Source organism: Eurypyga helias, unplaced genomic scaffold, assembly GCF_000690775.1.
Source record: "Eurypyga helias isolate BGI_N326 unplaced genomic scaffold, ASM69077v1 scaffold899, whole genome shotgun sequence".
NCBI lineage: Eukaryota > Metazoa > Chordata > Aves > Eurypygiformes > Eurypygidae > Eurypyga > Eurypyga helias.
Window position 1 is genome coordinate 1 of NW_010273762.1, and position 62,523 is coordinate 62,523.

Genomic DNA, 62,523 nt, shown 5'->3' on the forward strand with positions numbered 1-62,523 from the left:
AACCAGAGTGAGTCAGGGAGGAAGAATAGTAATGGCGACTGGACCCCCTCCTCGTCTCTGCCCCGAGCATGACGTACTATGGATATGAAATACCTTTTTGGCCAGTTTTTGTCAGGTGTCTGAACTCTATGTCCCAGCACTCTCTGTAGCGAGACCGCGAGAGCTGGGAACGCAGCTGCAGTATCAGAAGCGGAGAAAAGACCTTGAAACTGGTACAGACATTCCTCAGTGCCAGCTAAGAACTTATCAGTGCTGCTCCCTGCATCCAGGAACACAGCTTTCTAGCAGCCACAGTAAAGAGATTTAACCCTTTTCCTGGTTGAACCCAGCACATGGCTCTTGCTTAGTGAATTATAAAGGAGTTGTGACCTGCTGCTGCTGTAAGGAGGCAAAAGCAGAGGTTCACCTTTGCCCAGCAGTAGTGAGGTGAGTGGCTTATGAAGATGTGGTGGTGAGGACCACTTACAGCTGAGCTGCACAACCCTGTGCTTGATGCTTTTCCTGTCCAGGGGACAGAGTAGCTGTCACTGTGGTAGGGAGGAGGACAAGCCTTTGGGGAACTAATAGTCTAGGAAGTCTATATTCAATTAAGTATGTTATCAAATGAAGCACAGACCAACTCTGCTCCAATATAAAGAATTAATTTGCAGAAATACATAGAAAACTAAAAAAACCTATTTGATTAAATTTGTTTTGAATTAATCTATTATTTTATTTTCTTTTCATTCTGACAACTTTTATTGGAAAAAATTATATATTTTTAAAATCTTAATGGCTCATGACAGACCTTTAATTATAACACTCCTAAGGCATATGTGGGAAGAAGCCAAGATATTTCAAGTAATAGCTGTGAGGCAGTACATTTCACTGTATTCATCAGTATACTATACCTGTGATGGCTGTAACTTTTACACTCTTACCTCCTGTCATTAGAAACAGTAGTGCTGTTTCTCTACTTTTAGAGTTGTGAAACAAAAGCACACTCTATTTTGGACCTTCTGTGTTCCTGGAGGTCTGAATGCTGGTTCTGCTCCATCCATTTTTTGAAATTTTTTGAAATTCAAGGGCCTATGAGTGACCGGTCCCTTTCATTATTTGCGTATACTTTTTCCAAAGCTAGTAGGTGTTAGCAAGCTGACCTGCAAGGCTCTGGCTACCTGGGCCCTGTCTGTTATATCTTCAAGCCTGTTGGAGGGGGGCAAGTTCCATTTCTCTTTCCTTGCCTGGGGATGTTTGTGCACTTTGACTCTACCAGCTCACTTTAAAGGACTCTTGAGATTTGTTTTTTCAGAGGTACCCAGTAAAGTACCATTATAGCTTGGCAGACATCAGGGGGAATGACTGTCAGTGGCAGGGAAGGATAGTTGTGTGTTCCCACTAAACTCTTCTGCGCCAGAGTGGGTTTATGATACTTTTATGTGGGACCTATTTAAATCTGTCTGATGTGTGAGGTGAGTTGGAGGGTGAAGTATTGGACTGAGATAAAGAAGAGACCAATCTCTTCTAGCTCTATAGTTGTTGCGATGGGGAGTGTTTGACAGGTCAGTTTGTTTCCGTGACCCAGCTTCCTTATCTGTGAAGTTGCTGCAGTACCCTTGGTGTATTTGTAAAACATTTTGAAGTGTCAGTGATGCGTGTTTAAGAAAACTAGATTTTATCATTATTGGTTGCTTCACATCAATTTCGACCTTAAATGTTTGCAAACTATCAGGAGCCCAATGGTTTTAGTTTAATCTGTTTTTAATACGCTGACAAATGTGTATGTGTAATACCATGGAAATCTATATGGATGTGTATGTGTAATACCATGGAAATCTATTCCCTGGGTTTTGTGTTGTGATAATGGAAAACTGTTATTAATCAGAAGCTGGATGGGAAATAGATTAACAAGAAATAAATTGGGAGTGATGGTTGAAACCCAGCTAAGCAACAGAGGTGTTTCCCCCCCATTAAAAACAGCCCCAACAAAAAACCCCAAACAAACAAAAAGGTGAGGAAGACTGTCATCTGCCAATTTACAAAGCCTTTAGTCATAGTACCTGTTGGTTTACCCCAGTCACCACCTAGTGTTCTGTCTGCTAACACTAAGCTCTCTTAATAATTTTTTTTCCCCCCTCTTCAGGGAAAAAGGAAAAAAATCTCCCTGCAACTTGTTACTTGTCCTCAAAGTCTGGGCAGAGCTACACTTCCTGACCCTGCTGTGAAGACCTGGGTAAGAATGGATGCCACATAAAGCCTGAAGCCTTAGTCACCAATCTGATGGACTTACTGTAAGTAGGAGTAAGACTCCTTCACCTGTCTGCCCCACAAATAAGAATTCAACAGTGCATTATTATGTACTTTTTTTGCTAGCACTAATAAGCAAATACCAGAATCAGCCTTCCTAAACTGTCACAAAGTATTGGCATGCATGTGGTGCCAAGCTGCCGTTGAAATCTGCTTCAAAGGCATCTGCAGTTTGTTTTTGGGGGAGATGACACCTTGGTACAGGTTCTAAAATGTAGTCTTACACTTAGGGCTGAATTATGCCGTGTCTTAATGCAACTGCTCTTTATAGTTATGGCTTTCAACGGGGATCATGACAGTGTGCCTATGTGCAGGGTACTACTCTGCAAGCTGAAGAAAGGCATTTCTCAGTGTGCGACTGAGGCACTCCCTGGGCATTTTTTCACGTAGAGTAACATTATGAGAGGACTCAATAGATTAAATTATTTATTGAAATGATTGCTTGTGGAGATGTATAACTGCCTATTTTAGAACTATGACAACAAACGTGTTTCTGGCATCTTTGCTAATCTGTAGTTTTACTTAATGTTAATGTTTAACTTTAAAATAAACTGCTATATGCTTGAAACATTGGATGTAGCTCCTATCTTTTACTTCATTTGAAAAACTTTAGTGTTGATATGGCATATTGTTTCCCTGCTGTGCTTCTTTCCTTGTTTTTGGTGCGGTGGCTAGAATGCACAACCAAGAAACCAACTGTTTGTGATGCGGAAGAGTGAAAAATACGTAGCTTGTGGGGCTGCTAGCGGTGGCGTTACCAAATGAGTTAGTTGAATTTCTATTTCCTGATGCTTTGTTCATGTTCTCGTTTCTGTGTCATAAACCTCAGAGCGATACATGAGTAAGTGTTGAGAGAAGCAGGAGGACCTGAACTTGGTACTGACACCATGTGGGTTGTTGCCAGGATATTCTTTAACTCTCATTCTGTCAGCGAGAGTGAGCACTAACTTAATCTTCTCGGTTTGTGTGGCGCTCGTGCTAATGAATAGTTGCCACTGTATAATCCTCAAGGTTGTATTGAGAGGCTATTGAGATCCGATTTCATGCTGCACCTTAATTTGTACCTTCTCTTGAAATACTTCCGTATTCCCCACCCCCCGCTCCAGATTTGGTGTTCTTCCAAAGGAAAAAATGACAAGAAATGTGAACAAAGTTTCTGGCTGTGATTGTTTTCTGTGTTGTTGGGTTTTTTTAATTTTTTGTTGTTTTTTTTAATTAAATATAGGTTCACACATTACTTCCAAACACTTGAATTGTTTCGGTACTGGTGACAAAGGAAAGATGACCTCTACTGTAGTAAGTAAACAAATATGAAAAATACTACTTTTTTTTAATGAGGTTTTATTTTTTTACAAGTAACAGCCTATTGAGTGATGTCCTGGTTAGCAAGTCTTTTAATGTAGAGTATTTGTTGTGTTTTCTTTTCAGCAAAAAGAAAGGGCTATACTGTGAGGCAGGTGTAAGAGGCTTGAATTAGCTAGCGTTTCAAGGGCTCGGATACTCCTGGGCGAGATTTGTGCTTTTGAAGCTTATTTTGGAGGGATAGATTGGAATGGTTTCTAACTAGTTCTTAAAGCTCTTCCAGGATAAATATTCCACAACCTGTTGTTGTAGGCCAGTGCGTTTCAGAAAGAGCTTAGGTATACCTGGTGTTGGCACAGGACAAAATGGGGCAGTAAACATTTATCCCAGACCTGGACAACTGCACACACAAAGGCTGTTACTTGTCAGCATTTCTTTCAGTGACTGTACTGGCTAAAACTGTCCTTGCTGCTTATTTCTACCCTGTCAGATGTTCCAGTGCAATGGTTTGTGTGGCCATCTGGAGGGCTGGGCTCAAGAATCTTTCTTAGGTTGAGTTACTTTGGATCAGGAAACTGATCTTGTCATACGCATTCCAGTCTCACTTTGTTCTTTTTATTATTCAAAGTGCAAGGTATTAGGCATGTACTGAAAACTTCTTGCTCTGTGTAAATTGGAGTTGTCTAGTATGTGTATGCATGCATGGTGTAGTTCTGCATTGGCATGTAAATAGCATCTGAAACTTATTTTGCTCTAATTTCAGTCTTGCCTCTTGCTTTTAATTTTCTCCTGTTTCCTTCCCCTCAACCTTATCATTTAGGGTCCACCGCCATACTATGAAAATCATGGCTTTCAGCCAGAAAACATCTATTCTGCCAGGCAGCCAGTAGGTGCTAACCCCTATCCACAGTACTACTCAACACATGTTCCGTCAGTGCCAAGCTATGTCCCAAGGGTTGCTACCCATCAGTCAACTAGGCCAGTAGCACGTTCATCTGGGAGAACATGTTCATCAAGTAAGTTTTTTGCTAGGTTTTCTTCCAATTTTAGACTTAAGGTCTTCCAAAGTAAGATAACAAAATGAAAGGGATCTTCCTTGCCTTTGAACTCCTGTATCGAAGGAGCCGCCTCCCAGTGGACGAAGAAGTAATAGCTGGCTGGGACGCTGGTGTAAGTGTACTGGAACCTGGGTGATTTGGGGGAAGGGTGGTGGAATGGAGAAAAGTTTGTCTGCCAAAAAATGTCTGGTTTTAATGTCAAGGAAATAGTTCAGGTGGCTGGAAATTGCCTTATTTGGGAACCTAATTTCTCTTTCTCTCCTTGCTTTCATTTCAGGTGTAAAGAAAACCATAGTCATTATATTATCCATTTTACTAGTCATTTGTTGTGCAATTGCTGCTTTCTTCATCTGGTATTTTGGTAAGAATTTTTTTTTTTTTTTGATCCTGAAAGAAAAAAATGTATTCAACTTTTCAAGTTAGAAATATACATTCTTATCTTCCATTTTGGGCTGAATTAAAGACAGGGAAGTCTTTGTTACCTATCTTCTGAGAGATGAAATAATATTACTTCCTAATAGCTCAGTTTTGATTGTATTTTCTTTTTTTTTACTTTCTTTGTAATGAACAGTGCTGCTGTCATTTTCCTCTACTTTCATCAAGTAAATATGTTTTTGATGTTAAGTGATGTCATCAGCTTTTTGATTCTTCTGGAGTGGTTTATTCAGGTGGCTTCTCTGGAAAGCTCCAGTCTATCTGTCAAAAGCTGGTGCAGTGTAACTGTACAGTGCTGTAGCTGTTAGTAAAGGGTAGTTTGACCTCTTGCAAGGGTTTTTGCACTGGCAGATAGCTGGACTTGACCGTGTGTGGCCAACACATTCTGTGGTGCATTTCATTAGGCAAGCCTCTGCTGTGCATCCTCTCTGAAATGGAAATCTGTTCCAGATTTCAACTTCACTCAATTTCAAGTGAAGGAAGGAGATTGAAGTAAACTTGTATACCTTAACTGCAAGAGTGTAAAGGGTCAAGATATGTTTCATTTTGGTAAAATGGGATCTGTCTTGGAGCAGAAGTAATTCATGCCCATTTATTTGTTTCTGCGAGGCTTCTGCTTTGAAAGTGAGTTAATGTATGAGCCCAGCCTGTCTCACCACTGTACACCGTACCACAGATGATGTATTTCCCTTGGAGGTTATCCCTGACTGAGGTGACAGAGCTCTGAAGCTGGTCTAGGGTAATTATGTTTCAGCTTAGGTGAAGTTTTGTTTTCTAATATCTTAATTTCCCTTTCAATGAAAGCCACTTTTCAAAGGGAACTTAAAAAACCCCAGTTTGCAATGTGTTTAGAAGACTCCTTTCTGTTCTGTACAGGAAAAGAAGGGAGAAGAGAATTGAGTTAATTTAAAATTGTTAGGATGACACTTTGTGTTCTTAGGGGTTGTTTTTTGCTCATTTTGATATATACAGGGTGAATGTAAACTTGTTTTAAATGGCAGTGAAAGCCAAAGGATGTAATTGGAGTAATTGCTTTCTTCCTCCTTTTCTGTTTATAAGTGTTATGCTTTGTCTGTGTAAAGCTGACTCCTTTTAGACAACTTAATGGTGCTTGCTTATTCAGGGGAGGCAGTGGACAAAATCCAATCAGTTGCATCAGTGACTTAATCTGACAAGCAATGTAAAATAGTGAGCAATACATCTGTTGTGTCAAACTAGGTCTCCTCCCATCTCTGAGTTTAAGAGCTCTTTCTGATGTTTTGCTCTATCAAAGTGGAATACTCCTTAAGATGAGAGTTGGCAGTAGTCGCCTGAGGCAAAGGTGATGTTCTAATAGCTATGTTGCTCTCTCCCTGCAGTAGAGAATCGTTGTCTCGGCTCCTTAATAGAGTGTGGATCCTCAGGAGTGTGCATGCCGCCCTCCCAGTGGTGCGATGGAGTGAGCCACTGCCCCAACGGCGAGGACGAAACCCGGTGTGGTGAGTGCCAGCAGTCAAGGCAGGGGGCCTTCAGCCAACTGTAAGAGTTTGTGAGCAACTTGCATTGCCCAAAGCTTGCCTAAGTTACAACAGGGACGTTTTAGCCCTGTTATATCTCTAAAATGATTTAGAATGTTTGAGTGCTTGGAAGCCTGTATCTAGATAGCTGGTTTCCGGTCTGATTGAAAAGCTGAAACAGATGACTGGCTCAGGTTTGAGCTGGCTTAACTTAAATCTTTTCTTTTAAATATTACCTTTTAATTTGAATGGGATTTGTGCAAAGCTGAATGTCATGTTGTCTCTGGAATGAACAGTCGTCATTGACTCCTTATTAGAACTTCAGGTGATAACATCAATCTGGTGGTCATCAGACAGGCTTGTCTTATTCCACATATTTTGCATTTGTCATTCTCCCAATAATGCTTCAACTACTTCATAACTCTCTTGCGTAAGAAAGCAAAAAGAATTAAGTCATTGCGATACTTTTGTCTACTTGATATTTAGTCAGAATTTGAGTAGAAGGCAGCATTAAATTAACACCGGTTCATACATACAAGCAAATATTATGGGTAACAATGTTTTTAAGTAGAGAAAGAGCAGTAATATTGAATCATAGAATGGTTGGGGTTGGGAGGGACCTTAAAGACCATCCAGTTCCAACCCCCCTGCCATGGGCAGGGACACCTTCCACTAGACCAGATTGTTCAAAGTCCCATCCAGCCTGGCCTTGAACACTGTAGCACATGGTGTTCTTAGTTTCTTTTTTTTTTTTTTCCTTCTTCCTTTTCTGGCAGTTAGACTTTTTGGACCAAACTTTATCCTGGAAGTTTATTCACCTGTCAGCAAATCCTGGTATCCTGTTTGTCAAGATGGCTGGAATGATGATTATGGGAGGACTGCATGCAAAGACCTGGGCTACAATGTGTAAGCTAACCTCTGTCACCCTTTGCACCTACGTAGAAAAATTAAAATTCACTCTTGCCATTTTTAAGAATGCGTGTCTGAAACAAAAAGCAGTTGGCAATCTGATTCTTGTGAACCCAAGTGGATCTGATTTTAACGATGGTAGCTGCTAAAGGTTCCAAATGAAATGTTGCTCCAGCAAGTAACGGGGTCTGGCACACATGTAGGAGTTGCTTAGTGGGGTCACTTGTATCCAATATGTTCACTTACAACCATCTTCCAGAGCTTGCTCCAGATTAATGTAAATGCTCTATAACGTCCCATCTGACAACCTGTCATCACCAGTGTTACACGGAAAGCCTTATTATTCTGAGGACACAAGTAACACCAGCTCATGTGGAAGATCCCATAAACAGTGGTGGCACTGAGTGCGGCCCATGTTCTCCCCACGTAACTCTGTAGCCTAAATTCTTCGGTGGTTGAAATACTTGATGTTGCCCCTCTTTGATATAGTTGGCAAATACTGTCTTCTGTTGTGTGTGGAGTAATGGAGTGAGCTTATTGCCCAGGCAGGCAGAACCTGTGTGTGCCCACACTGTGTCGTAGGGCTCTGAATTTAGGTCTCTGAACCAGCAGTGACCCCAGTACTTCCAGCTCCAGTAAGACAGCCCAGCAGCAACTACACAGAGCTGGTCCTCAGCTAGGAAGCCTGGCAGAACCTGCTACCTCTCTAGTGCCTCAGAAACATGGCTGTCACAGCCTGTTTGACTTGGACTGTGCTCTGCTGTATAAGTGTACTGGCAAAGGATTCTCTTCATCTTGCCAGGGCTTTCATGAGGCTGAAGACTCAGACCGTGCATGCATATTAGATAAAACAATATTATTTTAATCTAGTTACTGTTTGATGGGAAATGGAACTTGATAAATATTTAATGAGTCTGAGTCTCTGACACTGCACTACATCACTGTAGTACATGACATGTACACGACACTGTACTACATGGGCTTCTATGTTTAATTAAAAAGAAATATCACATTTTTAGGGTCATGTCAGAAGCTCAAGTTTATTGTTACTTGTTTGAAAACTGAAACTACTGGGTATCATAATGGACTTTCTGTTTTGCAGAGATACGTATTACTATAGCCGAGGGGTAGCACCTGAAGTCAGCTTTAAAAGCTACATGAAGCTGAACACAAGTGCTGGGAATACAGATTTGTACAAAAAGCTGTATAGCAGGTACATTTGTTTAATACAAACTCCTTTCCTTTTGTCAGGGGTCTTTTTAGTTGTTGTGAGAGGTGTATCTTCTGATTGTAGCGTAATGCAAGCACATCTTTCAGTGGGGATTGTTAGAGGGAAAAAGACTTTGATTTTAATGTTTGCAGCAACTGCTCTCCCTTCTTTTTAAAAACACAGATGCCGTTTTTCCATCCTTCTCCTCTGTTAAAAGAGAAGATGCCCCACCCTGTTCCTTCTCTGCTGTCTAGAAGGTTGCCATGTCAAAGATAGCTTTTGTCACCACGCAGAAACCCCTGTTGCTGGTTAAAGAGCCTCAGAAAACTATCAACTATAACGCATTCACAGCAGCAGGCACAGCATTTTTTTTCCAGACACATGAACACACAGCATGCAAAATCCATCTTTCATTGTGGAAAGTATCATTTTTATTCTCACTAGACAACTCCAAAGTGTCTAGTTTCTGAACCTGTAGACTGCAGTGCCTGCAGAGTTCCCATGGCTCCCTTGTTCAAGTTCTTCTACAACTACCTCATAAGTCGGCTCAACTTTTCCTCATGCTGTTCTTCATCTGGCCCCTCAGGAGGCTTACAGACCTTTTGTACTGGCGACTGCGGTCTTCCACATGACAGTTTTGGTGAAAGCAAGTAATAGTGGAGGCCAGGTTGCTGGTAGGGTAGCTGGAGAGAGTGAAGAAAGTACGCGATCCTGAGCGGGAAGAGGAGGGTGAAAGCAGAGCGTGTAGCTGGGAAGGGTAGGCAGCAGCCGGAAGGTAAACCTTTCCCACTATTTCTTTTGCTGTGTGCCTGAAGTCCTGTGTTGTTTTTTATTTTTCTTTTTAATTTCTACTGCAGTGATTCCTGTGCATCAGGAAGTGTGGTTTCTCTGCGCTGCATAGGTGAGTGACTGTTTCTCAAACTTCATGCTTTTGAAGTGCTCTGGCTGGGAAATCCTTTTGAATCTGCATAAATAATTGCCATCTTTTGATGGGCAGATGATGCAACTCTGGTTCCCAAGTCTTAAACAGTGCAGTTCAAGGAGCAGGGTGGGAGAGGAAACAAGGAGGATGTTGGATCCCTGGTTGCTTTTGTCGTTGCCACCACTGCTTCCTTTAAATGACATGCCTTCGGCGAAGCTCCATAGCCCTTGGCCGGCAGCCCTGGTGGGACGTCTGTGGTGCATCCGCTCTCCAACATGCAGCCATTGGGTGGGTAGTGCGTTCCTGGCCATGAAGGCTGCTGTGAGGTGGCTCCTGGATATTGTCTGTTGTGTTGCACAACACAGAGGTGTGTCTGCAGCACTCTCAGGAGATCCTTGAATACCACGCTCAAAGGTGTTTGTGGTGAACCGTGTGGCAGCAGCTACCAAATATTCACCTTGACATCTGCGATGTGAAGAGGGTCTAGGCTATGGGAGACTCGGGATCTCAGTGTCCAGGGCAGGGGCCTGAGCTGCCACATATCTACCAAAAGAAGGTAGACTTAGATTGGACATCAGGAAGAAATTCTTCACAGAGGGGGTGGTGAGGCACTGGAACAGGTTGCCCAGAGAAGCTGTGGATGCCCCATTCCTGGAAGTGTTCAAGGCCAGGCTGGATGAGGCTTTGAGCAACCTGGTCTAGTGGAAGGTCTCCCTGCCTATGGCAGGGGGGTTGGAACTAGATGATCTTTAAGGTCGCTTCCAACCCAAACCATTCTGGGATTCTATGAATGCCAGCAGTGCAGAGGTCAGACATGGCCTGTGCTCCCCTCTGCTAGTGAAGCCTGAGCTGCAGAAGCCATCCTTCAGACCAGCTTGCTCTTTGACTAACACCTCTGTGTGTGTAACTCACTCCTTAGAGTGCGGCCTGTCCACCAAAAGCGTGAACATCATGAACAGAATCGTGGGTGGCAGCGGGGCAGTGCTGGGGCAGTGGCCATGGCAGGTCAGCCTCCATGTGCAGGGCATCCATGTCTGCGGGGGCTCCATCATCACCCGCCAGTGGATTGTGACAGCGGCACACTGCGTGGAAGGGTGAGTATCGCTGGAGCGACCAGCTCGCTTGTTCCTCTCTCAGATGGTGAGTTTTCTTACTTCTGACTGAGGTGCACAAACTTACTTAATCTCCCAACTTTCTGCTTTAAAACTGACTTAAATACCGTTCTTCCCTCCTGCCTTGGTGCTAGGTACAGTATTTTGTCTATGTAGCAGTAGGTTTTGCAAGTATTAAGGGAAAATATGTTCTGGAGGAGGCTGGCTGCCGATCATCTGTCTGCTTTCTATAGAAAGAAAAGTCATAGTTTACTTGTTAAACGTGGAAGTTAAATTGGATGGTGGTATTGGGCATAGATACCCATCCAACTTAAGAGGTAAACCTAAGACACCAAACTTAATACCACAGTCTAGTGATTTCATGACGATGTTGAATTGCACTGTAAGGAAAAACAAAGAAAAGGGACAAAAAAAATCCCAAACCCTCAAATACCTCACAACTGTAGATACAATCAATTTAAAGATTCCTTTACTATTTATTTCCTTGTATATTCTTGCTACAGGGTAGTTAAGCCCAAGTCAGCATTAAATGTAGATTTATACCTATCCAAGGAGCACTTTACGTAGGTATCAACAGGAAAAATAGCTGGTGCTTTGTACATTTTTAACCTATAAAGGACAGTTGAGGGTGTTGTGGTACCTTGTGTACAGTGGCAGAATATGTTTAAACGGTGGCTGCTTCTGTAGGAGGGAAAAACCACTAAGCACAAACATTTTAACGGTTGGTTGGCTGGATCGCAGTTTGAGGCTAAGCCAAGGAAAATTAACTTTGTCCTTAACCTTGAGAAAGGAATGCAAATGTTTATTTTTATGTGATGATCTTTACCCCTCCTTTGTTTTCTGATTGAGCTCTGTAGTATGCAAAAACTTTAGGAACAGCAACCAAGCTGTAGCTGGCACAAAATTGGTTGTCGGTCTTGATGTTTTGATTTTTTGTTTGTTTGTTTGTTTTTGTTTAAATTGAGGGGTAATCGCTTGCAAGCAGTGCTGCCTTGGTGGTTGTCATGGAGGGAGCTTCAACACTTGTGGGAAGTCTTCTACTAAGCATTTGTAAACTGTGCTGGAGCACAAGAGACTACTTAAATTACATCTGGTGCACATGCTTAGCATTTAAAAGCAAACCACCAAAAGCAAGTAACGTTCACACCCCACCTACATTTTCAGGATAGTAAAATTCCTTCACTAACTCATGTTTTCACTAATTCTGGCTTCTGCGGCCCTTGTGTGCTCTGAATAGTACACACGAGTGATACTGCTGACATGTGAGACCTCAGAAACAACTGCCTGATCCCCCAGCCACAGAACTCAATGGACTTCAGTGTTCTAGTCTCAGACTATAATTTGCTGTGCTGAGTGACTAAGGGATAGACAGTGGTACTTAACACATTCCAATGATTATTTTTTAAAGGATATATGTATGAAAGTAGAGTCAAGCTTTCCTGAAGTTAGATGTCTTGCAATTTCTTTACCTTATTCATCAGAAAGGGTAGTCAAATGTGTGTGAATTCTTTGCCACACGTGCATCTGACTACTGTTTCTGAAGACAAGTCACAAATTGTGACCTTCAAAAAATTATCAGAGGCAGGCCTTCTGACCTTTCTTTTTTTCTGTAGAAGATTTTCTGACCCGTACAACTGGAGGGTTTATGCTGGGATTCTGAATCAGAATGAGATGCTCTTAAGAAATGGATACAGAGTGCAACAGATAATTTCCCATCCGGATTATGATACAGATTCTAAAGACAATGATGTTGCCCTTATGAAGTTAGAGACACCGCTGCGTTTTACTGGTATGTATTCTGTTCTTCTCCAGGCAAAAATCCAATGGCAGTGAGCACATCTTTTAAAACTACTCAAGTTCATCAAGAAATCCTTCTAGATACTTATGGGAAGAACACAAAATGTGGGTAGAGACACCTTAGAGACAGAGACAGGGTAGAGGCAGAGAGCACACCCTCTGATTTCCTAAGTAGGATTTATTTAAATCCAGTATATGGTAGGGGAGTTTGGGCTCATCTCAATAATGTACTTACACCCCAGAGTGCTGTACAGTGCTTAAACATTGCCACACCTATATGTGCGCTCAGGATGTAGCAGTGGAGCAACTGACTAACCCCTAAAACAAATTACATCAAATAAAAACTGGGGGGGAGCGGGAAAAACCAGCCCCAAAAACAAACGTACAAGTTCGTTTCTTAAAAGTAGATGTAGGTTGTTTGTAAGCAAGAGCAAAAAATAGAGTACAAACCATTATTTAATTTTGAGGTACTTTTTGTGTACAGGTACTTTTTATGTTTCAGTGCATCAGTTTAAAGCTCCTAGAAGTACTCTGGAGGGGCTTTTCTACTTTTCTGCTGCTGAGAGCAGGTTGTCTGTTTACCAGGTTTTTGTGTTTCACACTTCCTGTATATAGGCATTGATTCCTGCTTGCCTTTGTGATTACTTTCAGCAGGGTTTTGCAAAGAGAATCCAGAGAGGTAGTTGTCAGACCTTTTTTTTCTTTGTCCTCTGCTGATCAGAAGAGATGGTGTTAATTCTTCTGGTTAGCCTGATGAATTGAGCTAGAACTGTGCTTATTGCTCACTTTGAGGTGAAGATTAGGTAGCCACCTGGGAAAGGGCAGCTGATAAGCTTTCTGCTGCTGCCTGCATTGCAACAGGCAATCTTGCAGGGAAGGTAAAATACAGAGAAAACGTATATCCTATTTAAGGGGTGGTCATGGTGAGATATTTTATATGCACTTATTTTGGATTTTGACTGGGCATCTGGCTTTACAGATGTTACTGTGTTTGCTTTATAGATGTGATACAGCCAGTTTGTCTGCCTAATCCAGGAATGATGTTCCAACCTAATCAGCAGTGCTGGATATCTGGGTGGGGAGCAGAGTACCAAGGAGGTAAAGAGTGGCTCTGGAATATTTTGGTCTTCTATGTAAACCAGTCCTCCTCAGCCTACAAATAACTGTTGGATGGCTGATTGGGCAGTTTGAGACAGATCTGTTGATACTATGGACTGTAAAATAGATGAAAAAATAGCGTATTTACACCGGGCATTCTGTCTCAAAGTGACTTGTGAAGTGTTGCATTCAGCAGACTGCAAAGGAGCCTCAAACCAGCCCTGGGGGCCAGAAATATTTACACAGGAAATGATGTTGTGCCCCTGTTAGCGGGGTAGCCTCTCTTCTAACAAGGATAGCTGCATGCCAAGCCAGTCCTCTGTGGGAAAGGGCAGGAGCTTGTCCTTTCCACCACCTCAAGCTAAAATAGCATGGTGCACGTAAATTTGTAAGAAATGGAAAGGGAAGAAAGGTTTCTTTCTGTATGAGAAGGTACTGGGTGGGGAGGGGGGTGTTGGGGCAAGCTGGACCCTAAACATGGGAGTTGCTGGCAGCTTGTGCTGGACCATGAAACTTTGAAGAGGTCCTCTTCGCCTTTTGCAGACTTCATGTGCTTTTAACAGTCCTGTGGTTAACACACTTGGTCTGGGGCTGGAGTAGGCAGGTAGGTGCCGTGTTGTCTTGCTCTACACTACACTGACAGCAAAGCAGCTAACTCACTGACCTTTTGGGATGGAGTTTTAATGTCATAGTTGTCTCTGTGTGATGGACCGTACAACTTAAACATCCATCCTGGTATTTCTATTAAGCTTATTTCTTCTGCAGTGCTAGCTGTTGGGATTTGTACTAGCAACATAATATGATTCTTGTTCTAATTTTGTCTTTGTATGTGTGTTTTTGCGCATGTTTCACTTCTAGGTAAAACGTCAAATAATTTGAATTATGTTATGGTGCCCTTAATAGAACGTTCTAGGTGTAATTCTGTCTATATCTATAATGGCATGATTTTGCCGACAATGATCTGTGCTGGATATCTAGCAGGAGGAATTGATTCCTGTCAGGTAATTATTTCTAATTAACACCTAGTAATGATCCAATTATTGTTTGTGGTCTTTCTAGTAGGTTTTTCTTAATCATCTATTAATTGCAAATATATCTTTTGGGGGGGAAAAAAGAAGCAACACTTTGGGCTTGTAGTTTCTGTTGTAGTGCATCCCTTTAAATGGAAGAGCTTTTGTTTCTTCTTCTGAATGACTGCCAGCACAGAGTTCTCGTTAAATACCCAAAGAGGGTGAGGCAGTGTTTTTTTTTTTTTTTTAACGCTTCACAGATGTTTTGCTATCTGGTACTTGAAGGTGAATGAATGCTTTTTCATAATTGCAGCAATACCCTAGCATTATGCTTGTGAACATGAATGTCAATAACGCCAATCTCATTTATTGCTTTGGGCAAACAGTTTTCATCCCTATGCAAGCAGTCATCATTTAATACTGTAATTGCCATCACTTTTTTTTTTAGTGACTGCCTTAAAATGGTGGTTAGCTTTTTTTTTTAATACTTAACCTGTACTCCTGAAGTGACATGGATTGTGTCTTTCCTGATAGCCAGTTCGCTAATTCTGTGCTTGTATTTTGTGCAGGGTGACAGTGGAGGTCCGCTAGTAACTAATAAAAACTCTGTGTGGTGGCTGGTTGGAGATACCAGCTGGGGAACTGGCTGTGCTAGTCCCAACAGACCTGGAGTGTATGGGAATATGACTGTGTTTACAGATTGGATTTATAAGAATATGCAGGTAAAATATTTGATGGGTATTTTTAATAATTTTAAATGTCCCAAATCCTGAAACTTGATTTTATTGATAAAAATAAATAAACGTGACTTGTCTGCTAATGAAGCTATTCTGTTGAGAAACATCCAAGTAATTGATAAGAGAGTCTGTGAGCAGAACTTGAACCTTTGTGTTTTGTTTTGTTTTAAACAGGCAAACCGATGACAATGCTGCCTGTCCTTGCTGATCGATGTTTCTGAGAACAAGAATATGTGAAGCCATGGGTGCCTGGGATATTTATTCACTTTGCAAATGATTATTTTTTAAAATTTCTCTTTGAATTTTCTTTTTTTAAAAATAACATGAAGGATTGCACACTTGGTTCTGTGCTGGCTGCAGTGACTGATCTTAATCAGTGAAGGACTCTCACAATGAGCACCTTTCTTCTTGTGGTGCCTGGCAGAAAGTGCTTCTGTCAACTGCTTGCTGAAATGTCTCTCTTTAGTTGAGTAACTTTCTCTTGATAATCAGATACAGGCTTATAATGGCAATTTAAATCACAATTTAATTAAAGATTTTTGTAGCAGGATACTGAGACAGTTGGTTTAGTAGTGTTTTAAATTAAATGTTAAGTAATGTGAATGTTGAATCTCTGAGCTGCTGGTTGGCAATTTAAAAAGAAATTAATGTTTTTTGGCATATATGAAGGGAAGTTTTTATGCACTATGGTAGAGGCACAGGAAAAAAAAAAATCCCTGTATATTCAGGTAGTTAAAAATCCTCAGGATCTCGACAATCATCCAAGTCAGGTTGTTCGATGTGAGACCAATCTGGCTGTCTCAGTAATTAAAAGTGCTGTTCTGCCTTAAGCTGCTCTGAACCCAAAAAGGACAGACCTGCCGTCACTCTCGATGTAAGCTACAGAGAGGGATGCTCCAGAGAGCTGTAGCAGGAAGCGGTGAGTTAAGTGTCCCGATGGAGAGATCCCTGGCTGCGCACATCGAAGTTGACTCTTGAACTCTCCCTGCTGTAAAAGGCAAAGGGCAAAGTTTTTCAGTAAAGCTGTGTTGCAAGTGATAGAGCTCTGATTGCAGACGTATATATGGAGGCTGGATGTTTTATACAAAGGAAAAAACCTGCGTTTCTGCATAACCAGATGAACTACCTCATTTATTAAATTTGGCTTTTAATTCCTTAGAGCTGTCCTTTATGTAGCTGCATGTGTGTTTTTAGCAAAATGTAATTAGCATCACAGTGCCACTTCAACTAGGATTTTGAAAATAATTTATAATTGTAGTACACAGGATCAAAAAGCCATACCAAGTCACTTTTGTTAAGAAGGATAAATCTTTTGAATGAAATGACTCTGCTAGTCTTGTTTGCTCTTTGGTACTGAATTGCAATTATCTTGCTTGTGAACACTGCACCAAATAAATTCTCTTTTGTTTTTTTTACAAATGGTTTTCCTTAGTAGTGGTTTATATCTGTTTGCTTGGATTTTTTTGGAAGCAGTTGCTGGATTCAGTGTCTGAAGTGCTTTGAGAATCTGATTCACAACAAAACAAAGCACAAGAGTGCGATCCAAAATAATGTTTTAATTCTAATATTTCAAGTCCTTGAACAAACCCCAGGAAAGAGCTGTGTGTCTGGTAATGTTGGATGTCTTTTGTGGCTGGATTTGATGAAATCACTCTGACTTGTGAAATGGAATTAAATAAGGAAGTTTAGCCTAAAGGCAATGGGTCGAGGGAGTTGTGCCCTATTTTGTTACTACATCTCATGTTGCCTGAAGGAACGTGTACCTGCCTCTTCTTCAGGTGTGAGACAGCGTGTTTTCGATAGCACATGAGCATGAAGTACGCCTTGGGGGATACCATGCAGTAGTCAACAAGTTTAAAGTACTTTCCACAGAAAAATTAAATACATTAAGTTGTTATGGTATCAGGTTGCTTTTATGGCTTCTGACCTGCAGCACTGCAAGTCAATAGTAGCAAATGAAATGAGGAAGACTGGCTGTAGTGCTAAACAGGGTTAAGAAAGCTGTGTGCTGTACTGGGGTGAACGGTGTGCAACAGAAGTCGGCTACCTGCTGCTGCAGTTTCATGTCAGAGGGTCAAACACCTTCTATTATTCCTAGCCTGAAGAGAAGGCTTCTCTCATAAGCATCTTGGAAATTACTACATGACACGCTGGTACAAGCAGAATTTTTTTAGTTGAATGCAGACATTCCTCTTGCTACACAAGGCACAGCTTTGCCCATTAAATCCTCCATATGAATAAAATGTGTAGTATTACTTTTTGCACTGGCTTCTGTGAAACAAAAGAGCTTTTGGAAAGGCTGTCCCAGCCCTGGGGAGGGTAAGGAGAAAGGCAGCAAGCCATATGCTGAGACGCCCTTCTAACCGCATCCTGGGTGGTTTTGGACATCCACATCCTGCCATCTATTGAATTGCCCCTCAGTCCCAAAATTTCAGGCAATGCTACAGGCATCCAAAAGAAAGAGCCTCTTGGCCTTTCTTACAAATTGGAAAACTGAAGAAGGAGAAACTAAGCCAAGGGCGTGCTGTGGATGTACCGATCAGATGAAGTTAACTCTCTTTCCCCTTAGGCTGGAACTGTCATGCCCACCGTGTGCACCCTCTCTACTGGAAGGGGCCTTAACAGTGGCAACACCTTGCAGAGTCGTCTTTCAGGCGATGGCAAGAAAGCCAACCACCACAGCAAGGTAAAAACACAAAGGGAAGCAGGGAATCACCAGGGTTGTTTAGTAGGCTTTACCTAGGAAAGTTAGGTAATCTGGTTTCTACGGTTTTTGAGTTATAGAGCTGAAAGCCCTCATCCTCATTAAAAAAAAATCGAAGACACAACCCCCAGAGCTTTTTAATAATTATTTCAGTGATGGTACAGAGTTCATAAAATGTTTAAAAATGGGATAAATTTATTTAATGACAACTCTCCCAGTGGAGCACTTTAGATAAAGGTAGGTGTTTGTATATATCTGATTATGGAAAATAAAGAAGAACTAAATAATAGACCTGAGTGCTAAAGGTCTGTGCTGATGTTACATTTTTAGGGGATTTTATCAAGTTCTTCAATAATGCTAGAAAACAAGAGTAGAAGAAAGACTTCTGAAAAATGAAATCTAGAGCAAGGTGAAGTCTCTCAGGTACTGACAGGCCTTGCTCAGACGATTAACTTGTTCATTGAGATAGTTCCTATGTTTAGCAGCTTCGCTGTCCTCCTGAAGGAGATGGCTTAACTTTTCTTTTTCTTGCAAAAGGTGCAGCATTCTGGTCTGTAAGCTATCCCCGAAGTCATGAAGGGCAGAAGACAGGATGATCAGGGGTATCTGATTGGAGAGGCGTTTACTTGCTCCCTGCAAGAAGGGGAAGAAAAGGCAGACTTGGTTCCCCAAATGAACTAAAAAAGGAAGGGGCTATAGGTAATCTGGTAATAAGCAACAGCATGTTTTTAAAATACTGTATTGAGTTACTGTTCAAGAAGTGGCTAAACTAAGAACTAAAAAAATTTTTGCCATTAGTGTCTTTTGTGCCTAAAGATCTAAAAATGAAGATTTACGGGAATGTCAGCTGTTGTTTTTTTCCCTCAGCAACCTAAACTCAGGGCTGGCTGTTTCCCCCATAGCTTTGCCAGCTGCTATTGGTAAGAGCTATACGAATACTACCTGTGAACAATTCCTGGCATCAAACCGGTCTTCTGTGAATGCTACCAATCCATTATGGTACAGGAAATCAAACAGTGATTTTTTCCAAAGGTGGTGAATTCCTGTGTTTAGATGGTATTTGTGATGTGGTTCCCCTTTTTTAAGTGTAAGACGGCTTTGGACTAAGCTTTAGCCGTAAGAGAAAATGGTCTTCAGTGACAGTGAGGCTAGGCTGTGCCTACATTACACCTATTGATATCTCAGTGAGATAACTTTCTGCTTAACCTGACAAACTGTCTGGTCTAGTTATTTATGCAAATTGAAACAGATTGGCCTAGAACAGCTTGTGGGGCCCCTTCCTCAGTGACAGCCATAGGACTTGGGGGCTTAGCTGGTGCTCTTGGGTGATGTGAAGTTCAAAACCTCCAACCCTGGGAGGGAGCTGCCCTCCTGGTGCCAGGTGAGCACTTACGCCTGAGTGACTGGCTACAATTCAAAGAGGTGCCATCTTTCTTTCTGTGGCACCTGACTTGAAAATGGCAGTGGGAAGGCCAGGTAGAGGCACATTTGATTTCTACGTCCTATAGGGTTTAGGCAGCCTGTTTCCGGAAGAGTCTGTGGTGTTTCTGGCTTTAGATACCTCTGGAGCTCAGTGGCTACAAATCTTTCATGTACAATGATGGGGTTGAAGTTGAGCTGAAAAATACCTAAGACTAGATGGTTAGTTTTTCTTTCTGTTTTGCAGAGATCTAAACAGCAAGCAATTCAGCTGAGTCAGCTAAGGCACTTCCTGAGTCTACATATTCTCTAGGCAATACTGACTGTGGTGGGAAGGAGCCTAGGTGCTTTAAATATGGGTGTTTTTCTGGAGCCAAACTCTACCCAGAATCTTGACAGTTCTGCCATAGGCGACACAGATTGATGCATGCTGTATTTCAAATGCCATGGGTGCTTAAGAGTTTCCATCTCATTCAAGGTGTATTTGGCCTTGCGTTAGTCCCACAGAGATTTGATGCCCTGGCATTTGTTATTGTTGAAAACAGCACTTAAGGCATTCACAAAAATGTATAACTAGCATCTAAGATATTTGTGCTATAGCAGAAAGCATAGCGAGGTGGGAGGGAAGAGCTTACGCTGTTCTGCCTTTGTCTTGTTCTTTAAAAGCTGATGGTTTTCCCTCCATCAGCTTGAGCAGCCCGAACACTTAATTGCAGGAATTTGTCAAAATCTTGCTATTGAAATTCAAGGTGAGCTGCTACCTACCATACTGCATTATTAATACTGAACTTGTTGCCTTCTGAGGGACTTACATGAAACAAACATCAAAAGCAAATCCTGACACTGTATGTTCTCTTTGCTGTCTTTAACATGATCCTTTGTAAAAAAAGACATCCCATTTGTCTTCAGAGACGTAACTTCTATGGAGCTATCTGGAATACAACATACACACTCTGATCTCTGCATATAGCCAAATCCATTTTAATTTATCGTTTTATTATTGCTCCTCCTGCCACACTAGTTTAGGATCTGACTGCAAGCCCCTGATACCACTTTTCTGCTGGCAGCAGGAAAAAAGGCTGAGGCTGACCTGAGCTTTCAGACATTGTGCCAAACGCCGAAGTGCTTTGCATAATGTTAAGCTTGTGGAAACTAGTGTTAATTGAAAACTGTGAGATGAACTTCCAGTGGAGGTTACCCTGATCCTAGGACTGTTGCTTCCTATGCTGGAGAGGGGGGCATGCCATCAACTGAATATCAGTAACTTAGAATTACAGGGCCAAGGGCTCTCCCCCATCCTACCCTCTTCTCCATGCTGGGAAGTGACTGTCATAGAATCACAGAATCACAGAATGGTTTGGGTTGGAAGGGCCCTTAAAGATCATCTAGTTCCAACCCCCCTGCCATGGGCAGGGACACCTTCCACTAGACCAGGTTGCTCAAGCCTCATCCAGCCTGGCCTTGAACACTTCCAGGGATGGGGCATCCACAACATTTCTGGGCAACCTGTTCCAGTGCCTCACCACCCTCTCTGTGAAGAATTTCTTCCTGATATCTAATCTAAACCTCCCTGATTTCAATTTGTACCCATTACCCCTTGTCCTATCACTACAGGCTCTTGTAAAAAGTCCTCTCCCAGTACCCTTGTAGGCCTCCTTCAGATACTGGAAAGCTGCAATGAGGTTTCCTCGGAGCCTCCTCTTTCCTGTCCTTTCCTCCCCCAGACACTTGTCCCTGTAGGAAAGCCAGCAAGAGAGCACTGCACTGATGCAGAGCTTTGTAGACAGCAGGGAGTCACCTGCTTCTCCATGAAAGGCTGGAGGAGGATGAGGACTCACTGACAGCATATTCCCTGAGCTAGGGGCAGCTGCAGCAGGGAGCCATGCCAGGCTGGGAGTGTAGCTACAGTTTAGGAGCCAGCTGTCATTTTAACAACCACCAGGCTTTTCTAATCGCCATATCCTGCAACGTGCCACTACTTCTCCTCGGTGACTGTGCTGACGCAGCTTTGTCCTGCCATTTTCATCACTGGCCGGAAGCCCCAGTTAATTTGTACAGAAGCTCTGTGTGTACCTGGTTGAGACACTCATACCCTCTGGCTACTATTCCCTGCGTAGTAGCACTACATGAAAGGCATAGTGACTACAGTGAGATCCATAAGAGGTGTATATGCTGCAGCATTCAGGGGACAGAAGAACTGTATCATAGTCTGTAACTCACGTTGAAATAGGCCTTTGTGTGAGAAACCATTTCCTGGACAAAGGAGGGGTCTTGATTCGAAACAGATCCAAGCGGAAACAAGCATTTTCTGCCTTAACAGATTCTAAATCGTTAATGTAAAGGTTATCCTGGCAGTACACAATTCTCTCCATCTTAAACTGAGTCCGGATATGTCTTTCAGCCTCCACTGCTTGTTTCTCTCTAATGGCTTCAATTCTGGTCTAGGAAAGAAAAGAAGAACAAATTCTCAGACATTTGCTGCCTTTGGGGAGGTTCTGGTGCTTAGCAGTGTCCCAGGGAACAGCAAGGTGGGCAGAGGATTCAACAGTCCTTGCTGCAACACTATCTAACCCCAGTCCAGTTCTTGGGAACATGGAGTAATGCTTTAACTTCCGGTTACTCTGTTGTGAAGGAGCAGGAAAATGTGAGAGTTTTGTCCACTCCTAAAACACAAGTGGACCCTGAAGGAAAATACAAGGTTAACAGGAACAAAACTCTGAGGCTCCCCACATGCTTACAAATCATTGCAGGACTTATATTTGAAATTAATTATAAACTCTTCAAGGCTGCCATAGCAGGTTTTCTTGCACTGTGTTGTACACATCAAGAATGTGACCAGAATGAATGAGAAATGTATGCTTTAGACATTGTCAAAGTTGTACTGAAAGCTAAAATGCACTTCCATTAGTGCCATTATAAACATGGATAATTTTCAAGCTCTTCCTTATTTTTTAAAAAACATAGGCCTGCAAGAAATTCCACATTTGTATAAAGCTACTGCAATGTGATAGGTACTGTAATCATAGCCGCATTTACAAATACCATTCTGTCTTGCTCCTGTTTTGTCTCAGGTGACAGGTAGTGTCTCACCTTAGCAGCTCTGTTTAGATTCTGAAAATTAGAAAAATGCTTTGTAGTGAGTTCCATGAATTTATCTTCAACAAATCCTAAGGGAAGAACAGACAGATAAAATAACGTCAGGTAAGCAAGCAAGGTTTTTAAGCTATTGTTAATATGAAACTTGGGAAAATGCTTATTTTCTATATTCATCCAGAAATAGCCAAGCAGCTGTACTGACACACTATGCCTTTATGACTGATAAAAACAAGTAGGAATTTAGGTACCTAGGTTCAAGAGTGTGAGCCGTGAAACACCTCCTGTAACCACTTAACACTTGAGAGACTGAACATCACTGAGATTTCTTTGATAAAGATATTTGATAAAGCATTTTTGTGCTTACAGCTGTGTCTGACCAGATGTGCTACCACTTGGCCATGTAACCACATCTTTAGTGGTTACTTTAGTGGTTTTTCCTGGAGACACCACCCCCTGAGTGGTCTCTCTAGGAAAAGGGACTCTTTTCCTTGGCTGCTTTTTACTGGGTGAACTATGCACCCTTTCTCCCAGCCCCAGCAGTCACTGTATAATACACAGCACATCATGCAAAGAAGCTAGGTTCCCAGTTCAGGTTTGTGAATGCCACTCCCCAGGCTTGGGAATACCAAGCTGTTTGGCTGACACCAGGTACTTCCACTGTACTATACTGAGTAACTTATTATAGTTACTTTCTAAACTTCTTCCATCAGCCACTGGTAAAAGTATTAACAAATGCTGGCCACCACGTGTAGAGACTGGAGGCTCTAGAGAAGAGGCAAGCCCCCAGGTCAAATCGGATTCACTTCCCCACTCTGAAGTATCCTGGCTGGAGCTCTTGCTCCAGCAGTGACAATGTTGGCTTATCCTGAAAAAAAATTGTCAGGCACACCGGTGTCTCCCACATGACAACCTCATGTGGCCTATGAGACGTACCAATCACGTTGTTCAGTACGTCCACGGCTGGCTCCTCCAGTTCTATGATTTGCTCTTTGATAATATCCTCAAATGTCCTGTAATTGGCAAAGCCTGGGAACTCCCGTCCACGATACTGGTCTTCATATTTCCACACTTTACTGGGTACGGTTTTTTTAACTGTAATTTAAAAATAACATTGCTTTACTATTAAATCACACCATTTATAAATTTCAAATTTAAGAAGGAAGTCTATTCCTTCTCTTTGAAACGCACCTGAGAAGAACAACTACTGAGAAGATCTTTCAAGCAGTACTGTTAATTCAGTTCTGTAGTAACACACATTATGGCTCAGTGAATGAGCCACCTCACACACCGGCTCAAGTAACTAACTGACAGAAAGCAATTCAGAAATTATGATAGAGCTCAAATATACTGTTGTTTCATGGAATTGCTACCCTCACAGAAGTGGCCATTACCAGTCACTTCTGAGTTTTAAGAAACCCTGAGCAAAACAAAAACCCAAACTCACTAAACAGTCTTAGCCCAAGGAATCTACTGTTGACTAGCTAGTTTTATTTAAGACATCACAGTTTTGTTGTTGACATTACATGAATCTGCCATCTTAAATGAGGTCTAACCCTTTGAATTGGTTTACATATTCAGGCAAAGGTGTGTTTCTAAGTGTTTTGAAAGGTTTTGATATTGCACTGTTTGGGGGTCAGATTTGTGAATCATGGATCAGGTGCACATGCAGAAGTAGAAGGCAAGCCATGAATGCATTCAGTTCTAACATTTGGATATGTGAGTCCATGGTTGGATAATAACCAAAAAACAAAAAAGAAGAAGAAAAGAAAGAAGGAGATGCGGAATGTCTGGTTCAGAGTCTGAAAACGTACCTGTACAGTTAAGGTAGTACAAAGCTCTAATGTGGCCACAAGAACATCCATCAGCGTTGCAAGAGAAAGTTCAAGGCTTCAAGTATCCAAAGTATCTGTTACTTTTAATACTTTCATTCATCATAAAAAAGCTGAAGCTAAACAGAATCACCTGACATGCAATGACGTACCTTCAGAAATCCTAGCAGTGGCTGATAAGAACATTTTTCCTTGAGGAAGGGCTTGCTAAAGCTGCCTCTACTTTTCAAGCTATGTAAGTGAACTTACTCTGCTGCACATATAAATACTTCACCTGAGCGTACGTACATGATTTTGGGGTAGCATATTGTCAGAAAGAGCTGTGCTGTTGTAAGAGCTACTGCGTGCTGCTACCCTGATCCTATTGTGAAGTTGGACATACTATTTTAAATTAATGAGGATAGCCTGAAAGTGCGCAGAGGATTCCCAGCTGTGGTTCAGTTGCAGCTGCTGCATGATGCCTTGTGTATCTTCTGCAACTCAGTATCTCTTTGTCTGCTGAAGGAGCTGCATCCTTTTGCTAGTGCTTTTTACTTTTCTACATCTATTTCTTCATGCCTTCATTGTCTTACTCTCTTATGCCTCTCAATGAAATCCTGTTGATTGGCTTGGTACTTCATGGATGGGATATGAGAGACTGGCATACACCAATGTCTGTCTGCCTGTCTGTCTTCACATATATGTATATATATATATATACATATATTTGTCTCTGGCTGACAGCACCTTTGCAGCCTATTTGTACCCATCCTTTTAGAGTCACTAGTGATGTTGACATAGATGTGCATCAAAGACTAAAAGAACTTGTTTCAAGAGCTACTATTTGACTGGCAACTGATGTTATTTCATCTCTAAGAGCAAACGACGGGGTCTCTGAAAGGTCTGGAAAAGGTCCTGCAAAAGATGTTGAGTGTACAGCACAGCTCAGTCTGTGTGTCTCACCCTCCGCCTCAGATTAGAACTGAGTCCAGTTAAGCAATTAGCAAGGTGGGTGATGCACAGAAAGGGGTACTCCTTACAAGGTTGTGGTTATTTCAGGATTGCTTTCTCCACACCTTAAGCCAGAGCTAAAGTAGAATAAAAAAGACCAAAATTCCAAAATATTCCTAATAATAATAGCAATAGAATTAAAACAAATTTATTATATAGTTTAACTGCCACATTTAGCTGTGCCTTTGTCCCCGTGCACCAAAGAATAATTTGCCTAACACTACAACAGATGAATGCTCCTAGCTTCTTGTTTTTCACTTTCTTGAAAACAACTCATTGATGATGATGTCTCTTGATTTAAAAGTAAGGGAATGGAATCTCAGGTCAGCTGCAAGTGATGGTTTCCTAAGCTTACCCTTTGCAACACACTCCAGGAGAATCACTTCCCATCTTCGAAACTCTCTGCGGATTTTTGTATACAGTCTGGTTTCATTTCCAAACAACTGTTCCTCTCCACGTATTGTCTGAGCAATGTCTTGATTAAAGAGTTTGATCAGCTGTAATGAATTAAAGAACAAGGAAGCAATGTAGTGAGATTTCATTTCTTCAGTCTAACTTGCATACTTTAAGTAAATCTGCAGTCTTTTGATGCTGAAGCAGGGACGTGCTTCATAAGACCACATCTCTTCCTTACATCTTTTATGCTCGTAGCTCCTGCTTGGGTGTTTTTTGGTTGATTGGTTGGTTTTGTTTGGTTAGTTGGTTTTGGTTTGGTGGTGGGGTTTTTTTCTTTTCTTCTTCCCCAAACCAAGACAGCTAGAGGAGAACAAATTTGATACTATTCTTTTTGCTTGGTTTATTTATTTTGTTTGTTTTCCTGTGGACTCTTAGAACCATTAACTAAATTCTAATTGACCAGACTTGTATGAAGTCTTTGGAGGCTGATGAGCCTTCATAAACACCTCTGCTGGCCTGCCAAAAGCTTACTGTGAGGGATTAGCTCCCAAGGATGAGATGCTTAGATGGACTTGTAAACTATATTTTGATATCAGAAATGCATTTGATTTTGTGAGTGTTGTAAACAATTCAAACCCTTCAAAATTTCAGGCAGGCCGGAGTGTTATTTTCCTCTCTCATCTGAAGTGCTTGATTTTGACCAATCAACAGGAGAAGAATTGCTAGAAGGAGCCATGAGATCTTGTGGTCTTTGTTTTTTTTTTTCAGGTATGATGTATTCCTGCCAGAGTTTTGTCTTTGTTACTTCCAAAACACTTCAGTGACAAATACCAGTTGGAGCGAGTCCAGAGGAGGCCACAAAGATGCTCTGAGGGCTGGAGCACCTCTGCTATGGGGACAGGCTGAGAGAGTTGGGCTTGTTCAGCCTGGCGAAGAGAAGGCTCCGGGGAGACCTTATAGCCCCTTCCAGTACCTGAAGGGGCTACAAGGAAGCTGGGGGGGGGACTTTTTACAAGGGCCTGTAGTGACAGGACAAGGGGGAATGGGTTTAAATTGAAAGTGGGGAGATTTAGATTGGATATCAGGAAGAAGTTCTTCATGGAGAGGGTGGTGAGGCACTGGAAGAGGTTGCCCAGAGAAGCTGTGGATGCCCCATCCCTGGAAGTGTTCAAGGCCAGGCTGGATGAGGCTTTGAGCAACCTGGTCTAGTGCAAGGTGTCCCTGCCCATGGCAGGGAGTTGGAACTAAATGATCTTTTGAGTTCCCTTCCAAGCCAAACCATTCTATGATTTTATAATACCACAAGCTTCTTGGTGGTCCATGCTGACAGTTTGCTAACTTTAGGTGGTTTCTTTTTCTCTGACATTTAGCTCACCCTGCTCCGTGACCAAACCAATATTGATACTTACATCTGTGAGGAAAATCAGCTTGTCAGACTCTGTTCTGGGTGTGCCTCTTCTATACTTTTGTAGGTCCTGTAACGTTTTTTGGAGCACCTCACGTATTTGGTTCTGTAGTGTTGGCAAATTTTTCTGGGGGGTAGACAGTGAAGAAGGACATTTAGGTTGAACATGTCTGGTTTTGGAAGGAAAACAAAATCCCTTTAAGACTGAGCTACAGCTGCACATGATGTTTGCTGCTCTTTGGAGTCCAACAGCTCGCCGTGCTTGCATCCCATCAATGATAGTGGGTTAGCATGGAAATGGAAATATGGCCTTCATTGAAAGAAGGCAGGGGCTAGGATGTCCCTGGGAGATCAGGCTGGACCTCCCTGTGAGGCAGGCAGAGTAGCTGCAATCTAGGGCAACATTTAATCTACAGTGAGCCAAAAACTATGTCCTCACACCTTGTGCCAGGGAGATGGTGATGCAGGGAATATATTGACCCCTCCATTCCAGGTAAATACCTGATTAAACACAGGTGCTTAGTTGCTTATTTTATGTAAGGTTACATAGATACATATTTTTTTCTCCTTCAGAACTGAATTTAGAGGTTCCTTGTATTTTATAATTTCCTTTAATGGAATAAGATACATTGCTTATAGATATGTGACTATAAAAGAAAAAAACCCAACAATATACTTGTATTAGTATAGTAATATAATAAAAACTATTACATTTTGAGAGTTTTAAGACATTTTCAGTTAAATAGAAATCGCTGTGTTTTAGTAAGCTCATAGCAGTAATTTGTCACCCAGCTAATCAACACACTTCACAAACAAAAGAAGTATTATGGCTTTCCCTGAAAAGGCAGGAGTTATAAGTCTCAAGTAGAGAAAATTATGTGCCTATTGTCAATCTTCAGTTTAAAGGCAAACCTTAAGACACAGCCTGGGTTTCTTTATCTCTAAGTCTCAGTTCAATTTGTACTCAGATTGCTGGATTGAAGGATAATTTAGATAACTTACAATAATATGTTTCACAAGTTCATTTGTGAGCTTCTCTGCCAGATGAGGGATAGTAGCCCTTCCTTCTTCCATAAGAATGCTGCAAAAAAAGAGGAAAAGGTTGGTTTGGATAGACTGTGTGTGCAGGGTAAGGAGGCAGCACAGATGCTCTGCTCTGTTTTCACTAGTTTTACTACACAAATTTGCTAATGGGCCCTCTGGCCAGTGCTAGTAGAGATGCAGCAGCAGCCCTGGACTCTGGGCACCATGGCTTTTATGTATCAGTTGTTTGACAACTACTGCTACTGAGCAAAGGGAAACAGAGAAAAATCTGAAAATAGCACATTCTAACAGCAGATTAATGTGCTGCTGTATTATTTCTGCATGTGTGAAGTACACCGATTCAAACCCTTTTCACCTGCCTTTCTCTGTATTATGAATTATTTGCTGCTGAGTTGTCCTCTGGGCAAATCTGTGCCCTCAGCACAGCCAGTATCCTTCCTCATGCTGAGTTTCACTGTGATTTCCAGTGCATAGAAACACTCCAGTGCTTGACTTGAACTGCTCTGATGCTTAACTCGAATTCTTTGGGACTATTCTGAATTTCTGAAGTTCATTGCAATTCTCCCAGGGATAAGGAGAGATATATATTGAACTTCCACCCAAAATACATTTTAAAAATTGTGTTTGGCATGTAAAATTCTTCTGGCTTACTGGAGTGCAACACTACATGGGCAACGAGAAACAGCAAGCATAACTAATACCTGTTTGTAACCCTGATTTACATCTCTGCAAGTCAACAGGAACCTTTGGAGTGACTTTAATATGTTTTCGATTAGCTCTTTTCTGCGAGAAGTACCTGAAATGTTTGTGAGTCTTGAAGAATTTTCTCTCTTGCTGGATTGCAGTGGCCAAGGCCAGTTTGTTGTGGATGTCCTGCTGCCCACGGCACTTCACAATCATGTAACCTTTTTTGAGGGGGATGACCATGTTTCGCATTATGTTAATAATGGCCTCTTCAGTTCCTCTATCCACCAGGTCAGGTTTTGTAAGGATCCCTGTGAAGACACCCAAAGAGAAAGTCAAGCGCAAAAGTTAAAAGGTGGGAAAGGTGTGGTAGGAAACCTGCCACCAGAGCGGGAATGCTCCGTACTGTGTTTTATAAAGCAACTTCTGTTTTGTTTTCTCTTCCACAGACAGCTCTCAGCTTCTGGGTTTTGCACTGTAAAACTTGCTCCACAGTTGGCCTCCCACTGCGCCTTTTGCCTTGCAAACCATTTTTAACAGGCAGCAGCAAAGCTTTCCCGCCATCAACTCTGAGATTTTCAATTTCCAATTAGTCATAACATGAATGCCAGCAAGACTCAAAGTTGTGGGATTCTTAGAGCTACTGGATCACCTCAAGCTTTGTAAATGGTTTATTTAGGCTGGTTTATTTATTTACTTATTTTCCTTCTTCTAGTAGCTAACTTCAGAGATCTGGCATGGAATACAGAACATCAGACTTCCAAGGAAAAAAAATATTTGCATTTCTCTTCAACTTGTAGCTTAAAAAAATGCCTCACCTAGTGTCCTTTCTCCAGTGGGGTCCACCTCTTGAGCCATTTTCAGTGCTTCTGTTGTTGCAATATCCACATTACATGGCACCACTACCAAATTGAGTGTTTCTTTGCAGCAAATAATTTTTTTAAGTAGTGTTTTGATCTGCAATGCAATATAGCAGTAATGAATAATAACAACAAACCCAGCTCCTGCACATCACCCTCACAGCTGGCCTTGTCCAGCTAGAGTTTGTGCCGGTTTTGATTGAAATAGAGTTGATTTTCTTCACAGTAGCTAGTATGAACCTCTGTTTTTGATTTATGCTGAGAAGAATGTCAATAACACCCTAATGTTTTTAGTATGAGGCTATGTTTTGGATTTGTGCTGAGAAGAATATTTATAACCTGCTGATGTTTTTAGTTGTTGCTAAGCAATGTTTATATCAAGTCAAGGACTATTACAGTTTCTGATACTGCACCTCTGTTCCCAGCTCCTTCTCTACAAGAAGCTGGGAGGAGGCACAGGTGGGAGAGCTGACCCAAACTGCCCAAAGGGATATTTCATGCCATAAAACATCATGGTCAGTATATAAGCAGGGGGAAGCTGGGTCTCTCTCTGCTCAGGGATTGTCTGGGCATTGGTTGTGGGTGGTGAGCAGTTGTACCACTTGTTTTTTTTCCATTGCTGTTTTCCTTTCATTACATATTACCATTGTTACCAATATTAGTAGTATTTTAATTACTACTACTATTTCCTTTATTTTCAATTATTAAACTGTTCTTATCTCAACCCATGGGTTTTCTTACCTTTTCCTTTGATTCTCTCCCCAATCTCAACGGGGGATGGGGGGAGGTGAGCAAGCAGCTTTGTGGTTCTTAGTTGCTGACTGGGGTTAAACCACGACTGAATTTTATTTGCATTCCCCAGCATTTCTTCTAAAAGCAGCCAGAGGAAGAGTAGAGATCCCCTCCATTTTAACCCAGAATTGGTTTACTTCAAAAGGGGCCTGCTGGGATCACTTAAGGGATGAGAGAAACCAGGATGGGTCTAATTCTGATGTGCTCTCTGAGTAAGGGGTGGCAGAGCAACCAACCTGTAAGAGGGCCAGTTTGCCACCTTGCTCTAGAAAAGCTTGCAAGAACTCAGATCTATTCACCATTGCCAAATACATGCACAGATCTGATAAGAGACAACTCATTTTGGGATGTATCTCTTCCAGACTGCAGTCTATCCAAGGGGCATGGGGGCATAGCTATTGCTGGCTCAGAAGCCCAGCATAACAACTCCAGCGTCCTACAGCAAAGGCTTGCATATGAGGTAGGTTACAGAAGTGAACCTGGGCAGAGGTTGGCATATGAGACTGAGTTTTACCTGCTCCCCAATGTCTTTTGGCTGATCCCCCACAGCCACTCTGGCAATTCCAGGAAGATCAATTAGTGTCAGATCTGGGACATCTGGAGACCTAATTTCTAGGGAAATTAGTTCTCCGCTAATGGCACCTCTAGTACCGGCCACAACATCCTGAGCTGCAAGGAGAAAAGAGCAAGACAATGAATACAAACTTAAAATGATGAAACGACTTTGAGAAGTACCCACTACCACCTAAAGGTTTTTTTTAGGCTTGGCCTTTTACAGATACAGCCATGCACACAAATCCATTTATGCAAAAATCTACGAAATTATTATGCAATACGTGGATATGTGGAGTCTTTTGGAATGCAAACTGTAATATTTTACAGAGTGTATATGAATCCTCATATATTGAGACAAAAAATACATGTAAATAAACTACAATGAAGATGATGGGAAAAAATACTGGTCAGTTGTAGAAAATCTTCCTCAGTATCAAGACACTCTGTAGGCGTTACTTAATCCTTGGCTGCCTTGAAAGATAAATAGGTGTTATTCTATATACTTCACATTTAACAGAGCGGTTGAGAGACTGAGTAATTTGTCCCAGATCCTAAAAGGCAACTCATCACAGCACAGAGAGGCAAGGAAACCCTGTAGTCATTCTCATGAGAGATTTTTAGCTCTGTAATTAGTTGAATATATTCATACCCATTGCCTTGCCAGTTTTGGAATGATATATTGAAAATACCCAAATTATGTATTAAAAAGATAATGGAAAAACATTAAGACAAATAACAATGTTGCAGAGCTGTTCTGCTCAGGGAAATAAGGGCAATACAACTTTCACATTTAGGGCAAGTGCTTACTGCCCTTTAGTTAAGAAAAATATTTCTTTTACACAGCATGAAATACCATAAATATAAAGTTGTGACATGGGAAGGGCAGTGATTGAGGCTGTGGTAACATTAGGTGGCAGGAGCTCTATACGCCCTCCACTCTGCCTTCTTGCAATTTTCTCCAAAACCACAGATTTCCAGCCACTAGCACCTCAAGCATTCTCTGAGCTTTTGAAGTGATGACAGAAACCATTTAGGGCTTTGCATGCTTACAATTTGACAGACCACCTCCCCAAACCAGACAGACAGCATCTGGCTGGTGGGGAATACACTACAACTCACCTTCTCTTATGGCTTTCTCCACCTCAGAGGCATCCTGGAGCTCTCTGCTGGTGTTGCGGTAAGAAATTTTCCCTTTCCATGCCTGGATGGCAGGTATTCTTTTCAGTTTAAGTTCCAAGGGACATCGAGTAACAATACCTGCAGCAGTTCCAAAGACAGAGGTAACTCACTCAGCAGCTGTTAAGCGTGATACACAGCCATGGACTGTGGCATACACAGGGTTGCTTAGTACTTTGCACAGAGACACAGAAATATTCCAAGAGATGTTGCCAAAGGGCTCTTGTCTGACTTCCCACTCAGAGTAGAACTGTCATTGGTACTAGGTATGGTCTAGCCACGTCTTGTTTTGCAAACCGCCAAGGATGGAGATTCGCACCTCTCTTGGTGACCTGTTTCAGTGCTGCACCTACATCCGATGAAAACCTTTTCCTTAAGTCCAGCCTGAAAGATTAAATGGTATTGTCAGCTCATACAGAACTTGCAGAAATTATATGTGTGCATACACACACACATGGGGCTGGAAAGCGATTGTTCTTGAGCTGCAAAGTCTTCCAACAGTCTTCTCTGACTTAGATAACATCCAAGGCACACATTTGTAAGTAAAGATCTTCTCAGAATTTTTGCCAATAAGATAGGTATCTATAAATAAGTCTTGTTAAAATAAACCGAACCAACCCCAAAAGCAAATTTCAAGACCAGTCTTCCATGTGAAACTGATGCTCTGCTGCACTGCTCTGTTGGGAAATGCAGTCAGATGATGCTACCTTTCAGTCTGTCCACAGTTTGGGGCAAGTACACTACACTATGTTCTTCTTACCCCGGTCTCTTGACCACTCAGAACATCTGCCTTGTTGGAGTTACCCTGCAGTAGCACATCCATTTCTTCTACTGGAAACCAGAGCTGAGAAGTCCCCTGGAGTCTCATAATTAAGATACAGTTTCAGTCATGGACTTACCCAATCTCAGACAAACAAAAAACCCAACAACCAAACAAACAAAAAAACCCCATTCCTTCCACCTCATCAAAGTGAAATTCAGGTAAAGAACCTGAGAAGGTGAATTCTTACCATTGCCCCTAGGAAGAGCAATACCAGACAGGGCTTCTAGGACAGAGCTTTTCCCAGAGCTCTGGTCTCCGATCACTGCGATCGCGGGCAAAGCAAGGTCTTTCTCTATTCCAAGAGCTCGTAGGCTGTCGATGAGATCAATGCAGGGGCGGATCTTTTCCTCATATTGGTTGTACAAGGTATGTTCTGCTGCCTGCTAGAGTTAAACTTAGAGTGAATTTTCCACAATTATAAAATATTTTTTTTCCACACACACACACAAAAATATCTAGGCATCTTTTCCAGCTCATCATTCTCTAGTAAACCCTATGTACTGGCATCAAATGGTGCTTCATATCACTGTGCATCCTTGCAGCTCCATGTTACAAACAGGTGTCTGTAAATATGACAAAATCAGTTGAGGTTAGCTCAATGACCATCCTTAGTAAAAATGCCAAACTTTCTAAGCTATCCTGAGAAGGTAAAAAGTAAAAGGACACCTTATTACTAAGTGTACTCTGTTATTTTTTTTTTTTTAATAACTGCCATTCCACTCATCTACAACTGTACTGTGGTATGTGTATGCCAATGAAGACTAGCCTCAGTAATAAGAGAATTTAGTAAAGAAGAGCTTATTAAATCTTTGTTTTGAAGCTTGAAGATGTAGTTTGTGCAGACACCAAGAATGTTCTGCTGTAGTGTCCTTAACAGGTGGCTAAAGACTTTTAGATCATCGTGGCCCTTCTTTCTTTGCCCCATTTTAGGCTAGGCTAAGAGGTGAATATGAGTGATTTGTTTTAAATGACTGATTATTGTCCTTTTTTGGTTTTGATACACGTGCCAGATATTAACACAGGCTCTTCATTTTCATGAAAACAAACTGAATAATTTCCAGCCCTTTCCAAACTGGTCCACCTGCTGTCCAATATGCCCAGCTAAAGGGTAGGCAGATCAGTTTGGGCTCTTCTCCCCATTGCTCTCTCCATGTTCCAGTCTGATTGCTGCATTTAGAAATGCAATTTTGAGAACACCAATATTTTACAGACCCTAATGGGCCAGGCACATTCATACCTGATTTTTTGAAAAGAAAAAAATGTAAGTTTCCCCTTATCACCTTTGTCTAAGAAAGCTACCTCTGAAAATGTGTCTATCAGTCAGATGCAATCAAACAGAGCAGATTTTTCTTTCAAGATGAGAAAGACAACATGCATTACTGGAGGCAGGTATTTTAAAACCTTATTGGCAACCCCTCCCCATTAACTTCATGACGATGTCTACTAACTTGTAAATCCTAACCATTCTCAAGGAACTTCATTAACTATGACAGAGACTTAAAACCAATCTGTTTTTGGTGTCAAGTATTCAACACAGGCTATTATTAAGCTTTCTTTGTATTTCTGTTGAAGGTAGCAGAGCCTCAAGTGAAAAATATCAGATTTTAGGATTTCTGTTCAACATTTGCTAGTTATTACTAATGAAACATGTTGCACATTAAATTGGCTCCTAGACTGCTGCCATCCTGGTTTTTACACCTGCATTTTTTATGCCTGCAGATTAATTGCAGGTACCCATCTTCACAGTTACACAAATGACTGCTTGGCTCTGATCCCAGAAGTACTACTCTTCTCAGACCTAACAAGGGCATATTGCCCAACGAGACAAGGGAATTCGTTTTGGGGCACCAAGTGAAACACAGAAGTAAAAGTGGGGAGGATCTATGCCCTCTTCTGGGATTTGCCTTACCTCGTCCTGTTCTCTGTTAGACTGTTTCTTCAACTCTTTTTGCTCATAGTTAGGCTTTCTCTCAATCATGTTCTCTGACATTAGGAGACCTTCATCTTCTGTTTCTGCTGGGAGAGGTACTGCAAAAGCTTCTAAAGGTAGTTCAAAGGAAGGTGATGCAAAAACATCTTTCTTCAGGGCAACTTTGGTTCTTTCGGAAACTTGTTTGAATGCTACACTCTTATTATCCATGGCCTGCTGATTTTTTGGCCTTCCACGTGGGTTGTTCATAAGTGCTTCACTAAACAGCGATTACTGCCTGGTCCAACCAATCTTGCATACAGCTTCTGAAATTAAACATGGGGCACAGAATGACTCCAGCTCGCAATAGTGATCATAGCAGAGAAAATCAAACACCATTTTATTCACTGATTCAAACCCTTGATAGATATGAAGTGCCACAGCTCTTTTCAAATCACTAAAACTGCTCTCCAGAGGATAAACTTGAAACACTTCTCCTTACTTCTCTTATGCTTTCTTTGTGTTTTCAAAGAAAAGAAGTTACAACAGAGTAAACACCATTTTTTGGGGGATGGGGGGGAAGTTACACTAGTTTTTGCAAAAAGCCAGTTCTCCTCAATGAACTGTTTTGCTGAAAGGTGTTTTGAGAGGCTCAGTCAGTATGGCAGCTGCTGGGCATGGTTGGAGAGAGGGTATGACTGCTTAACTTCAGTCACCTGGGGTCAGGAGCACAGGGTTGTGTGGCCGCACAAAGAGGGTCTACACAGGTGGGCCACGGGCAATGAGAGTAGGACACACCAAGCCACAGTCTGCCCTGCAGCCAACTCGCCCCTCTTGCGACAGAAACACTTGTCAGAGGCAAGTCCTACATCTATTTTAGAAGCTCAGTATCTCAGCACCTCCCCAGCTTAAAACCCTTTCCAAAAAGCAGATTTTGCTTGACGTGATGTTAGAGAATAGGGAACTAGGTGACTTTTTATTTTCTTGTTCAGCTTTTCTTTGTGTAAACGTTTTGCTGGCATATTTTCTATGGGTCACTGGAGAAGGTGGAGGCTTTTGATCTGATGTTTCCCATGGAAAGTGATTTCCAGAGAGAATGATTTAAAAAAAAAAATACCCTAACAGTATTTTTTCAAAGCTAGAATTATTTTAACCTCCCCTTGCAAAACCCAAGATCTGCTTAACTCGAATACTTGGGAAAATGAATTAGGAGAAACAAAGTTTTGCTTGAAATAGGCTCCCGTTCTTCTAATTTTTTGGTTGAATTATGTTTATGGGTTTTCTCATTTGAGCAGATATCAAAACAGGATGATCAGACACAACCTAAGTTATACTTTCAATGTGTAAAACAAGTGTAGAAAAAAGTAGAACAATTCCACACTTGCTATTCAGTCTTTCTTTTTAATAAAGCAATAGCTACTTTTTAATAGATATTCCTGTCTCCTCATATCAAAATAAAAAATAAATTACTATGGGGAAACTTCTCAATTTTGACCAGCAATAAAAGATGACTGAACTATTTTAATTTCTTTAAAGGTATTAATTTTACATGTTCCCTCATGTTTCTCCACACATCCTTTTTCTTTAGTATTTCCGTATGAACTTTTTCTATTAATGGATTCTAGGATTTTTCTTCCATGAATGAGGACTCAGTGCTTTATCTGCAACCAACATGCATTCTCCATTCACTGGCTAGCAGATTCTCTTGTGATTTTCTATTGCTACAGGAAATAATTTACTGATGAGAATGTTTCTATCAATAATCCCTTTTATTGCCTCCCCCATTCTCTACCTGCTTTACAATTTTTGGAATAAGCACTTCCTATACATTTTTAATTTAACATAAATATTACCCCAAACGAATTTTCTGTCCCTTTACATTATTATTTGTATTCACTGGGCTGTGGTCAGAGTTATTCATATACTGGTTTTAGCCTCCTAAACATGGATGCGTTTCCTTCAGAAGGAGGTTATACAGGAAGCTTTAGCCATCCTCACAATAATCATAGAATCACAGAATGGTTTGGGTTGGAAGGGACCTTAAAGACCATCTAGTTCCAACTCCCCTGCCACGGGCAGGGACACCTTCCACTAGACCAGGTTGCTCAAAGCCTCATCCAGCCTGGCCTTGAACACTTCCAGGGATGGGGCATCCACAGCTTCTCTGGGCAACCTGTTCCAGTGCCTCACCACCCTCTCCGTGAAGAACTTCTTCCTGATACCTAATCTAAACCTTGCCCCTTTCAATTTGTACCCATTACCCCTTGTCCTGTCACTACAGGCCCTTATAAATTGGATGAAAAATGCAAAATAAATAAATAAATAAATAGGATTAAATGCAAAAATAGCACAGTAAGGCCACCAGGAAAATCAAAACAAAAAGAAAAAGAATCTCTTGCAAGATAAACTTATGACACCTGGGAAACTGAGACTTAAGGAGTCTGACAAAAAAGGGTGACAACTTTGAAATATTTTAGTGCAAGGGCTGTATCTTACCACATACCAAGAAGGGTTTTTAGCTCGGTGTACAGTGCAGACCACAGTGTGTACACACAGATACATAGGCTAACAAAGATACCTGCAGTAAGCAGCAGAGTAAATCAGCATACAAGGATTTCTGGGGTTATCTGGCTGTTCTCCACCTGGACCTGAAACAGGTTAGGTAGGTCAGTGCCACACTTCACTGTGCCATGCAGGCATAGCGATTTCTTTGTGTACTGAGCCTTGACAACATCGGGTGAAAGAAAGGAAGAGGAAGAGGAAAAAAGAGCTGCAATTTTTAAGTGCCTTTCTGAAACTGGTCAGAATCCATATGCAAAACCTGACACCTGGATGATGTGCTGATACTGGAAGTCTGATAACACCCCCTTCACCAGGGCTGACCTTGCCTTCGTCATTGGGACAATATTGGTTTCCTTGAACCTTGCCTCTAGACTGCCTGCCTCTGTGTTGGAAACCTTCCCTGGCACAACACGAAGCACTGCTCTGCACAACCACACCAGCATGCAGCACTGACATGCTGACGGTCCTGAAGAGGAGCTGCCTCATTTTCCTCTAACAATTAAGCATCTCAAGGGGTAGTAACAAAATCCATTATTGAACCCAAAGCACAAGGCTGCAGCGCTGAACCCACACAGCTCTTGCATTTATTCACTCCGTGTCCAGCCACAAGGGCACATGGACTTCTGCCTGCCATGTCCCATGACTTCAGGATATTTGGGTAAACCACACAGTCTCTGGGTTGTATGTTTATTAATTCTAGCTGTCTTTTCAGGAAAAAATGAAGCAATCAAAGCTTATGATGCTATGCATGAATAGTGCCAGCTAGACCCTGTGTTGCTGCATACTGACCCCACACAGTCCATACTTCAAAGAATGTGTTCAAATTTAAATACCATCTCCCAGTCATCTCCCTTTAAAGATGAATACTAATGTATTTTTTTTCCCCACCTCAGAAAACATCAAATCCTACCCTTGGCAACCTTGTTTAACTACAATTACTTATGCAATCTTCTCACATACAGCTATTAAAAGGAATAAAGATAACAGTCAAAAAATGCATTATTATTTTTAGAAGAAGAGAAAGAGAAATTTCTACCTGTGTAGTGTCCAGTAGCAAGGAGAAGCAGTAACTTTTCAGCTTCTTATCATTTTTTATTTATAGGCTCCACCTACACATTATGACAACAATCAGGAGAAATGAAACCAACTGAGAAGGCTTGCATTAGAATAGCCTTGGAAATAATAATTCAAAGCTTTCTTTCCCTTTCATTTCCTTATACACCAGCCAACTTTCTGCCTGTGGATCAGCAGATGACAGAAATGAAACTCCTCACCAGGCACAGCTGGCAGCCTCCTCTCTTGGCTGTTCTGCACGGCAGGGCAAACGGCAGAGGTTCTTGGAGATACTGCCCATGAGCAACAACCCCCCCTTTTCCTCCCCAGAAAGTCAGCTCGCCAAGTCATCCCACTGGCACGTGGGGTGAAACCAGCCAGGTCGAGTGGAGAGCGGGCAAGCCGCTGTGCCCTGCTCCCATCAGGGCTGCCCACTGGGGACGCTGGCCCCACGCCGTCCAGGGACCCTTTCAGCCTCCTCACCTCTTCATGCAGAAAGCAAGTGGGTAAGAGCCCCTTCCACAGGACAGTCAGTATTTTTTCCACCTCACAGTGAGCCTTTACAGCCCAGCCAGGGTGGCAAGCCACCGCTCACCCGAGCAGCGCCTTTGCTGTTGGAGGCTGCAGGGTACGGCTGAGGCTGCTGAACACGGGCAACAAGAAAGCAGAGCGGCACACGGTGTGATCGATCGGCGTCATGCACTGCTCTGGGGCAGCCAAGGTCTCCAGCTGTTTCTCAGGTCCTTGTCCCATTTTCTCAGCGTTACTGGGCCGGGATTCCTTTTCTGCTGTCCTTGCTCTCCTGCCCTCCTCCTTCCCTTTTTACAGGCTCTAAGCTGTTAAGCAAAATCAGCTTGCACAATCAGTCGTCCTTCAAGTCTGATGCAGGACCAGCCGTTCTTTCTCGCTCCCTCTGGTTTTGACTGCCGTTTCCATCAGCTGCTCTCAGCTCCTGACAGTTTTGCTGGGTTTCAAGCTGCCTTACTCTAGTAAACAGTACAGCTGTCAGAGTATCCATTAGATCTAGCCCTTCTTCCGACTTCCTTCCCTAGCAGTGAGTTGTTTCGGAGCTCTGGCTGCAGGCGCGTGGCAGGGAGTGACACAGCCAGCGCTGCACGGGCAGCACAACGGCTGGGCGAGGGCTGCCACAGGGGACCCCACTTGCAAGCTCTCCTGGCCTCTTCCACCATCCCACTGCTTGCACTCATGCATGTAGGAGACCTTTCGGCATGGGAACGGGCTTCTGAGTCACACTACCACTTAGCTTATTAATTTCCAGCAGTGCCTTTGTTATGTGGGTGAACCGGTTATGGGGTTTTGCTTAGTCACAGGACTATGTTTCAAAGAAAAAGAGGAGTTCTGAAGAGTATCACCTTGCTGTGAAGGGAAAAAACGGGGTTCTTTTTCCAAATATCAAGATTTTTTTTCTCCTCTTTTCTCAGGAATCAACAAAATAAAATCTTTATCCCGTTACAGGGAAATGTTTTAGTGTAATGAATTGAGAACAGGTTTCATGTTTATGTAATGATTTATAACAGCAGTTTTCGCTGGCAATACGGTTCTACAGATTAAGATAAAACAATAAAGAATGTTAAAAACAGATTAAGTAGAATTTCATTAAAAACTCAGGAGTGTAGGGTATGTTTTGAAATAATTTTAATGAACAGAAAAATGGGACATAATGCAAAAGATGAAGCATTTGCCAAAGCAAATTTAGATAATACTCTAAAAATAGAATATTAAAATGTAATGTAAATGCACTGGTAGGCAGGACTATAATGTGTCCTAAACTATTATGCAAAATCCTCAATCATAAAATTATTTTGTTAGGAAGGGACCACCACATATCATCTAGCCAAATCTTATAACTCAAAGTGATTCAGATTGTGTTGTCTCGTGCTTTATCCCATCAAGTCTTGAAAGCCCCCAAGGATGGAGATTCCACAGCCTCACTATGAAAGTCCTTCAAATGAATAAATAGCCTTAGATAAAAAATATATAAAGAAATATAAATAGCTGACTATAAAGAAGAAAAATAATATTTTCTTCTTCATACCCAGCTGGATATATCCCTCCTGTTTCAGTTTATGACTCCTGTCTCTCATTACCCCATCATCTTCGCATCTCTGCAAAGAGCACAGCTCCATCCTCTCAGACATAAGTGCTGCAGGGCTTCTACAAGCCCACCCCCACAGACACCCCTTCTCTGGGCTGAGCAAACCCCAGGGCCACTGCTCCTGCCCTGCTCTCCCTCAAACTTGCTGTTCTGTCCATGTCTTTCCCATACCGGTCCCCCTAAACAGGAGGCCGTATCCAGGTAACATGCAACTAGTGCCGAGCAGAGGGGCACAGTCACATCCCTTCTCCTCCTGCCTGCTCCCGTCCATGGGGTGCAGGGTGCTGCCAGCGTTCATCGCCGCCAGCACATGCCCCTGGCTCACATCTGACCTGATGTCCACCAGGATCTCTGGGGTCCTTTCCAGCAGAGGTGCTTCCCGGTCAGCCAGTCCCCAGTTTATGGCATTGCAGGGGTTTATTCTGTCTCGGGAACAGGATTTCGCATCTGTCCTTCCTGAGCGGACAAGGACCTTCCAAAAAAAAAAAAAAAGCCCCAAGAACCTCCAAATAAATTAACATCCTCAGAGAATGGTGAAGAAAAACACTGCCAAAAGAAACAAGCCAAAATACTTTACAAAAGCAACCCTGCCTAAATAAAAGTCCCACAAACAAGCCAGAACAAAAACAAAGACAGCAGTGCAGAAACAAATCCTGCAACCAACTACTAGGAAAAAGGACAAGACCTCCAACCCCTCCCCCCAACATTGTGACAAAATAAATTAAATAAACCCAACAAGTAAAAGCTCAAAAAAAAAAAAAAAGGGGGAAACGGGAAAAAATTAAGTAAAGCATCCAAACTGGTGTGAAATTAAAAGGAAAACAAAACCCTTGAGCTGCTTAAAAATTGGTCGACTCTGGAAGTTAATCATAAATTAGCAAGTGAAGTGAGTGCATTTCATGTCTCTTTTCTTCTTCTGTCTCTTGAGCTCCAACCACGCAGAACTGGGTGGAGTAAGTAGTAACAGCATTTTTATACGAAAAAGAGAAGTTGACTGGGGCATCGTTTCAGTGTAGAAAAATCCCTCGTTCCCCATGGGGTGACGTGAGCAATGAGCGGATGACGTGCATTCAAAACCTTTGAAACCTTTGATATTATATCACACACATGGAAACTTATTTTAGGTTATGTAAATTCCTTTGAAGTGGGGGACCATTTCCTCAATTTATATAAGGCAGTGTGGCTAAGAATTGAAATGGTGTTACCTAGAGTATTAAACCTATTTGTCCAAGGGATATTGCAATCTGTTAATGATCATTATGATGATGGTATCTAAAGAGTTGCCAGGAGAGAACAGATCCTGACAGCTGGATATTTACAGTCGATGATATTTTTGCCTAACCTTTTTTCTACTTTCCTAGTTTCTGACAATGAGAAAGGAATAGATGAGCATTATCTGTTACACATAAGGCAAATAAAGTCTGGTTTAGTACTTTAGTGTTACGGGTAGGGCATCTGAAGCATAAAATACTGTATATGATTGCCCATGGATTTTTTAACTGGAACTAGCTTTGCATGTGCTTGCTCCAATTTTGTTCCTTTAATTTTGTTATATTAAAAATTACTGAGATGAGCTCCTCAATCCATGCAAATTAACACTTTCAACAGGAAACTAAATGGTAGCAGAGGATGTGGCATAATAGTGTTGGGGGATTTTTGTTGTACCCCTTGAGGCACATTAAACACATATTTGTACCTAAATACAAAAGGATTTAATGAACAATGTATTGGGCAGAGTCCGACCACCATAAATGGTTCTAACGAGGACTATGTAAAGATGCGGCACGAGTTGGTTCCTTGTACACACTTCCACCAGTACCCATTATGAGAGTATCCGCATGGGGCACCTCAGCCCCATGGTCCATCCCCCAGCACTGGCTCTGCTGCCCAAAGGTGTTCCCTGAGCTCTCCCAGTGCAGCATTGCTGCGGCATTTACCTCATTGTCACCGAAAACTGGGAGTAAAAAACTCCTTAACACTAATGCAGAATTAAGAAGCAGGCATTCTTTATTAATGGCTGGGTGCAGAGGGGAGTCATCTCACCGACAATGCACACCTGACTCGCGTAGCATGCTGATTATACAGGATATAATGACTCATCACAAACAGATTTTCATACATAGTCATATCAATTCCCATAATTCATTTTCTTAATCCTACCCTTTTCCGGTTCATGTGCATTTTATCTTTAAATTGAGTCAAAGGGCTGCTTTTATGACCACCACAGACCACTGACTCAAAAGAAAGACCCCTCAAAGTCGCACTTTGGCTCACAGTACAGTTTTAACATGCTTCAAAGGCCCCTTGGGAATGTATCTGTGAACAACAGGGCAATAAATCATCCTTTCCAAACAGCTTAACAATAGTACCTAGTCAGGAACCTTATTCTTCAAATAGAACTCTGGTTCATGATTATTACCAGCCTACGTGGCCTTGGCTTGGGACTTACAAAGGACTTTAAGCAGCTTTTAATAATACAAATTTCATTTTTTACATTTGACCATTTTATCCAAAATCTCCTATTTGGTATCATCATCACCTAGGGATACTTCACTCCCTTAGAGGAAGCAATCCTGTCTCTGGCAACCCTGCTTTCAGCCAGGGTAATCCCTTCTTGCCCTCCACGCCAGATCATTCCTTGGTCACAAATGACCATTGCTGAACAGTTACAATCTGATTTTCCCCTTCCATGGCATTCTAGCGCAACAGGTTATGCACTAAATCAATGCTCTCCCTTCACGATGAAATGCATCTGTAACTCAAGCTGTTTGAGCTTCCCTCCAACAAAATAAACAGAGGTGTAGACACCAAGAAGTGGACTGAGAAAGAAAGAGAATGCTTTTACCACATTTTGGGAATTAAAACAGGGACAACTGCATAAGGAAATCTGCAGGGCCAGTTTCAGGTCTGAATTGTATCCGTTGTGTCTTATAAATGTTCCACTATTTCAGAAACAGCCTTTATATAAGCAGCAACGTGATCTCTGACGGATGTGTATATGTTTCACTGATTTTTATATCTAAATTATATATAAGTGAAACAATACCTTACCTTGTAAATCTTTAAATGCAAATTCCTCTGAGGGAAATCCCCGGGATATTGCACAGTAGTTTCAGCAGCATTAGAAAATTATTTCTGTAGTGATATACACATAAACAAGGAGTCTGTTATGCTCTGCTGAGCAGGGTGAGGAAGCCTCCCTTTCCTTAGCTTTACTGCATCCCTAATGGAACTAGAGCCAGCTCAGACAGCTAAGGGACAAGTTGGATTGATGCTGGGGTGCCCTGCAAGAAAAACTGTGAGAAATTCTATCACAGAAAACCCTTGAGCCCTTGTTTTTAGTACAGTGCTATGGAAGTGTTAAGAGAAAAACTCCAAATTAAAACCCTTTTTTGTCCATGTGATTGCTAGCCAAAGGAGGGGAGGAGTGAGGTGCTGAGTGGGCTAGTGGGCTGGGCTCCCATCTCGGGAATGTTACACTTTGATCCAGAACGGGAGAACTGTGGGCAGGGGAATTTTCCTTCACTTCTTTGTTGAAGTCCCTCAGGGTGTGGGGAAGTGCAGTCTCCCAGAACAAGGTTCTTCTGCATCAAAGTCCCACCAGCCCTGAGCCCCTCCTCCAGAGATGGTTCTCAGCAGCATGGGTTGGAGCTGTACATGGACGTGGGTTTTGTGACAGGGAAGCCCAGCGAGACCTGAACTTTTTGTGCTCCTGGTCCATTTGTCTGAAATTACATGAAACAGGACCCTAGAGAAGAGGGATGAAAAAGCCCTCAGAGTTTGTTCACAACAGCCATCAGAGGTGGGACTGCCAGTAAAACAGAAGAGATCACTCTAAAGCCGTTGCTGGGTGTGTGCAGAGTTGCTCTCAGGCCAGCGCTGCAGCCACTGAAGTGAACAGGGATGTGTGAAGCCCTGTTAAGTTCTGAGGTCCAGGCACTTTACATGTCTCAAAATCATCGGTAGTTTATTTGTGCAGAAGAAACTGAGCCTACAGGATTTTTCAGCTGATGAAATCACTATGCATGCCCTACTAAGCCTTTGCAACCCTCTTGTGATGACTAGAGAACAGTATAGCTGATGTACTTGATATAAAAAGCTACCTCAGAGAGTAACTAACACCTGCTCAGGGGGAACTCCTCATTCTGCATAGGTATGGCCCCTGCAAGAGGCCCTTTCTTCTCCTGTGACAGCGAACCTTTCAACACGCTCAAAAGGTCAATAGATTAACCCTAATTTTAGATTGAACGTGAGCAGTGCCCAGAGAAGTTGCCCTCACAAAAAGCTATGCAGCCTAACCCTTTCCTGCTCCAGCTGGAAGTGTCTGCTGCTCCCCCACGTCTTTGCACTGTGCATTGAATATCCTGATCTCCTGTATGATATACTGGAGTGTCCCTGGGAGCAAGCGTCAATGCAAGTGATGCTCTACTGGTACAGAATTACAAATGTTGCACTGGGCTGTTAGAGCTGTTTGCCAAACAATTCCTCCTCCGCCAGCACTGGGTACCGTAGTGGTAATCCTGCACACAGGGAAACTAGATACTGAAAGCTCCTGGTTTTACCACTAGGGGATTACCGTTCTTTTTAATACCAGAAAGCAGAAATTACCTTGGATGGTGAATGAAAGGAAAAGATCTGGCCCTGCACTGAACCCATCAACAGACTGAGAGCCCTCAGAGCAGAAGAGGGCGTGGATTTGCCAGTAATTACATGGACCAGAGATGGTTGTTGGGCAAAAGCTCAATCCTAAACACTCTGTCTGTATTGCTTTTCCCGGAGATGGCAGGAAGACAGCTTTCCACCCCAAGTCCCCTGCAGTACTGAGGTGTGCAACACTCTTGTCCAGGGGTGCATTTTGCTCCATCTCCATACCTTTGACCTGCTTCTGAAGCGAATCTCGGGATCAACTCCATCTACATTTTGCATCATGTCACAGGGAAGACTCAGCACATCCAAACCGGATTGCTTTTGGATGAGAGCAAGACAGCAGATGTGCCCCAGGCATGCACCAGTGCAGCCCAGTCACTTCCAGGCGTGCAGTCCCCGAGAGCAAAGAGCACATCATCCGAAGCGACCTCCTCCTCCCCAGGAGCTGCATACTGTGAGGCCATGAGACCTCAGTGGGGAGTATTTTGCCCCACAGACCAGTCTCCATTGGTTCATACTGATGGAGCCAGACATGGCCCGAGCGAGCTGAAGGAGAACAGGGGCAGTATTTGTGATCCTAGGGACAGACGAACCCGAGTGGGTGTCTCAGCTGTGGGTAGCTTTGTCCCCCAACCCTGCCTGTCAAACTGAGCTACCAGTTTGTAAACCAGGTATAACTACGACATACTTGCACATCTATGATGGTAAAGAGCACGGTGTGTTTTAAGTGAAGGGGATTAAAAGCCTGATCAGAAAATCCTCTGCATCAGGAGAAAGCACTTACCACAATAGATATTAGATTCCTTGATCTTTAATGCTGGTTGACTGCAGAGCAATTATGGGTGGTGTCTTTGATTATAAAAAACAGACGCGTGAGGAGTCACCTGGTAGTGGCCTCCAAAGGGGAGGTGAACATCTATTTCCCATTCTTTCTGCAGAAAGGGGTTGCTTTTGTTTTGGTTTGAACATCAGCTGCAGTGGCAAAGCGAGCTAGAGGTTATTTCCCATTCTAACGGGTCTTTTTCTCGCCTGTCTGAATAAAAACCCCTGTGGACATATTGGGTATGGGGTCTCCTGTCTCTAGATCAGGATTTAATGGCTGTGAGTGGAAAGTGTATTTAGCCAAGCGAGATCAGGTCCCTCACCTCCCAGATGCCAGGGACCGCGAGATCAGCGATGGGAGACCAACTGCAAAATGCTGAACCCAGAGAGAGACCAAAAGGGCTCTGGCTGAGAAGCTGGTGTGTTTGTAAGAGTAAAAGTTAAAGTGTCCTGGTCTCTGAAGAGCTCTTCTGTGCGCAGGGTGGGGTGATGTCCCTGCAGCGGCACTGAACAGAGCCGTGATTTGTTCCATGGAGAGCAGCGGAGAGCGAAGAAATGAGGGCTGTGAGGTTAGCGCCAAGAAAGACAGCTGTGTGCTGTCAACTCTGAGCGGAGGGAAACAACTTAATTCTGTAGACAGAGCTGTTATTCTGGGAACAAGGAGACTTTGATTAGGATTGTGTGAAAGGATTTTCTTTTGAAGGCAGGTTTGGGTCCTGTAGCCCCAGGAGGCTCTTATTTTCGGGCTCGCTCTGCACTTTTTCTTTTTTAGCTCTATTTAACCTCTCAAACTTTTCTCATTCCCTTTCCCTCCCTTACTGTTGAAAGAAGAAGCAGGAGAGATTGCTTTTCTGCTTACAGTATCCCAGGGATGGTGCCATCATCAGGTGAAAGCCTCTGATCACTGAGAGGGTCCTGAATTCGCATGCAAGCATGGGATGGAGGGAGCAGGGAGCCTGGTTCTGGAGAGCAGCAGCTTATGCTGAAGCTGACCTCTGGGCAGACATGGGCCAAGCATGCCTGTTTCAGCAGCAGTCTGCTTTCTCTTCCTCCTACCACTACTGTTACCTGCTCAATTGAATTAATTTTCCTCATTGCTGCTTGGGAAAAAAAAAAACAACTGAGGGCAATTGGCTCATTCTTTCATGTAAATGTGGAGTAGATCATTGAGGTTTAGTTGCGTTAGTGACCCTGACCTGGTAAGCCCTTTTGCTGTTCCTAAGTGATTCATACACTGGAAAATGTTGGAAATCCCCTGGCATTGCTGGCTATCCTTGCTAGAAATAAAAGGACTTGGACAAGAGCGTTACAGACCATCCCAACATGCAGTGCTTTTGGAGGAGGAGTGAGGAAGAGTCTAGACTGCTGTAGTTAGGAAACAGAAAAGGATGGCATCTGGGCTGCCAGAATCACCCTCAGGGCCTCACTGTCATTATTTTCTCTGGGAAAGGGGAGGGGGATGAGGAGTGAAAGAGTTCCCAAGCAGCCTCTCAATGGCACTTGCCAAATAATGCCTCTAAATAATAAGCCAGTGGGTAACATCCCCGTCTAAACATGGAGAAGACGGATGCTCAGGGCATGCATGATCCTGAGAGTGACAACTTATATAGGCACAGACACCCTGTATAAAGTAGAGTGCTTCTGGGTCTGTAAAAAATTAGTTTATATAGCTCCAGCTTTGAAGGAAGGCCACTTTGTACATCCTCCTGTTCTGCTCCTACAGCTTACCTGGAGAACAGGTGAGATTCTCTGTCAGGCAAGAGGCTGGGTTCACTCAGAGAGCAGGGGGAAGAATACCTCTGTCGGGAAGCAGGAAGGGAGGCACAATACAGTGTCTGGAGGAGTTGTCTCTTGCAGCTCTTCACTGGTAGCAGAGGAGGCACAAATTTCCACTCCTGCTGGGTCACTGGGGAGAAAGTGCACTACGAGCAGGAGCTGGAGCACTCTTACATTTTCTATAGACAAAGAGGAAGCTCACCTTAGATATAGACATATATATGTGTGTGTATATGTGTGTTTAGACAGTAATTTATCGTTAGTATAATGGAAATCTTAACAGTCTAACTCAAGAATCATTATTACATGATGCAATTATTACAGAGAAACAAAACAATAATGCAGGTGGGATGCTTCTATACAGAAAAAGTCAGTAATAGCAATAACACAAGTAAAATTGTAACACACTTAGCTCACTCCTCTACTGCTCCTCTCTGTTCTAAGGTCAGTGGTTTCATGATGGTGGTGGTATATTACAGAGCTGTAAGCACCTGGAATCCTTCACAGTGGTGGAATATGATATTCATGTTGGTGGTTTCTTCTTACAGAATCATAGAATCTTTCAAGTTGGAAAAGACCTTTAAGATCAAGTCCAACTGTTAACCTAACACTGCCTCTTTCCTCTCCTCTTCCTTTTCTTTCTTTTTGATTATTTTACTCTCCCTACTTCTTTTTTCCACTTAGAGTCATATATATATATATATGTTTGCTAACTCATATTTACACCTTTCTCTTTCTTCAGTTGGTCTGGAGCTCCAGGTTACATCTGATTTTACTATAATCAGTGAGATTTAATGGTTAGATACTATTTCCTTGTTCTCTTTGCTCCCTGTAAAACAGTTGTGTCCAGCTTGGGTTTTGTTGTTGTTGGGGTTTTTTGTTTGTGGGTGCTTTCTGGCATTTCTTTTTTTTTTTTTTTTTTAAATTGACCGTTAGTGATTTGGCTGGGGACCACGTTCCTGTTTATAGAATCACAGAATGGTTAGGGTTGGGAGGGACCTTAAAGCCCGTCTAGTCCCACCCCCCCTGCCATGGGCAGGGACACCTTCCACTAGACCAGGTTGCTCAAAGCCTCATCCAGTCTGGCCTTGAACACTTCCAGGGGTGGGGCATCCACAGCTTCTCTGGGCAACCTGTGCCAGTGCCTCACCACCCTCTCCTTGATTTACCACATCTGCAATGAGGCCAGGCAGCTCAGTACACGGTACAGCTTGTGGTTGTAGTGATTATAAATGGTGGGATTCTCAGCACCTTTTGTTAAAACCTTGATTATTGGTGAGTAGCCTGGAAAAAAATAATTAAATTTTTAATCAGAGCACAGTGAAACATGTGAAGAGCTTTTATACCACTGTACCATTTCCTGGAGCAGATGATAATGAGGGCTAAAACTTGTAGCAGTTGGGGCAGCAGTGCTTCTGCATGTTTAAATGCTTTTTCAGATGGAGTAATATTAGGACTGGTATATTTCCAATTTTTCCCTTTTTTAAAATGACAAAGCATAATTATAGGCACAAAAAGAAAACAAGAGGAAACAACTAAAATGATGATCAATGAACAATTCATACTACAAGAGATAATTTACTGTTAGGACAGTGCTCACCAAGAACTAGTAAAATAAATGAGGGAAAAGCCTGTTATTTTTTGTGCTCTCAAGAACCATGCTTCTCTAGGACTGATTACATCTCAAGCTCTTCAGTAAACTGCAGAGCTAATTACATGGTGCTGTGGTAAGTGCTATTGCTGGGAGCTTGGCTGTCTTGCAGTGCCAGAAAGCCACTAGCAGATGAGGAAAGTTCAGGGGCTGGCTTAAAAGCAACTTTGGCAGCAGTCAAGATGGAACAGTGTGAGGCTAAGCAGCACCTGCATTAGTTTGCTGAGCTCCATGTTGCTACAGTGTGCTGGGTTGGTCTGGGGTAAAGTTCATTTTCTTCACAGTAGCTGATATGGGGCTACGGTTTGGAGTTGTGCTAAAAACAGTGTTGTTAACACAGGGATGTTTTTGTCACTGCTGAGCAGTCCTTGCAGAGTCGAGGCCTTTTCTGCCTCTCACCCCACCCCACCAGTGAGTAGGCTGGGAATGGGGCACAAGAAGTTGTGAGGGGACACAGGCAGGACAGCTGACCCCAACTGACTAAGGGGATATCCCATACCATATGTCATCATGCTCAGCATACAGAGCTGGGGGAAGAAGAAGGAAGGGGAAAACATTCAAAATGGTGCCATTTGTCTTCCCAAATAATCGTTACACGTGATGGAGCCCTGCTTTTCTGGAGATGGCTGAACACCTACCTGCTGATGGGAAGTGGTGAATGAATTCCTTGTTTTGCCTGTGTGTGTGGCTTCTGCTTTACCTATTAAACTGTCTTTATCTCAACCCACGAACTTCCTCACTTTTACTCTTCCCTATCCCACCGGGGTGGGGGGTGGGGGCGGAGCGAGTGAGCGGCTGCGTGGTGCTCAGTTACTGGCTGGGGTTAAACTGCGGCAGGTGGCTAGCTCCTGTGACCTACCCAAATCAGCTAGTTTAGAGCTGAAACTAAATGTGCAGCAGTAGTTTGTCTTTGTTAAGTACACTTCTATATCCTCACCCAATGGCTTAAAAGGTTTCTAAGTGGAAATTAATTTGTGAATTGTAGAATCCCTTTTCTTACATGTCCCTTTCCTTTTACCTGAAAATTATTGTGTTTCTAGATTTCCTTCCCAAGGAAATCACTGGTGCCCCAGAAGAACAGGCCTAATAATTTACTGCAGATGGGACTTACCCTTAGAGCTGAAGGTTTCTTGTGGAAGGACCAAATCCATTCAAGCCATCTTGTGCCTGCAGCAAGCACGTATGCCTCATAGAAATCTCCCTTGTGAATGTGGAGGAAGTGAGGAAGGAGGAGGAGTGGTCTTTCTCTTCCATTTTTGTTACAGTGGGGGTTTTCAACAATCAGCAGTCGAAAGACTGCTGATTTGGGACTGTTGACCTCCTGTTCATCTGCTGGAAGGAATGCTTGCTTAGCTGGTGAGTGGCAACGTTGCAAGTAGAGACTTCAACAATTAACTAAACATCCAGAGATGTGGATCACTGTGAGGGACACAAGTCTCACAGGAAGCAGAGCTTTGCTCCTGGGCTCCAGTTCTATCTTGTGGGTTATCAGAAGGAAAATTAGAAACTAGCTGTATATGTTTTCTGTTCTGGCTGCAAAATCCAGAGATACACATGGTGTAATTCTTCCACTTCTAGGCCTTGCGGGTAATAAAATTTGATCAGGTAGCACAATGCTATTCAGTGAACCAGGAAGGGAAAAACTGGAATTTATCGTCAGGTGTGATCTCAAAGCCCTAATAACCCTTTGGGAAGTCTTACTTCAAGAACTCATTCCTCTTTTCCAAGTCCAGGTTGTCACAGACGTCTTGGTCTGGGGGAAAGGGTAGAGGATCAGTCTAATTCCCAAGAATTCTGGTAGGAAATGTCCAGGAGATAGAAGGCAGCTATATAAAGCATAACCACATAAGATTTATAGCAGAAGTACAAGGTTGAAATGCATATTGCTTTTGGATGAAATATAACTTCAGAAAAAGTATTTTTTAATTTTTAATGAGACCTGCAATGGAGACTGGGCCAGCCTAAAACATTTATCTCTATGTTCTTGTCCTTGGAAGGGGGAAAAAGTCATGTCAGAGCTGCTAATGTAAAGCTTGTATTTGAAGGGGGAGAATCTATGTTTTCTGTGTTGCTGAAAATCTCTCCTGGAAAAAACAAACAAAAAACCCACCCAAAACCCCCCAAAAAGCCCCCCAAACCCCACACTCCAAAAAAAAAAAAAAAACCAAAACACCAAAACAAAACCAAAAGCACAAAAAAGCCCCAAAAACCAACCAAAAACAAACCCCAAAACCACCCACAAAAACCCAGCAGAAAATTAAAATCAAAATTTCAGAGTTCCAGGAAAAGAAGAATTGCTGTCACTCAAGCATTATTAAAACCACCCATCTTAATCGTCTGAATTCTAGTCATAGTTCAGCATTTCACTTGCAGCTAAGAAGAGATCAGAGATATGACGCTCATGTATTACTTCCCACCAGGCATTATGTGTAAGTAAAAGAATCAGCGTCTCTTTGCTCTTCAGAGTGAGTGGACTGCGGTCAGTGGGAGTTTTGCTTTAAGCACAGCCAGTCTGCAAAAAGGCATCTTTCACTGAAGAACTTTGCCTTTCTTGTATTTTTCTTTTAAATATAGTGCAAACTTCCCACCTTGGGGGTAGGTAACACTACACAAAGAGCCTAAAGAAACAGTTACCACTGAGAAACTGAAGATGTTACCTATTATTTGATCAGTATTTCCTACCACTGCCATCAAATTGGAGTGCCAGGGATTTTTAAGAGACATGTCAAGACCTTGAAATGATTTTCAAGATCCTAAAATGGGGAGATAAAAAAGGACTTCTGTCCACGTACTTTGTTCTTTATGGGATTTGTCACGTGACGTTCACACTGGAGGGAAAAGTGTGACCGGTAAGTACTTTTTTGAATTGCTTCTAAATCCTCTACCTAAATAGTTAACAGATACGAGGGACCTGCTTGAGCACTTCTTGTGAGGGCTGCCCACCGGTGGTCTGGTGCTGGTGGGGATATTTGAAACAGGATCCTGCTACTGGCCAAGTGAAGGAAAGGAAGGTCTGGCATGTTAGAGACAGAGCTGCCAGCTTCTCTCCCAGCTGCCAGTGAAAGGCAGGGTGCCCTCCACCCATGTCTGTCCAGGACAGGTAACCGCACAGAGGTCAGGTACTTCTGCAGACAGATGCAGAGGATCTGGAAAGAGACTGCTGCCACCTGATGTGCCATTTTGCTTTTCAATACACAAACCCAAGCCCTGAGCCAGGCACCTGCCTAAAGCTCATGTTTGTCCATTGGATTGGCCTATTAGGGTTAGAAGTTGTTTAACCGCTCTGCAGTTCTTAACCTTATTTCGTGGCGGTGATCCCGCATGCTGTGCTAACCACCCAGAAGTATTTCACAAGGCACAGGGAAGACCATAGCACCTACCTGGTCCAAGGAGAGCGTGGCAGATTGCTTCCTACCCGCTGCTTGTGGTTGACGGTCGCCTGACATCGACAGCGTTGACCTCCACCGCTCGAGGCTGCCTGTGGTGTACAGAGAAGGTAAGGAAGGGCATCAGCATAAGGGATCCTACACCCTATGGCCTCGCCTCTGAATAAAAGTAAATGTTTAATTTCCTGGTCTTTTGATTTTTGTAATTAAAATCCGAAGATATTTCACATATGGTCAGATTAATTTTTCAGAATTACAGTTCAGAAAAGGCTTTTAACTCCTCCTTAGAAGGCTGTAAGCTTAAAAGAACTCAAGCTGTGTGTGCAAAGTCGAAGCCCCACTTTGAAACCAACCCGCTGTAAGATTGCTTTGATTCTGAAAAGTGATTGAAAAAGTGGCACCTTTTCTGTCCAAGTGACCACTTTTCCATGATTTCCTGAGATCAGAGAGTTATCAAAGAACTTGACGCTCCTCTGGCTACCGTATTTAAACACTGTGGCATAGGCAAAGCAAAACAAAGCTGATGACAGCCACTCAGCACTGCAGATCATTAACGCGCTTGTCTAGACGACTCAACTACATCCCTGAAAAAGTGAAAATACGATGGAGTTGAAGAACATTTTGCAGGGACTTGTGATGTGAGAGGTTCTCAGTGGTTTGATCTGTGATTCAGATGATGGGTATGCACCTTATACTGTTGACCAGTTGTTAAGAACGGAGTGCTTGGAGCACTTGCACGCTTCACGGTAACTGCTAAACAGAAACTGATGTAAAATATAATGGTGATTGATGTGAGATTAATTGTGGCCTGGAGTAGAAGGCAATGACTGTCAGACTGCACAGAGTTTGAGGGGTGTCTCAGAGCTTGGAACTCTGAGGATTCCCAATTCTTAGTACTGTAATTATGTTACTTTTATAATTCAGGCATGTAACAAAGGGTGATTGCAATGTAAAGGAATAAATGTTCTGCCAGTAACATGAGAACTGCCTGAATAAATTACTGGTGACATGAAGCTGTACACTTAAGAAAATGAATATACACAAGACATGCATCTTGACATTGATCTGGATGACAGGAATGCTGAAGTAGAATTGGTTAGGTCACTTTATCCAAAACACGGGAAAGGTTTGATTTAGCTACAACATCTATATATAGGTGTATATAAAACACACCTGTAACACCATAACAATAATGCTATGACACCCCTGGGAAGCACATACAAGGCACCTGGAACCTACTGCTTCAAGCCTCCCAAAGTGACTTCACAGGAGCTGTGTCCCACGACAGGCTCACGCAGAAGACTGACACCTGCTGGCTCCCCTGTCTTGCTACAACACACGTGCAAGGAACAGCAGCAAATGCAGATAAGTTTTCTTAACTGCGAAGTAAACCTTGGGTCTTCCATCCAAATTCAAGAATGAGGCCAAGTATGTGTTACAACAGTTCACATGCATTTACTATGAGATGTGAAAAATACCAAAACAAGGCCCCTGACATACACAACTTGTAGGACAAACAAGCAAAAAGAACAAAAGAAGAAGGACTTAGATGCGGAAAAATACTAAAACAGCTATTTAAGAACTCAATTTGCAACCACCTCTTCAGTAGCAAGGTGATAAGGAGCAACCATTGTGAGTCTGCCAAAGTCAAATTGAGTCAAACTAATTTAACTGCTTTCTTTGGCAGTGTCCCTGAGCTAGGGAGCCGTTTGCAAACTGGTAGCTTCAGGCAGTGGTGGAGGACACGATAAGAGAAGGCTGCTGGGAAGAAAGCAGTGAGTACAACTAGTGTGGTAGGGTGACCTTGGCTGGAGGTCACCAAGCCACTCTATCACTCCCCTCACCAGCTGGGCAGGGGAAAGAAAATACAACGAAAAGCTTGTGGGTCGAGACAAGGACGGGGCAGATCACTCACCAGTTTTGGTCACGGGCAAAACAGATTAAACTCAGGGAAAATTAATTTAATTTAACAACAATCAAATCAGAGTAAAAGAGAACTAAAAGCAAATCTTTAAAATGCTTTCCCCCCACTCCTCCTTTCTTTCCAGGCTCAGCTTTGCTCCCCATTTCTCTACCTCCTCCTCCTTGAGCAGTGCAGGGGGACAGGGAATGGGGCTGTGGTCAGTCCATCATACTTTGTCTGTCTTCAGGGGGAGGACTCCTCACACTCTGCCCCTGCTCCAGACTGGGGTCCCTCCCATGGGAGACAGTCCTCCACCAACTTCCCCCTACATGAGTCCTTCCCAAGGGCTGCTGTTCTTCACAAACTGCTCTGGTGTGGGTCCCTTCCATGGGGTGCAGTCCTTCAGGAGCAGCCTGCTCCAGACTGGGTTCCACCGGGGTCACAAGTCCTGCGAGCAAACCTGCTCCAGCCTGGGCTCCTCTCTGCACAGATCCACAGGTCTTTCCAGGAGCCTGCTCCAGCGTGGTCTTCCATGGGGTCACAGCCTCCTTCAGGCATCCCCCTCCTCCAGTGTGGGGTCGTCCCTAGGCTGCAGGTGGGTCTCTCCTCTCCCTGCCCATGACCCTCCATGGCTTCAGGGGCACAGCCTGTCCTCTCACCACTAGGCACATGCTCTGCTCCGGCTCCTGAAGCAACCTCCTTCTCCACTACCTTGGTGTCTCCAGAGTTCTCTCTCTCACATCTTGCTCACTTTCTGTCTGTCTGCAAAATCTACTCTCTTCTGTATTTTTTTTTCCTTCTTTAATATGTTACCCCAGAGGTGCTATGACTATTGCTGATGGGCTCGGCCTTGGCCAGCAGTGGGTCCATCTTGGAGCTGGCTGGCATTGGCTGTATTGGACACAGGGTAGGCTTCCAGCAGCTTCTCACAGAAGCCACCCCTGTAGCCCCCTGACTACCAAAACCTTGCCATGCAAACCTGATACCCCTTGTGATTTTATACTACAATTTACACTTTCTATTTGCATCTTTAAAGTTAACTGAAAGAACACGTATTACAAACAAACCTAAACCCTTAAAATTACAAATTACAATGTACACTCACTGTCAAAAATCCTGGTATTTTATGCCTGACATCCTGAACACTGTAATTCCAAACCAGAGTATTTTATTTCCACTTGTCATCAAAATACCTATTTGTTTTCAGATTAGAGTAAAACATCAGAGACAAAAAGAGTAAAAACTGTGCCTCTGATTTATGTTTAGTTAGTGTTCAGATGCTTAGTGGGTTCTGGAGGCAATTTACTAGAGTCATAGGTATAAAAATATAGAATCATCTTTATTAATGAGGTATGCATTTGTTTAGATCAGGTTTCTTGGGATACAGCCTTCTATTTGGATTTCAGCTGGCCAGCCACTGTATCTGTTGTTCTTCAGGTCAGAGTGGTTTATCTGTTAAAAAAAATTAAAAAAAATCAATATTTGGTTCTACATCTATAATCTAGTTCATCAGACCCCATACAACAGAAGGGGTTAAGGGGTAGGACTGTGAAGCTAAGTAGCACGATACACATCTTGCTTGACATAACGGCTGAAGATTCCACCAGTTTCTCTCCCACACAAAGTGCTTTATTTATTTCCCAGATGGCTGTCATAATATACACTAAATTGAATACCTTTTTCCCACAGAAGCATGAAAAGATTGCAACAATACTCTGGGAAAACAAATCAACCTATGGAAGTTTCACATGCCTTTAGACGGAGTCAGTATCATCAAAGGAACTGACCTCTGTGTTGGGTTTTCTCATTTCTCTCTGCCTCTGTCATACAGAGGAGCACTACTGGGCTTATGGAAAGCAAATAAAACAAGGTCACAGATGCAAACAGCAATCTGATATAAAAATGGCATCTTTAGTCCTCCTGAAGCCTGAGGGCAAGTTATTCTGAAAAGTTTTGTGGTGCAGGCACTGCTGTATTTTCAAGGCCAGTTTGAGACAGTCCAATTCTCACATTAAAAAGAATATTTTTAGGAAGCCCTTGGAATTTGTCCTTTCAAAAGAAAATGTAAACCTCTGTACAGCATGTCAGGCTGGACACTTCAAAACTGAGACTCTCCAGAATCGCTGGTCACTTCTGAAATTTGTCTAGAGATGACTTAGGGCTGGCGTGGCGGAAGTCAGCACTGTGTGTGGCCCAGGCCCAAAGCAAGCAGAGAACTTGCTTTGCACTGCGGAGGGATACTGAGCAGAGACTACGGTTATTGCAGCTAGCGCTTGAAACCTGCACCCAAAGGTTGTACCTGGTATACAGACGGATAGAAAGAGAAAATAAAATGAACCTGACCTTTTCTTTTTGGATATTATCTGGCAGCTTGAAGCCTTTGGCAGCAATAAAAGCCCAGCTTGACCTGAACTTGATATTCTTTATTTCTTTACTTCCCAGCTCTTCCACTAATTTTTTGGCGTAATTTTTCAGCCTAGGAAATTTTAGTGAAAAAAAGTGTTAAAAATTCAGGACCTGAAAAATGCTGAAAAAGAACACAGCTGATTCATGCTTTACATCAATAAGTCAGCATAAACGACAAGAACTTTAAAAAACTCCTGAGAGCTGTCTTAGTAGCATGCCATTAAACTCACAGAGCAAAATTCTTTTTCTTCCTCCTCTCTACATTCCTTATGTTAATAGAACCTGTTTGTAACAGCACAGCAGAAAGGTAAATGTATCTAAAATAGCTGTTTGATGTCTCAACCCTTCATAAATAAGAACAAGGGCATCAAATGTTTATCAACCAAATGATTAAGACTTCCTCTGTATAATCACCATATCATGAATTCAAGAAAAATCCCCCAAGATCTGAGAGCACTTGGATAATCAGGAATGCGAGCTGGGTACATTGTAGTTGGAGGTGTTGATGCCGTCTTAACAGAAGGTTGTGACCCAGAGGCAACAGCAGTGCCCTTTATGAGAACAACTGCTGCTTTTAAACAAATACAGCACAATCTATCCGTCTTTGGAAGCATCAACACGGTATGGGCAAGCACTGAACGGACACGGAATCAGAACCTTTTAGGCAGCAAATGATAGAATAACCTTGACTACAGAGTCAAATTTACCATTCCTTTACCCTTTATGCAATAGTGATTTTCAAGCTATTCATGGCCCTGTTCCTCACAGCCTGCCAGGAGTGGCTTGCTTACCGGGTGCTTCCGTCATCATGAGTCACCATCAAAACGAGGGAACCTTCTGGTGCGTTTTTAATGAAAGTCACCATCTCTCCCGAGTGGTCTGTTGAATCAATTTCACAACCGATTATTCACTATGCACATATCACATTCCAGCTTGTTTTCAGTTTTTGGCCTCGTCTATTCAATATGAGACCTAATTAGGCAATTTTTCTGTTTACAGGCAGAGGGCCTAATCCTGAAAGGTGCAGAAAGCTGCCAGCTCTCATTGAAGGTTAGGAGAGCCTGGATTGATCCGCACTTCCCAGTAGTGAACAAAGATACTTCCGAATGTCTACAAATGCCACTTCTGCCCAGAGTAAGTATATAGATGGTTTTTTACGTTTGCCTCACCTAATACTATACATGCAAGCAAAGCATGGAATAGCCCAGGAGAAGTCATTGCTATTTTGTGAGATTCCTGCTACCGTGCTAACTACACAGCTGGGTTACACATACCCCTACACACCCACTTTTCTTAAGTCACAGCCTCTTTGCACCACTAAGCTGTTTATTGGTTTTGCAATTGCTAAACATACACAAGACACTAGTTTTCCACACAAAAAAAAAAGTAGCAGGAGCCCTGGAGACATTACAGTCCACGTACCGTGTATAAAATTGCAGCCCCGTGATTAGTCCCAGTGTGATTTCTATTCATGCATGTAAGGTCACAAGCATTCTTAAGTGGTCAGAGAATCAGCTTTCAGTGCCTCAGAGCATTCTGTTTCTCTTTAGTAATAGGTAAGGAAACCATTATCATCCATAGTTTGAAAAGCATGTTAAAAGCTATTCTTAAAGAAGATCATCGTTCTAGGTACATGATGTTAAGAGACAGACTAGCATATTTCCTATGATGATTTTACAACTAAAATAAAGCAAAATGTGCCAGGAAAAGGAATTTTGCTGAGTCAAGTATCCGGATGTGGTACCTGGCTAAGTGCTATTCCTACCAGACTGAAATGATGGAGAAAAAAAAGACAATTAAAAAGAGAAAATGCAGCAAGACAATTAAAGGACAATTAATTATCTCAATCAACAGGAGGAATTCAGCTTTTCAGGCAAAATTTGCCATTAGATCTGACCAGAGCATATTTTAGGAAGACAACAGCTGTTTTGTTTGTAGTTAACCCCCTTCGATAATACAATCATAGTCATTTGAAAGAGCAGGATAATTATATAAGTCCTTTCTTAATTCTGAAACACTAACAAAAGCTCTATCACACTCTTTTCCCTACCTCCTTCCCACATGTCAAAATATTTTGCCGATACAAATTTTCCTGTTTTATCTGTAATTAAAAAAAAAAGTTATGTAAATACAAGCAAAAATTCTTAAATTCAGCCAGCATGTACACTATTTTCAGCTAAGGCTAGGCATCTCTAATTTTTTGTACCATTGTGCTTGTGAGTCTTAAGTTTTTATATTGGAAGGAATATGGAATAACTCAAGATTTGGGGAGAATATTTTGTTTCTGAATCATCAAGTGTGACTTAACCATTTTTATTATTTCTTTATTTTAAAGAAGGAATTCAGTTTACAGTATGCTTCCATGTTTTTATAACTCTATATAATATGGTCACAACCATAGATAGGAAAATTAGTTAAGCCTAAGACTATTTGAATGAGCTAAATACTATTCTGTGCAGTGTTTCAGATGTGCAAGCTTTCATAACATTTGAATCTCAGTGGATGGAAACTCAACACCCATCATTACCGTATCAGAAATCAGGCAGTCATTCCAAAACATTTTGGTCAATATCCATCATGAATTATGCTGCTGTTTAGGTGGCTATCTTTGTTTAAACAAGACATGTACAATTGGAAATACTTTTCAAATTCTGAAATCTAAATTAACTCAGCTGACTGAGCTAATTGATTTTGTTATCCAAGGCCCATTTCCCTGCTACACAAGAGGGTCTTTTTCAGTTAGAATGCCTCAGCTCTCTCTTTCTACTGAGAAGATAAAGCAGTTCCCAATTTATTCCTGGCTTATCTTTGATCCATATATGGTAAAATCATGAAGGCAGATTCTTCTGAACATAGGATTCTAAATGGCAGGTTTATCACACTGATGAGGGGAAAAGGTGGCAAAAGTCTGCCAGTGGTAAAACAGTATTCTAGAACCGGGCTTCTTCTGAGCACAAAGGCTATAGTGAAGACCACAGAAATCCACAAAATTCTTTCTCTCTCCCTCTGTGCTCCTACCTTGGGCTTCACAGAATTGTCTTCCTTCTTACCAAAGAACACATTCATTCAGAGAAGAAAGAGTTATCATTATAGAATAAAATACAAGTGGGACGTCACAGGAAACTTATTGGGCACAGTCATTAGCTTGATTGATCTAATTAGAGGACACTAGACAGTATGTCTCACTACAAATTGGCTTGAGATAACGGACAGATTTACCTGCAGAGGGAGATGAAAGTGTAGCTAAAATGAATGGATGTGTGATGAAGAATGGCTGTCTAAAAATGTGCAAAATATGGTATATCACTTCTTTTTCCTCACTAATGTCAGATGAAAAGACAATGCTGGTTTCTTAATCCTGTTTGTTATAACCTTGCTTATGCATTTGAGATGAGTATTTGCCCCCTTACTCTACAGGCCTATGCTGAAAACTCATTTTAACTGTTTACTGTTATAACCAGTAAAGATTTTATGATTCCTTATTGGGAAAAAAAAACTCAAACAACCAAACCAAACCTCAACCAAAACAAAAATAAAAAGCAGCAGTCAACTGGAAAAATATTTGGAACAGGTTCTCATCTATGGTAATTTAACCCAGTGACTTCAATAAAATCATGCAATTTTAGACAAGGTCAAGATCTTGCTTTAGCAATACTGAGACAAAACCTGGAACATCAGTGTTTTGTGATCAAAGCCAACGTGACTGCATCTGAACTCCCTTTGTTCTCTTCCCCCACAACATTTAGGCATCCATTTCTCTCGGGATTCATTACTGAATACACGGCACTTCATCACCATTCATCTAAATCAGAATGGTGCCTGCAGATCTGGAATAAACGGCACCTTCTGCTTTCCAACAGCTCCTACTAGAAGCAAAGACATGTAATGGCAGTTTAATGTTAATCAAGCTTTGAGTTTGTCTTTCTGTCCACTGACCGAGTCAGGAAAAGGAATTTGTACCTTGGTTGTACCTTGGGGCAGAACTGCAATTCTCAGTTACTGCTGGCCGCTTATCAGTGGAGCAGTAGATATCACTTACCAAGGAATGAACCTGAAAGTTCAGATCTCCTGCTGGAGATCACGGGTATTTTTGCTATTTTACATAGAAAAGAGTTCCTTTATCTAATAAAATATACATATAATGTTTCTGTGTACACATTTTCTATTTTCTTACACCGATTATGAGCACATTTCTTTTGTTTATCCAGAAGACTATTTCTCTCAAACACAGATTGCTTTTCTTACATTTAACATGAATCAAGTTTACAATTTTTTCCTTTCCCTCTTCTTCCACACTAGCTAGTAAAAAAAACCCCAACAACTCCAAAACAACCCCAAAACCCCCCAAAACCAAACAAAAATACCTAACATTCCCCCCAAGAACCCTTGTAAATTATTGCAGTACAAAAGTATGTCTTTCTCTAACATTTTTTCTTTTACTTACAATTCACAATGGCAATGTTAATACCTCTTCCAACATTACCCTTCCCTTCGCTTATCAGCCTGGAATTGAAATCAACAGTGTCAGTAGAATGCATCTGTCCAGAAGCTCTGATCCAAAGTTTTTTTTGTCAAGGCTAAGTCACTTTCTGATATTCATGTTTTCTTCAGTTATTTAATTCAAGACTTGGTAGTAAACAAGAGCTATGGCTTAAAAGTCTTGCACATTTTATCAGTTTCCTTCAGTGATGCACAAACTCTTTCAAAATGAGCCAGATCAAGAAAGTACTTTATACAAATGCAGCCAGAAAGATAAAGCAGAACTCCCCCCACCCCTCCCTAAGACAAAGTGTGGTTTTGTGGCAGTATTCTGGGTGGATTATATGTACACAGAAGATTGTTGCAAGGTTTTGAAGTCACTCTACCTGACCAGTTTGAAAAGTCATGAAAGAATCTGACTTTCAGGTGCTGACCATTCCACTGGCTATCCCACACCATAAAAATTAAAAATCATACTTGAAATTAACAGTTGAGTGCATCTTATGTACAGGAACAAAGAAAATAGCTGAGATTGGGTATCAAAAAAAAAAAGGGGGTGGGGGGGGTGGGGGAAGAGTCAAATACTGCCAGACGTATTCTGAAGTTTATCACCAGAACAGGTGATAGGCACCCTCTGGTAGGAGCTTGCTTGATGCTGCTGAACCAAC

At 42.2% G+C, this 62,523-nt stretch overlaps 3 protein-coding genes across 3 annotated transcripts in view; 1 reads left to right on the plus strand and 2 right to left on the minus strand.

Annotated features, from left to right (window-relative positions):
• The first annotated feature begins 3,567 nt into the window (after positions 1-3,567).
• On the plus strand, positions 3,568-15,649 carry TMPRSS2 (transmembrane protease, serine 2). The gene is made up of 13 exons (XM_010159571.1): positions 3,568-3,582; positions 4,409-4,604; positions 4,924-5,007; positions 6,440-6,559; positions 7,354-7,483; positions 8,589-8,699; positions 9,554-9,597; positions 10,538-10,712; positions 12,344-12,519; positions 13,530-13,625; positions 14,484-14,626; positions 15,205-15,357; positions 15,547-15,649. The coding sequence occupies exons 1-13, from the start codon at positions 3,568-3,570 to the stop codon at positions 15,556-15,558; spliced, it is 1,455 nt and encodes a 484-aa protein (XP_010157873.1). The 3' UTR covers positions 15,559-15,649.
• Positions 15,650-18,475: 2,826 nt separating this feature from the next.
• Positions 18,476-35,285, minus strand: LOC104515555 (interferon-induced GTP-binding protein Mx-like). The gene is given in 14 exon segments (XM_010159572.1): positions 18,476-18,709; positions 21,716-21,760; positions 21,763-21,936; positions 22,586-22,662; positions 23,525-23,683; positions 25,766-25,907; positions 27,216-27,338; positions 28,214-28,292; positions 29,052-29,250; positions 29,758-29,896; positions 31,106-31,260; positions 32,266-32,403; positions 33,333-33,525; positions 35,055-35,285. Coding segments are annotated over 14 exon segments (2,088 nt in total).
• Positions 35,286-56,332: 21,047 nt separating this feature from the next.
• The window catches only part of FAM3B (family with sequence similarity 3, member B), a 7,594-nt gene continuing 1,403 nt past the window's right edge, over positions 56,333-62,523 (minus strand). Inside the window, exons 4-8 of the mRNA XM_010159573.1 lie at positions 61,821-61,879; positions 59,427-59,477; positions 58,168-58,255; positions 57,314-57,446; positions 56,333-56,422 (exon numbers count right to left, since the gene is read on the minus strand). Of these exons, the coding sequence (XP_010157875.1) occupies positions 56,333-56,422; positions 57,314-57,446; positions 58,168-58,255; positions 59,427-59,477; positions 61,821-61,879 (421 nt within the window). The remainder of the gene's footprint in view (positions 56,423-57,313; positions 57,447-58,167; positions 58,256-59,426; positions 59,478-61,820; positions 61,880-62,523) is intronic.

What these genes read in the sequence shown, in the direction of transcription:
- TMPRSS2 (XM_010159571.1), top strand. An exon ending in TTTCTTCATCTGGTATTTTG is followed by an intron (nt 5,008 to 6,439) that starts GTAAGAATTTTT and finishes CTCTCCCTGCAG; the next exon opens with TAGAGAATCGTTGTCTCGGC. An exon ending in GAGGAATTGATTCCTGTCAG is followed by an intron (nt 14,627 to 15,204) that starts GTAATTATTTCT and finishes TATTTTGTGCAG; the next exon opens with GGTGACAGTGGAGGTCCGCT.